This window comes from Cryptomeria japonica, chromosome 7 (genome assembly GCF_030272615.1).
Source record: "Cryptomeria japonica chromosome 7, Sugi_1.0, whole genome shotgun sequence".
Taxonomy (NCBI): domain Eukaryota; kingdom Viridiplantae; phylum Streptophyta; class Pinopsida; order Cupressales; family Cupressaceae; genus Cryptomeria; species Cryptomeria japonica.
This window is the reverse complement of record NC_081411.1, coordinates 379,017,383-379,089,471: the sequence shown is the minus strand read 5'-3', so window position 1 is coordinate 379,089,471 and position 72,089 is coordinate 379,017,383.

The window sequence follows — 72,089 nt, the reverse complement described above, 5'->3', positions numbered from 1 at the left end:
TATCTAAAAGTTATTGTTGATTATGGGTTATGGTATCCATATGGAGGAAACTTTGACTTGAAGGTGTACACAGATGCAGATTGGGCAGGAAATGTTGATGACCAGAAAAGAACAACCAGTGGAGAATTTTTTCTTAGAGGAAGACTTGTTTCATGGAGTAGAAAGAAGCAGAGTTGTACTTCACAATCTACTGTTGAAGTTGAGTATGTTGCAGCTTACATGAATTGTACACAGGCTTTATGGATGAGGCACATTTTGGAAGGTTTTAAGATGAAGATTTCATAACCTATAAAGATTTTATGTGATAATACAAGTGCCAAAAATATTTCCAAGAACCCTATTTTGCATGCACGAACCAAGCATATTGAATTGAAGTATCATTTCTTGAGGGAAAAAGTACAGAGTAAAGATGTGATCTTGGAGCATGTATCTACCAAGGAGTAGCTTGCATATATTTTTAGTAAACCTCTGCCTAAGACTAATTTTGAGTATCTTAGAAGTTAGCTAGGGGTTTTCCCTCTTCATGAAGTCGGTTAAGTTTGATGTAGATTACATCATCCCTAGAGCTACTTGCAAAATTTTATAAAAGGATTGGTGTAGAAGTGGATTTATTCCACAGGGGGAGCATCAAGTTGCAGATTGTTGATGATTCATAGTGAAATTTGACATTACATGTTTTACTTTCAATTTGGCATTGTTGTCAAAGGGGGAGAAGAATTATGTGATTATGGGAAGGAGAACCAACGACAAGCTGAAGACATGGAGAACATGGTGAATACTTAGTAATGTAAACCAGGATTCCTATTCACAATCACACAACAATCAATGGTATTGATATTTGTATTGCCATCAATGCCAAAGGGGGAGATTGTTGGCATTTGCATGAAGATTGCATTAATGATATGTTATGTTGTCATTGATGTCAATTAACCGGTAATGATATTATTGATATTGTTGTTAATATTGTTACTGTAATCGATAGGAAGAATTTGTGGAGTGAACTGGTAACCAGTGTAAACCTTATCTATTGATAAAACTGGTAAACCCTACATGTTGTTTTTGATAAACCCTAACCGATTAAGTTTGGTGAATTGGTTATATTGGTTTATGATCTAATGATGAGCGGTAATCATTATGAAACGTATGATTATTGTATGAAGACAATTTCAAGATATTTTGGCAAGTTGTTGTAATAGTTTTTGTCTAGGGAATAAGCAAATGTATTGCATCTAATGCAAAGCACGTGATGAGTTACTAAGTTTGATGAAGCGATGATCAAGGAGTAATCAAGGTTTTCTTGATTGATGTGCAGATATTGCTATGTATTCCAATGCTCATACTTGAACTGATTTGTTTGTAATGTCTATGACAATTAGGTTTTTGTTGTGTTACCAACTTGATTGATTTGTTTATAAGGTCGATGAATTTTTTTATTTGAATGAGTTGGCAAAGAGTTAGAAAAGACCAGTTGAGTGTGTGGTTGCCGAACCAGATGATGTATCTGCGGTTTGAGTAAAGGCAAATAGGAGCATGAAATGGATTTGATCAAGCAAGTGTATTACTATTCAAACAGATTAGCAAACTTCTGTTGTTTTCTAACAACTACAGCAAAATTGAAATCCCCTAACCGGGTAAGCTCTAACAAGCTTGGTGTTATTGAAATCCTCTAACAAGGTGATCCATTAGCTTGGATTTTCAAGTCCTCTACCAAGGTTACTCCTTATAGGGTATTGCTTCTAACAAGGCATTGTAGTCAATCCCTTAATCGAGTGATTCCTAACAGGATCAGTTCTTAATAGGACTTTTTGTAAAGCTTTAATAGGCTAGGCTCCTAATAGAGCGAACTTCAAAAGATTTTAGATAGTTATCTTGTGAGTCTCATCTCACTGTGGTTTTTACCTATTTGGGTTTCCACGTCAAAAATATTTGTGTCAAGTGGTGAATGTTTTTGTGGTTATGTTTTCATGGTTGATTTACTTAACTAATTAACTACTTTGATAAGTCATGATAACTGAAAGCATTGAGAAATGAAGAAGTTGTTTATTGTTAATTTGTTGTAATAGTCAACCAGTTTATCTTATGAGTTTTTATCTTGACAGAGGTATTACATTGTTAGTTCTAAGTTTACTTTGAGAGATTGATTTTTCAGATTGGTGAAGTTTGTATCAGTTCTCTATCTACTGATTCACCTCCCCCTTTTAGTAGTTGACCAAATACTTATTATTTTATCATACCATCACTTATCATGATCATAACTTAGTGATGACTTGTTAGAATCCGTGTGTAATGATAAGATGTTGTTTGAGAATGTACAAGGATCAAATTTCTTGGGAAACAACAAAGTGCTTAGTAGAATGTGATAAGGGTTTGATTGCTTATCAAGTCAATGTGAAGTGATGTGTGGTGATCATTCAATGGTGGAAATTGTCTAGAAATTTGTTATAATGATCTATAATATAAGTTCATTGTATTTTGAATGTAGTTAAGGTTATGTAACCAACCTAACTGAAAAGTGTATTTAGGGCTAGTTGGAGAAGAGATTTTGTGTTGCTGATTTGAGAAGGTGTTGCCAAACCAAATTGAAGTGTCTGCATGTGTGTAGTAGAGTTGTGCTGAAAAGGATATGTACTAGCAAGAAAGGAAGTGTTGTAATCAGATCATTTTCCCTATTGTTCCCTAATAGTTATAGCAGTTTGAAATCCCTTAACCGAGTAGATCCTAATAGGTCTTATATTGTAAATCCCTTAACCAAGTGGCTAATTAACCTGAGTCTAAAATCCTTTAACAAGGTTACTCCTAATAGGGTAGAGCTCCTAACAGGGCTGAGGTAAAATCCCATAACCGAGTGACTCCTAATAGGGTCTTCTCTTAACTGGGCTAGGCCTTTAACTAGTGCATTTTGAAAGAGTGCAAATATTTTGTGGGTGCTAATTCCCACTGTTGTTTTTCCCAGTTGGGTTTCCACATGAAAAATATTTATGTTCATGTGGTGGTTGCATTGTTGATTTGTGTATTTGATATCTTTACATTGTTTGCATAATGATGAACACTTGAGTGAATGGTTTGGTAAATATGATTATGAAGATTGTTTGAGTAGTTACTGGTAAAGGTTTTTGAAGTATTGCAAAACATTTTTACTACTGATTCACCCCCTACCCCCTCTCAGTAGTAACCAGATCCTCATTATGACAATTTTCTCACCTAACCATACGAGAATTCTCACCTACCCATACGATAAAAGATAGAATATCATACTGTAATGAATATAATGTCATACAATTTTTTGCAGAGAATGTATGGACAAAATCCAAAAGATGAGAATTTGATGATCTGCGAGGCTGAAAAATTGAGTTTCCTACCCCACGAAAGGTGCCAAAAATGTGTGTGAAATTTGGAATCTGTATCTAAAACACAAGCACTCAATAAGTCATTGCATGCATGGTGAGTTGATCAAAATCAATGAATGGAAAACCATAACAAATCGACCTATTGCCTCCTAAAAGATGTGAGTATAGATTTGTTCTCATATTTATCTAAGCAATACCAGTGACTAGACTACACCAAGAAGGGGGATTTAATTTATATGAATGCAAGATTAAGCTATATGAAATCTAGATGTTATCATGATTAAGCTAATATGATTAAGATAATATGCAATAAGCTAAGATGCAATATTCTCAATGACTCTAGAGCAAAACCAACATGATAACAATAAAATTTCTAGCCTTTTTTTGATTGAGAGATGAGAGCCTAAATTTATAGAAAATCTAGAGAGAAAGTGATGGTCAAGATTCTCCCAACAGTAGCACAATCCAGGTGATTTGATGTGATTAGTTGCTTTCTTCAGATTTGAAGGAGATAAGATTGAGCTAAAATTGAGATAAAATCAGAAAAACTAATTTATTCCATTTTTCTTTCTTAAAGCAAGCTTTCTTTGATTTATTCCCTTTTATTCAATTTTGAGATTTAATTGATTTAATTGCTTTTCTGAGATTTCATAAGTTATCTCAAATTAATTCCCTTTTGAAAATAATTCCTTTTTTTGATTTAAATGGCAAATTAATTTATTAATTAAATATGCTAGGATATTTAATTAAATAAATAGGATAATTGATTAAAGGGATTTTGATGATTTATTTAATTGAAAATATTAATTTGCCATGTGACATTGATGATTTAGGAATTAATTAATTAGGTGCTCAAGATTGATTTAATTGCCTTTGGTTAGGACCATGGTGATACAGTTGAGACTAGGGGCCCATGGTTTAGATGACCATTTTTAGGGTATTACAATAATAAACATAAAATATTCTAAAAATGTGCACTATTGGTTTACATTATTTCAAAATTTATAAAATATATATCACTTTCTAGTGATTTGGGTTTAAAAGTTAGATCATTGCTAATCGTTCCCTCTATTAAAGTGGAACACAATTTGAATTTTCACCCTAGGTAATATAGTATGCTTCAATTCTCTTTATGATCTTCATCAAGTTCTTTTTCCTTGACTCTACCAATCTATTCCTCTACAAGTAGTAGTTTGAAGATTTCTTTGACTTGTATATACCATGTTGATGAGAAAATTGGGTTATCACAATCCCTATGAATGCCCTAGCATTATTAGTGATGATATTTTTTAGTAGAATTAAACCTCAAATTGATATTAGTATGAAAATATGAACTATGTCTTAAGGATGATTAAGTGTGTTGACTGAGTCTACACAATCCAAACAATTGATCCATGGAGATAAGATTTGGAGGGAGAGTGGCCTATACTTTTTTTACTAGTTTAAAGTTAGTATGTTGGAGTAATTAGGATACTTTATCTAATTATTCATTAATTAGGTCCTTTAATTACTTTACTTACATAAGATAAACTTATGTCCTTTTTACTTTTATTAAATTAGGCTAATAATAGCTTAAGCTATCTCATTCGTTATGATTATGACATTTGGCACTAGCTAATCTAATATTTCTTTAGGGTTTGCATCTAGGGTTCTATTCATCCTTTTATAAGGATTCACATTTATTCATTGTAAATCATATTATTTTATGAAATCAATACAAAATTGTTTGGTTGTGTTGAGAAAATTATGCTCACTTGATCTTTTTTGTGATAGGTAGTGTGCTCACATATGATTCTTGCTTCTCATGCTTGTATCATCATCTACTATTTTTTTGATAGTTACAAATGTACTTATGTGTATCCACAAATAATTATTATTAATATATTGTGCAATTATAATTTTAATGGATGTGGTTTGAGTAGTGATAACTTTAATAAACCCCCTCTCAAAAAAATGTATAAAATCTTGGTGAATATTTAATTTTTGTAATAAAAAATAATAATTTTTATTTGCAAATCTTTCATTTTTTTAAAAGAAATTTTTTAATTTTATTGGTGAATTTTTTTATATCAGTTTTGTTTTAGTAGAAAAAAATGGTGAATCTTAGAAAATAATAAGAGTATACATTAATTACTATTGCAAATCCTTTCATTTTGAAAAAATAAGTTTTTAATAGAAACGTAGAGGCCTGAAGGTGAAAATCATTAATGAGTTTAAGGGGTAGACTCTAATTTATTTAGTTTCTACTATTAATTTAAAATAATCTAAAAGCCCTCTTTTTTTACGAGATAAAATGTACCAATTATTTGTAATAATCATGGGGCCAAAAATTTATTTTAGACCATTGATTTTCATTGAGGTCAACAATTCAAAAGTGGTTTGAAGCCCCATGAGCATTACTTTTAGGTACAATTTACCTCATGGAATACAACTAAGGTCATTAGATTATATTTTAAATCAATTGTGGCAACTAAAAATTGTTGATATAAACCTAAAATAACTAATAATTATGATATATTATTAGAAAATTAATTTATATTTCGACAATAAATTATAGAATGTTGGTGAATCAGATCCAATCATGTATCGAATATTGTGGCGAATATTTGAGTTTAAAAATTAATAAAATAAACTCTTTGGCAATTTAAATAACACCAAAATAAAAATTCATTAAAATGTGGCGATTTGGGTCACCTTAAAGTTGAACTTATTAGCCAAATTTTGATTCCCAAATTCCAAAAAATAGCCAATTGGCGAATATTAGCCACTAAAAAAATCACTAGGTTTGAGTAGAGTAAAATTCACTTGACTATCCTTTATGAAACTCTTTGACAATATTTGGGGTTTTATTGTGTTATACACATCTTATTAATTCTCCATAAAATTCTATCAAAATATGATACCTTCAATTAATCTATGTGAGGTGAATTGAAGCTTGTAGGATCTCTTACATTCGAGACTTAACTCCTTAGATAATTGCCATGTTTCTAGGTATAAGATATTGTCTTCAATTTGTCTTGATTAACATTGTTCTTCTTTGGCTATGTAAGACTTGGAATTTTGTTATTGTTTCTCCTCCTCTTCCTCCATATTGTAGGGAATGAGGCTATCTTTCGCTATATATTGGCATAACTCTATACCCTTATCTAAAATTTTGGGTCTTACATCTATATCATACTCAAGGTTTTGTTACGTAGTTAGCCCTTTTGTGAGTGATGTCTTCTGCCAAAGATAAATTGTTGACATTCAAATGAACTAGTATAGATGTTACCTTGTTTTTGGACATGTGACTTAATTTCTTGAGCATCTTCACTATAGTGTAGGCCTACTATATATAATTACACTTTTATTGTATATCCTTTAGGGTTTTCTTCTTCTATATCCGTAAATATTTGACTAAGATAAAATGAGGCTCCTTAGGTTTGTCCTCTCATTATTTTTAGAAAAGAGAACACAAAATGCTAATTTTTACTCTATAGACATAAGAAACATTTAGAGAAATTAGAATTGATCACTCCTAGATCCTTACCATTTACTTTTTGTAAGCTCAAATAGTTAGCATCATTCCTTTATCCTTTTCGACTACTAGTCCTTCTTAAACATGAGAGTGGTATGTCACAAATTCTCCATACTAGTTTTCTTGTAAATTAATTATTTTCACATTCACCATTCATCATTAATTCCTACTCTTTCTTAAGGATAATTAATTAAATCAATTATCTTTGGTTATCAAATCCTTTAACTAAATTAAATTGTTAATCCTTTCTTGATAATTGAATTAGACTAATTAAGCCCCTTCAAACATTTCTTTTCATATTTAACTCCATATCGTCATTAATCATTACTGTTTTAATCACATCCCTCCAATTCATCTACATGGATTAAAATATAAGCCATCCATCATCTACTATGTGTTCTCATTCTCCCCATGGATACTCCCATGGGTTAGAGCATACCAACTTATCCCACTCCTTGCTCAAGCATGTGTGATATTTCTAACTTGGAGGTACACTATCTTTCAACATCGACCCACTCCAAGCTCCCAATCTGTGGGAGTCTGATAACTTATCACAATTATCATTCGAACACATGTGAGCCTACTAACTTGGATTCATTCAATAGCTCCCCATATCAACCTATTTTGTGCTTCAACATGTATGATCAATGCAACTTATCCCACTACTTTCTCATAAGTTTGTGAGCACGCTATCTTGGGAACATGCTAGTCCTTCACACCATCTGTTGGCCTTGAATTCTCTCCAACTTAAATTACCATACGTCTGAGCATGTCTTTTGCATATGCCACTTGCTTCCTTCTCATTTAATATCCCAATTTGATTGAACCTTTTTCCTTGATCTTGATTCTCTCATCCCCTTGTGAAACTTGTCACAAGGCTTATAATCCTCTCTATATAATTTGTAACTAGGAAATTCAGAAAACACATCAAAACATATAAATTAATCAACCATGAAAAACTAAAAAGCTTATGAAATAAAGTCATACTACAATCAATAAAGACATGAAGACAAAGCACTAAAATAAAAAGAAAACCAATCACAAAGTGCCTCCTCCATGGTTCTCCATTGTCCTTCTTTCACCTTCAAATAGATATGTGTGGCTCTCACCTAGAAAGCAAGTGTATTGAAAGCAATTTTGATAGCATAAGGATACTAGAAGCGTGGTTGTCGAAAATGAGCAATGAGAGCTCAATTTATAGACTTTGAAATCACATTGAATAGACAAGATCATCTCAATCTAACAGTCGAGATTTTGTGTAAGGATGAGTTAAAAGAGAAATTGCCATAAGAAGTGAAGAGAAAAAGGCGTTAAATCAAAAAGAAAATGGAAACTTCCATTTTCACTCCAAATATTCCATTTAAACTCGAATGAGGTGGAATTAATAAATTAAAATTATCAATTTCACTCATAACTCAAATTAGCCAATTAATATATAAAAATGTTAATTGTAGGAAAAAAGTGAAAGAATAAATAAATACTTATTTATTTATTTATTTAAAAGGGAGGACATGTTAGTAAGAAAGGGGATTGATTAATTATTTCATTAATCAACCTAGGGGAAATGATTTGAATAATTTAAGATACTAACCCAATTGTTGAATTAGGCCCTAATAGTGATGTTTGGTTGGCTAATAATTGATAAAAATTAATGACAATTGATTGAGGTTGAAAATAAAATAGGACAGAGATCAAAAAAGACCCAAGATTGATAATGATTTTGAAAAGAGAAAGATAAGATCGATTGATAAAGTGCCATGAAAAGCTGATAGAGTGTCACAAAGGACTGCTTGAAATGAATTGATAAAGAGGTTGATATTTAATAACTGATTAATTATCAACAAAGAGGGAATTAAGTATAATTATCGAGATGAGACCAATTCAAATGATGTGAAAATGATAAAATGCCAATCATAATTATTTAGAACCAAGTGCGAATGAACAAGACTGATTAGGGTTGGATTTGAAAAGAATTAAAACTAGAGGAATGACACAATGTCAACATATGATGAAGATCGGATGCGACATAGAAGACATGTTAAAAAATAGGTTTTGTGACACAAGCATAAACCAATTTTTAGTGTCTACATTTTTCCCCTCTTTGAGACAATGTGATTTATGAGCATTGTTTCAAAGAGTAATTAAAAATATCATGCCCAGTAGACCGAAGGATGGAGGTGGGATGCCACCTTGAGAGATTGTTCATGCATGAAAGAAATGAATGATCTCTTGAAAGAAGAGAATAATTTTAGATGAAAGAGAAAATATGATGAAAGAGAAAAATGTTAATAAGAAGGGAAGAATGATAATGGATTGTAGAAAAAGGGTTGATCAATACCAAATGAAGAAATTCTCGATTGATCAGATAGAATGGAGAGCATGATAATGATTGATTTGATGAACAAGTAAAAGGATTGATGGGATAGAAGAAATGTTACCTGGAAGAAATGCAAGTGAGAAGTGAAGAATGATTAGTGTGATGAAATCTTGATTTCAAAAATGCAAATAGTAGGTGAGAACCTTTATTTGTTATGGCAAAATGGATGCACTACACCATGGAAATGAAGGCCAAAGTGATAATGCAATCCATTTGCCTAAAACAGACACATTATAGACAATGAATGAGTAAAAAAAATAGCCTAAGACAATATGTGTGTCAAAGGTCAAGGTATGTGCGGCGTTCACAAAGCAAACATACTTATCACAGACACCCAAGACATACGCGCCCCAAAAATTTATGAAACACTACACAAACAAAAAACAAAAATAAAAACAATCATGAGCCATCCTGACCACTCTAAATCACTTTGTGACATCATCGAATAACATAGGAACACGCTCAAAGGTAAATCAAAGAAAAATAAGATTCACAAGTTTAAACAAGTCAAACAAATGTGTTGATTTTCATTGCCAAAAGTGAGAATGTTGTGTTTAAAGGACAATTATGTTGTCTAATTTCAGGGAATGCAGTACCTCATCTAAGATAAGACACAATATGGTTTCGAGTATACCACACCCTGCATAAGACCCATGATAATGTTGACAAAGGATCGATAATGTTGATGTTGGTTGATTGATAAGAGAAGTTCGATCAGTTTGAATGTTTTGTTGGTTGCGTGATTTGTTAAGCGCAATGTTTTACCATGTTATCTATTTGATGTCCACTCAAATGTCTATCTATATACAAAGGGGACAATTTATTAGCGAAATGAAATGAAAGTGATTGTTTTTGGATTTTTTATGTTTTCAAATTTGTAGGGTTTTCAATTTTATTTTTTTGTTTTTCAAGAGATTTCACGGTGTTTTTGAATTATTTTAGGTCATTTTGTGAATTTTTGGATTATTTCATGACATTTTATGAATTTTTGTGGAATTATTTCATGACATTTTATGAATGTTTTTTATTTTTTATTTTTTAGGACTTTATTTGATTTTTAGGGATTTTTTTCAAGACTTTTTTTTTATTTTTAGGGATTTTTTCAGGACTTTAAAAGTTATGTACATGTTTTAGCCTCCAAGCCATTCATTATAATAACTCTGTCAATTGATCATGACAAGGGATTTGCCTCCAATTAAGGGCCAAAATGTGTACAGTGACTAGGATAGAAGACATATGTACAAGGATTGGCAATCGACCGAGAAAGACATTGATGCTGACCAATAGTAATCCTGGAGAAGGACACCTGATCAAATCAAAATGGATAGGTCTGATAAAAAAAATTTCTATGTACAAATGGAATCATGGTAGATGACGAAGAAATGACCTTGCTACATGTGGTGTTTGTTTGCCAATTTTTCACCATGATACTTGCCCAAAGCGCCTGTTTGCCAAGTTTTCAATAGAGGGTGAATGATTTTTCTTTACTATTTGTGCATTTTTCATTCATCTTTTCTTTTCCAATTTTTTTGTATTTTTCAAAATTATATTGAAGAAAAGCTAAAAGAACCCTATGTAGAACACTTTTGGAGGTGCATGTTGTTCACAAGATCCGATAGTGGTTCTCCCTCTGGGGTTGCAAGCTAATAAGAACCTGAACCATATGTTGTAGTTATGATGGAAGGGCCAACCCAATTAGGTTCAAATTTTCCTTTGATGATCTCGTTAGATTGTGAATTCTTAAGGTTGGCTTTGAGGACCAAGTCTCCCACTTTGAAGTGTCACCCTTTGACTTTCTTGTTATAGGTTTGACGGAGATGGTTTTGATATGCTTGCAAATGTGTCAAATTTATCTGATGCTTTTCATCTAGAATTTCAAGCTAATGCTGCCTAGAAACTTTGTATGCTTCATCATCTATCAAGTGTTTTAAGGAGACTCATAGGAATGGAATCTCGACCTCCAAAGGTAAGATAGATTATGTACCATACACAAAAGAGTAAGGTGTTCAACTAGTAGGGGTGCAGATAAAAGTGTGATAGGCCCATAAAGTTGGATTTAACTACACATGCCAATCTCGGCCAGCATCATTGACAACCTTTTTGAGTATTTTGATGACTGTTTTATTGGATGCCTTAGCTTGGCCATTACTCTGTGGATGATATGGGGTTGAAAAGTGATTTTGAATTTGGAACTTCTCATCAAGTTCTTGGACATCTTTGTTTTTGAATGGATGACCATTATCAGTGACTATAGAAAAAGGAACTCCATATCGACATATGATATAGTTCAAGATGAAATTAAAAATTTGTGTGCTAGTAATATAGGTCATGAGTATAGCCTCAATCCATTTCGTAAAGTACTATGTGGCTGTTATGATAAACTTATGTCTATTTGTTGATGTCCAGTGGATCTTTCCAATGAGATCAAGCCCCCATTGATAAAAGGGCCATGGAGATATGATAGGATAAAGTTCTTGTGCTAGCACGTGAACGTAATCTCCATGCACCTAGCATTTGTAACACTTCTTGGTAAAGTCATGGGCCTCTTTTTCCATTATTAGCCAATAATATCCACCTCAAACTAACTTTTTAGCTAGGCTAAGACCATTAAAATGGCCCCCACATATACCATCATGAACTTCGTGTAAAGTCATTTGTGCTTCATCAGAATCCAGACACTTGAGGAGGGTTTGGTAAAAGGATCAATAGTAGAGGGTATCATCGATGATGACATATTTGATAGCTTGTCTAAGAAAGACTCAGAATTGGTTGGTAGAAAGGTTTGGAGGTATGGTTTGGGATTTAAATAGGTATTCATAGATTTCTTTGTACCACAAGGAATTAGGACAAATGAGGACACACACCAGATCTGATGTCAGAACTTTAAAAGATGGGACCAATAATTGCTCTACCAAAATTTCACATTTGTCCATATTCTGAGGCATATCCAACATAGAGGCAATAGTTGTCATAGCATCTATTGATTTGTTCTAAAGGTGGGGCTCTTGATTAAATTGGATAACAATGAACTTTGTCTTGAAATGTTCTACCATGTGCTTATAAGGGAGAAGATTTTCATCTTTTGTTTCTTAGTCATCATTTACTTGGTGAATGACTAACTGAGAATCTCCATAGACTTGCAGATGTGTAATTAGTCATTGAATTGCTATTCTGAGTCCAGTAACTAAAGCCTCATATTCTGCAATATTATTGGTGTAATCAAAATTTATTTTGTAGGATTTTGGGATAGCATCACATTCAGGGGTTACAAATAAGATACCTGCCCTTGAGCCAAATTTTGTGTGGGATCCATCAAAATATAATTGCCATTCATTAGAAGATGTGAGAACAAAGACTGATTCATCTAGGAAATCAGTCAACATTGGATGATCATCTTGGGCAGGTGCATAGATGTGAGTTGATCAACTATGACTTGTCCTTTTATTTCTTTTCTTTCAGTGTATTCAATATCAAACTTGCTTAAAATCATGACCCATTTTGCTAGGCAACCTGTGAGAGCTGATTTGGTAAGCAAATATTTCAATGGATCAATCTTGGCTACCAACAAGGTCTTATGATTTTGCATATAATGTTAGAGATTTTAATCTACAAATACAACTACCAAGCATGCCTGCTCAATGGTAGAATAGTTTAATTCATAGCCCACTAATATCCGACTAATATAATAAATAGCCCTCTTTTCCTTGTTCATCTTGTTGGGCCAAAAGAGCTCCTAATGTTGTATCTATTGCAGAGATATACAAAATGAAAAGCTTTCCATCTATGGGAGGCATTAAGAAAGGTGGTGATCGAAGGTAATCTTTTAAAGCTTGGAATGCCTATTGAAACTGATTGGTCCATTTAAAAACTACCCCTTTGTGCAGCAGATGTTGGAAGGGGTGACACTTGTTTGCCAATTGAGCTATAAATTGTTGGATTGATTGTAAGTTGCCCTGAAGGCTTCGTAGTTGACGAAGATTGGTAGGAGGAGGCATATCTAGGATTTCTTTGACCTTTGCAGGGTCAACTTCAATACCTTTTCAAGAAATAATGTAGCCTACTAATTTTCCAGATGTAACACCACACACACATTTTTTTGGATTTAGTCTAAGCTTGTGTTCTTCCATCCTGTCAAAGATTGGGCCTAAAATAGCTAGATGACTATCTCTTGTTATTGATTTGCATAGGATGTCATCAACATAATCTTCCATCAAAGTGTGCATGTAGTAAATCAAAATCATTGTCATGACTCTTTGATATGTTGCTCCTATGTTTTTGAGGCCAAATGGCATCACATTCCAACATTAGGCTCCCCGAGCACATGTAAAGGCAATTTTGTGCTGATATTCAGGAGCTATTTAGATTTGATTTTATCTAGAGAAACCATCCATTAGTGACAACATCTCATATCAAACTCTCATTTCTACTATAATATCAATATTTTATTTGCAATTGACACTCAATTGGTTAGTTTCACTAGGTTGTCATTGATGGCAACATGACAACTTGTTCCAGCTTCATATGGTTGGCATTTTTTATGATTATGTTGTGATTGTCATTGATGGACACACACTTGCATTGAGATCATTTTTGTATGTATGAGTTATGCTCAACCAGCAATTGTTCCAACCGGTATGATGCATTATAGTCCTTAGACTATTGGTGTTTTGCAGAAAGTGATTACCCATCTGAAGCAGTATGTAGACCCCAAGCGGTACGAAGGACCAAAGTTGCAGAATACATATTTGCCAGTCTTCATTTTGTCAAACCAGCAACCGACATTTTTCTTTAACCGGTATTTTGTATGAGCCGGTAATACTCTATGATGAGCTGCCATCCACCAATTTTTTGACGGTGCCGACACTTTAGCATTGCTTTTTGTGTCATGTTACCATATATGTCTAGATGCATTGAACCTAGGAAATTGTAATGTAATCCTATTGGACCGACATGAAATCAGATTCCTTTATAAGGACATCATGTCTAGGGTTTTAGGTTGTTGATAATGTTGTTGCTACAAAAGTTGATATTGTGGCTAGGGTTTAAGGTGGTTGAGGAGTTAGAGAGAGTATGAATGTGTAGAAGACTGAAGTAATGCTGGAATGCATTAGGAATGAGCTATCAAGGATCTAACCAAGCAGTCTGTTCTATTAGCTAGATCAATCACTTGTTGATTACTCACATCTTCGACAAGTCTATAGCCATTAACCGGGTAGGCCCAAAAGCCTTTTGTAAATCCTCTAACAAGGTGGTTCACATTTGTGGATCTAAAATCCTCTAGCAAGGTAGTCTTTAATCGAACTTATCTCCCAATAGAGATTGCGATTCCTAACAGGATCTATTCTGGTAAAGAACATTGTAAGACCTTAACCGGTCTAGTTCCTATTCTACAGATAGTTACTTGTGAGTTCCATCTCACCGTGGTTTTTCCCATTTGGGTTTCCACATCAAAAACTCTTGTGTTATGGTGTTTTTTCTTCTATGGGTGAATGCATTATTAGCTATTTGGTTTGCATGTGTGTTAGACACTTTGTCTGCTAAACTATTTTACCGGTTTACTGTTAGTCTTGTAAAGTGTTTAAGTGCAAAGATTTTTGGAATACTAATTCACCCCCCCTCTTAGTATTCATCAATTGGTATCAGAGCCTACCTTTCTATAAGTTTAACCACTTGGAAAGAGATATGGGGGAATACACATTGAGGGAACTTACTCATTGTCTCGCTTAGTCTAAGCAAGCCTATGATGATCTTATGGTCAAATACAAGGCATCTCAAGCAAAAAGTAGAGAACATGCAGAAAAGATGATGGAGCTATCTGAAAATAGTTCCTCTGATGAAGCGGACATGGAAGCCCTAATTCAAGAAGTTGAAAAGCTGAATGAATCCAATTCCAACCTTAGAAAAGAATTGGAAGGACTAACTATTCAAATGTGTCAAGAGCTTGAGAACCAGAGGAAAGATGAAGATCTAGTCAAAGACAAAGATCATGAAAACTCCAAGCTAAAGCAAGAGATCAATGCCCTAATTGCTCAACTCCATGCAAGCAAAATGGAAAAAGAAGGCATGCAAGGAGAACTGAACATTGCCATCTCTGAGAATGAAAACTTGATAGAAACAAATGCTACTATTTCCTAAGAACTCTCCGAGTCAAAGGAAATACTTGCTAAGTTCAACAAGAGTACTGTCAAGCTAGAGCAAAAGCTTGAGTCTGCCAAACCTGTCAAGAATACTGATGGACTTGGTTATTCCGGTCATGAGGAAGGTGAGACCTTTGGTACAAGTGCTGGAGCATCAAAGAAACAATCGACATCAAAGGATAAAGGTAAGCAAAAGTTTAAACCTGTTTGCTTTAACTGTCTTAAAGAAGGACATACTGCCAATGTGTGTAGGAGTAAGGCTTACAATAATTTTCCTTATTTCCTAAATGATAAGTCAAGATCCTATAGATTCAATGGTAACTGTTATGCATGCAAAAATTTTGGGCATAGAGCATCTAAATGCAGGTCTGTTATGAATAACACTGGAAGATATCCTCAGAGGATCCAAGGAGTTGGTCCTGAACCTTTTGTGAACTGGAATCACAACCGGTTTAATGTCTTCAATCATCAGCCAAGAAGTGGTGGCCATCAAGAAGTAACCAGATGGAGAGAAAACTATATGGTCTGTCATGGTCATGGTCACACTGCTGCAACATGCATGAGGAAGAACAACAATACAAATAATGGACCCTGGAGAGCACCTGGATTGGTCTGCTATCACTGCAACAAACTGGGTCACATTGTCAGATTTTGTAGATAAAAAAAGAACATATCTGATGATATACTGGTCACTCCGGAAGGAAACATTGATGTTGACACTATTCAAGCAGACATGAACAAAACCTGGAAGAAGAAACCAGTGGTGTTACAAGAGGAACCCATTTCTACACCTAGTGTGGAAATCACAGAACTGATAAACTAAGCTTCAGAAAAGCTTAGGGGGAGAAAATAGAGAAATGTTTTGAACCCTCGGTTTACACCGGTAAAAGACCTTAACCGATATGCGATACCTATTAATAGGAAGAAGACCAGAAATGGTAAAAGGCAAATTAGGGTTTACGCCCTAATGATGGAGCATTAATTGTGGTAGGTGAGGAATATGTTTAAAAGGATTTTTCAAATCATTTCTCACTATCAGTTTTCAAAGCGAAGGAGGTTTTTGAGTGCATAGCGATGACAAAGCGATTTGTGCTGAGATTTTGAGAAATTGAGAAACCGCTAAGGAGATTCAAATTCAAATTGCAAATGGTCAAGTGAAGAACACAAAGCAGTGATTCTGCAACCGACGGAGTGTGAAGTGAAGGAGAATCTAAAAGCCCTAAATTCACGTATTTTAAAAGGTATTTCTCAAGTTTTTAAGTTTCTATCATGGCTTCCGCATCTCATACCAGTTCTAGTGTATATATAGAGTCTGCAAGTTTTATCAACACAAGTCTGAGTATAATGCCCTATCACAAGTTCTAGCTGGTGTTATAGTAGAAGAAGGGATTTCTGATTATATAGATTGCAAGATTGAAGACCTAGGGTCTCTAGCTATCCACTCCCAACTAGGTTTGTTCTGTAGACAAGATAAAAAGATCAAACCAGAGTATAGTATCTTGGAGAAGAAGAAGCTCCACAATGTTGTTTATTTCCTAGAGGATTTCACAGATGATCACATTAGGAACATTCTGAGTAGAGTTCATGGTGACAAGATGTACCTGGAAAGAACGCATGATATAACACCACAAGCAATTCATGTCATCACCGGTTTCTATAATACAAGGGAAGTGCCAGCCCTAAGGACGGTAAGTAAAACTGAAATGTCCAAGCTCACTAGTTCAATGAGCGACTCACGAGGTATGACCGTCAATTCTATCAAGGATTATCTGGTGAAGTATGCATGTATGGTGATTGGATACCAGACATTCTCAGCTAGCAGAATTAACTCTGTATCTACTGCAATGGTAAATGCTTCTTACTAGATGATCAAGGAGGATGTATCATTTGACCTATGCACTGATATGCAAAGGCAACTCTTGTTGAATCTGAAATCTATCAAATAGGATAATGCATTAAGGTTCAAGTTTGGACAACTACTAGTTGGGCTATTCTTTTACTTCCAATGCTACTTTCCAGGAGTAGGTGATATCCAATAGTCTACTAACCAAACGGTAACCAAGCAAATCAAGGAAAGCATTCAAGTAGTTGGAACCAGTTACCCTAAAGTTCTGAACAAGTACTTTGATGAGTTCAGACTCAAAATGAGTCAGAGGGTGAGAATATCTGGGGATATTGTCAAGAAATATGAAGATGATATCTGTTTCATGATTAAACTGGATCAATGCATAATGGAGGTTGTTGAGCCCAGACAGGAGGAAGTGGAGCCTATGCGCTATGAGATAATGAATGATATGCTAGAAGGGTATGCCTCTACCCTTATTGCCTCACCGCTTGATCCAAAGGCAAGGAGAACCGACACCTACCTAGAAAGGGTAACACCAGTTGAGGAACCCTCAGCAAAGAAAGGAAAAGAACCTTCAATAAAGAAGGCAAAAGCAGTGCCCTTAGCATTGGCACTAACTACTGCAGCCAGTCCTAAAGTGACCAAGCGGTCACCGACTAAAAAGAAACCTAAAGCGACACCTGCTAAAGTGTTTGAGAGAAAGAGGAAGACAAGGAATACCTCTCCAGACTTAGAAGAAACTATTTGAGGAAAAACCCAAGAAGACATGTCAAGCAAAGAAAAAGACAAAGATTGAACCGGCATCATCAACACCAGTAAATATTGACATCTCCTCCTACAAACCTTTGACACATTGTCAAAGAACTATCAAAAACATTAGGAGAAAAGTATTGAATGATTTAATTGATTGCTTTGATGACTTTAATGATGATGAAAAGGAAGCAGTAGAAAAAGAAATTATTTAGTATTTGTGTCTTAATGATCGGTCGCCTTCAGAAATTAGAGCTGAGACACCGGATTCTTTGTATAAATCCTTAGACAATAAATGGTGCATTGCCATAGAGCAGGAACAAGAAATGAGAGAAAAAGTTTTTGCTGAACATTTTCCTGATGTATCAAATTCAGAACTGTTCGAAGTAATGAACAAATACAAAGGCCTCTTCTTCATGAGAAGAAGAAGACTCCTGTTACTAGAAGGGAAGGGTAAAGAAGTGCTCAAGAATACACACAACCTTGCTCTAGATGCCCTGAAGATGCACCGAGTGGCTGAAGCCAACAGGACGATTGATCAAGAACTAGCAATAACTAAACTGGATGAAGTGTTTGATGATGAAGGAAATCCGGTTACTGAACTAATCGACACTATTGATGTCGATGCTCTAGATGGAGAAGATATTGCTCAGGGTACACCATCGGAAGCAATAGGACATGATGAATAGGAAATAAATCAAAAGGAAATAGAGGACAAAAAGGAGGAAGCAAAGAAGAAAGCGGAGGAGTAGAAGAAGAAGAATGAAGAGGAGAAGAAGAAGAAGAATGAAAAAGAGAAGAAAAGAAAAAAAGAGGATGAAGAGAAGAAGAAACAAGAAGATGCAAGGAAGAAGAAAAAGGAAGAGGATGAGAAGAAGAGAAAGGAAGAGGAAAAGTGGAAGGAAGCAGAAAAGAAGAAGGAAGAGGAAGATAAGGCAGAGGAGAAAAGGAAGGAAGTAGAAAAGAAGAAAGTAGAGGAGGAAAAGGAAGAGGAAAAGAGAAAAGAAGCAGAGAAGAAGAAGGCAGAGGAGAACAAGGAAGCTGAAGCGGCAAAGAGCATGCAGATGGAGACACCTAAGGCAATCGACAATCAAGCCAAACTGGCTGATCTTACTAGTCCTATTGACCTCTAGTCTGCAAGTGAAATGGAGCTGATGCAGAGCATCAAAGTTGCCCAAGAATGACTTGAAAACATACAGAGGAAGAAGAAGTGGGATGTAATTCAAGCGGCTATGGACACTCTTACCGGTTTGATACCTAGTACTAACCTTCCCAACACTAAATCATCACTGGCTAAACTTAAGCTCCTATGCATAGTAGTGGATGATCAGGTGCAGAGACTAGAAGAGGAAACAGAGGCAAATGTCAAGAAAGAGCATCAAAAAGCTCTTAATACAGCTCTAGTAAAGAAGATGAATGAGCTCCGGTCTGAACTGTGAAAAGAACAAAAGGATATAAGGGATGCTCTGGATGAGGGGAATCTGCTACTCAGCAAGATCTACCAACCCCATCTGTTCTATGATGATGTGCTAACTCAGAAGCAAAAGATTCAAATAGACTTACAGTCCTACATGAGCACATTCAAGCTGCCTTTTGATTCCTTTACAACTTATGGGCAAACCGTTCACTGGTTTCACATCCAGTCAGCAAAAATGGAGCAAGAGATCAGCACCCGGTCTAGAGATTTGCAGGAGCTACAACTGGTTCTACTCCCACGATTGCAAATTCTTTAGAAGTGTTATCTAAACCTGGATGTCTTAATAGTGACATGGGAGATGAGCACAATTGATGCCATGGAAGAACAGGTCTCCCACATGCAGAGAGAGAAAGAAGTAGCCACCTCCCTACTTGAGTCCTGGTCTTTATCAATGAAACAATCAATGAAAACAGGAGAAGAATTCTATTTGGGAGAAGTATAGGGGAGAAGTATCTAATAATCAAAATTTTGATATATGCTCTGAATATCTCAATGTTTATGCTCTATATGAAAAATTGTTATACATTGTATTGTCAAAGGGATAGTGTATATGCTTAGGGGGAGCAATTTTGCTAATGGCATGATTTTGTTGTAAAACACTTAGATGTCAAAGTTTTATTTTCCTAAGTGTTGCCATCAATGCCAAAGGGGAAGATTGTTGGCATTTTTGATGATTATGTTGTGATTGTCATTGATGAACACATACTTGCATTGAGATCATTTTTGTATGTATGAGTTATGCTCAACCGACAATTGTTCCAACCGGTATGATGCATTATAGTCCTTAGACTATTGGTGTTTTGCAGAAAGTGATTACCAATTTGAAGCGGTATGTAGACCCCAAGCGGTTCGAGGATTTCAAGCGGTACAAAGGATGAAAGCGGAAGAATACATATTTGCCAGTCTTCATTTTGTCAAACTGGCAACTGACATTTTGCTTGAACCAGTATTTTGTATGAACCGGTAATACTCTGTGATGAGTTACCAACCGACATTTTGTGATGAGTTATCATCCACCGATTGTTTGATGGTGCCAACACTTTAGCGGTGATTTTTGTGTCGTGTTACCAGATATGTCTAGATGCATTGAACCTAGGAAATTGTAATGTAATCCTATTGGACCGACATGAAATCAGATTCCTTTATAAGGACATCATGTCTAGGGTTTTAGGTTGTTGATAATGCTATTGTTGTAAAAGTTGATATTGTGGCTAGGGTTTAAGGTGGTTGAGGAGTTAGAGAGAGTATGAATGTGTAGAAGACTGAAGTAATGCTGGAATGCATTAGGAATGAGCTATCAAGGATCTAACCAAGTAGTATGTGCTATTAGCTAGATCAATCACTTGTTGATTACTCACATCTTCGACAAGTCTGTAGCCCTTAACCGGGTAGGCCCAAAAGCCTTTTGTAAATCCTCTAACAAGGTGGTTCACATCTGTGGATCTAAAATCCTCTAGCAAGGTAGTCTTTAATCGGACTTATCTCCTAATAGAGATTGAGATTCCTAACAGGATCTGTTCTGGTAAAGAACATTGTAAGACCTTAACCGATCTGACCTTAACTGGTCTGGTTCCTATTCTACAGATAGTTACTTGTGAGTTCCATCTCACCATGGTTTTCCCATTTGGGTTTCCACATCAAAAACTCTTGTGTTATGGTGTTTTTTCTTCTGTGGGTGAATGCATTATTAGCTATTTGGTTTGCATGTGTGTTAACCGGTTTGTCTGCTAAACTATTTTACTGGTTTACTATTAGTCTTGCAAAGTGTTTAAGTGCAAAGATTTTTCGCATACTAATTCACCCCCCCCCTCTTAGTATTCATCACATATTTTGGGTTAGTTGTGTACTGATAGGCACTTCACAGACACTACACCAGCACCGACAAGTTGGATAGATTTCTTTGGTTACCGACAATGGAGGCCGACATCATTTAGAATCAGGTTATAGAATATTGGAGGCCGACATGGTTTAGAATCAGGTTATCGATATTGGAGGCTGACATCTTTTGGATCTGGCATTGGCAATTGTTTTGATAATCATGTATTTATGTTATCTAGCTAACATGTATATTCATATTGTAAATATCTTTGTAAGACGACATAAGGCATGATAAATTGTAAAGGGTATATAGGTCAATTAGTTAGATAATTTTGAAATATGGATGGACAGGAGAATATGATAATGTTATGTAATGAAAAATATATGAGAGAGATTATGTCTATGAGGATATTTTTGTAAAGGGTTATTCTGATAAAGGGTTTAGGGTTTTAGATCAGAATAAATAGAGCTTAATCAGAACTGTATCTAGGCATAGAAGATGCTATCTTTGTATTTCAATCATTTCTCTGGATTGTAGTCTGTATTTGTATGTAGTCAATGAGGCTCCTTTTGTGAATGATCAATGTGCTCTAGGCTATAAGCCTTCCTGCAAGTGCAGGCCCCTATATTTTGTAATATGTCTTCACATGGCCAATGGATTGATATTGTGGGTCACAAATCCCATCGTGGTTTTTCCTCTTTGAGGTTTTCCATGTATAATTTTGTGTGTTATGGTATTCATTTATGTGATTGACTTATTGGTTGCTATAATTCTTTCAATTCTATATATATAGGTATACCTGTTGGTTTATGCATGTTTTAATAAGGTTAAAATTGATCATTCTGGTAGAACATTGATTCACCCCCCACCCCTTCTCAGTGTTCTTAGATTCTAGCTTATTTGGCAGAGGAAAGTCGTCTTTAGGGCATGCTTTGTTTAAGTCTCTAAAATCAATGCAAATTTTGATGCCCCCAGTAGCTTTGTTGACTGGCACTAAGTTGGAAATCCACTCTGCGTAATAAATTGGTCTAATAAATCCCACATCTAACAATTTTTTGAGTTCAACTTTGACTAGTAGGGCCACTTGTGGATGCATTTTTCTTAGATTTTGTTTGACGGGCTTGACACTTGATTTCAGCGGCAGATGATGAAGGACTAGTTATAGATCAAGGTTAGGCATGTCTACATAAGACCATGCAAAATTGATCTGCTTCTCAATGAAAAAGTTGACAAAATCTATTATTTCTTGTTCAGACAACAAAATAGCAAAATGAATGACCTTAGGGTTGTCAAGTGTAGCCAAATTTATCTCCTCGGTCATTTCCACAAGCAATATTGATTTGTCCTTACCTGACAGGGTTATTTCCAATCTTCCACCTTTGGGTGCCTCAAAGAGATTTTCACCCACATGTACGTCCTTTTTTTTAACTTTTTTGTGGTCAGAGAGTGCCTTGCGGTTTTCACCCGGAGACCTATTCTTTTGATTTTTTTCTTTTTTCTTTTCTTTTTCAATTTTCCGACTGGAAGATGGAATCGACTAGGCAAAATATGTTGTGGAATCTAAATCAATAGAAAATTCAGCCTTGTGATCACCTTGTAGTATGCCTTCTCTAAGCTCAAGGAATTCATTCTGTTATTGCATCATCATTTTCAAAGAAATCTAACTGAAGTGGTCCTTGTTGATCACATTGGATAAGTTATGGGTATACAAGGGGCATGTCATCATTGGTTTCAGTAAAGGTTTGGATAGAGATAGTAAAGATATGAATGTGAGCGGTATCACTATCTGAGATACTTATGTTATATTTAATAGTAGGATTCAAAAATGATTTTATCCAAGATTTAGAGCATGTTTTGGGGGGAGGAGGAATTTCAAATTTTTCTTCCATAGGAAAATCATCAGGGTCAATGAAGACATTATCAAGGGCATAGGAGTTGGAGGAATAAGATTCCCACTCCCATTCATTACATTCAGTTTTAGGATGGGTGTCCTTAGGTGTCGTTTCATCATTAGAATCATGCCCTTTTTCACATGTAGTCACTTCGGTAGATGAGGTTCTAATTCACAATGGTACAAAACCTAAACCCAAAGTTTTATGTTGCATCTCGGGAATGATAGTTTCTAATCTTTCTTTTTTGTTAGGTCCAAAACCACTGCATCCATCATATCCCTTCTTCTTCATTATGGTAAATCCTTTGCCATATTGTTCTACTATAAATTTGATAGGCAAAGTGTCTAGTGTATTTGCTTCATCTTTATAGAGCCAAGCTGATACATCATCATCCAAAGTTTCATTGTTCAGTTCACCCCACTCTATAAATGCAGTGGGAGATTGATATTAGATGATTGTTTTGGATTCCTTTTTCCACAAATATGGTTTTCCATGTGATTTTGGTGACATAGGCAGCTTGCCAATAAGGAATGTTTAGGAATTTTTAGGACATTGCAGTAAGTTGGAGCTCTACTCTACATAATCAATTGGTCTAATAAAGCCAACATCCAACAATTTCTTGAGTTCAGCTTTGACTAGTAGGGCCACTTATGGATGTATTTTTCTTTGTTTTTTTTTACGGGCTTGACACTTGGTATCAACAATAGATTATGAAGGACTAGCTCTTGATCAAGGTCAGGCATGTCTACATAAGGCCATGCAAAATTGATTTGCTTCTCAAGGAAAAATTTGACAAAATATATTCTTTCTTGTTCTGACAAGGAAGCAAAAAAATGAATGACCTTAGGATTGTCAAGTGTACCCAAATTTATCTCCTCGGTCATTTCCACAAGCAATGTTGATTTGTCCTTACCTGACGGGGTTATGTCCAATCTTCCACCTTTGAGCACCTTAGAGAGGTTTTCAACCACAGGTACATCCTTTGTTTTTAATTTTTTGTGGTCAAAGGGCGCCTTGCGATTTTCACCCGGAGACTTATTCTTTTGATTTTTTTCTTTTTTATTTTATTTTTCAATTTTGTGACTGGCAGATGGATTTGACTCCCCAAAATATGTTGTGGAATATAAATCAATAGAAAATTCAGCCTTGTGATCACCTTGTGGTATGCCTTCTCTAAGCTCAAGGAATTCTGCTAGTGCCTCATCATTTTCAAAGAAATCTAACTGAAGTGGTCCTTGTTGGTCGCGTTGGATAAGCTGTGGGTATACAAGGGGCATGTCATCATGAATTTCAGTAAAGGTTTGGATTGAGATAGTAAAGATAATAATGTCAGTAGTATCACTATATGAGCTACTTGTGTCAAATTCAGTGATAGGATTCCAAAATGATTATATCCAAGCTTTAGGGCATGTTTTGGGGGGAGGAGGAATTTCATGTTTTTCTTCCATAGGCAAATCGTCAAGGTCAATCAAGACATTATCAAGGGCATAGGATCTGGAAGAATACGAGTCCCACTCCCATTCATTAGAGTCAGTTTCAGGATGGGTGTCCTCAGGTGTCGTTTCATCATCAGAATCACACCCTTTTTCACATGTAGTCACTTTGGTAGATGAGGTTCCAATATGCAATGGTACAAAACCTAAACCCAAAGTTTTATGTCGCATCTTGAGAATGATAGGTTCTAATATTCCTTTTTTGTCAGGTCCCAAACCACTGCATCCATCATATCCCTTCTTCGGCATTATGGTAAATATTTTTCCATATTGTTCTACTGGCAATTTGATAGGCGGAGTGTCTAGTGTATTTGCTTCATCTTCATAGAGCCAATCTGATACATCATCATCCAAAGTTTCTTTGTTCAGTTCATCCCACTTTGTAAATGCGATGGGAGGTTGATATTGGATGATTGTTTTGGATTCTTTTTTCAACAAATATGGCTTTCCATGTGATTTTGGTGGCATAGGAAGCTTGCCAATAAGGAATGTTTAGGACATTAAATACTCTCTGTAGCCTTGATCTTGTATTTTCATCTTAGCTTTGACAAATTATAACAATGTATTGGGATCCACATAATTAGGTGAGGACGCCTCTCTATTTACTAGCACTTACTATTGCAAAGTGTCCTTTAGGTTAGCACAAAATTGAAATGGATTAGGATCTCCAAGAATTGTTATCTCAGTTCCATTGTATGAATATTTTAGACACTGGTGATAGGTTGAAGGAACCACATTCATTGCATGAATCCATGGATGACCTAGAATCATATTGTAGGGGAGATCCAAATCTAGCACTTGTAGCAAAGTGTTCTCTGTTGCTAGACCTACTCTGATAGGCAAAACAATCAGTCCTTTAGATGGGTGTTCAACATCACCATACACTTTTATTGTTATCTTCCTTGAAGGATCTATGTCATTTTTAGAGTAACCAAGGCCAATTATGACTCTCACAGTGCATATATTCAAGCCTTCTCCAGTATCTATCAAAACTTATTTGATTTTGAAATTATGGACGAACACTTCAAGATGGAGGGGATCATTATGATGGGTTTTATCACAAGGTATATCTTTGTCTGAAAAGGCAACATGTTGGGAAGTAGCAAGGTGTCCTATCCTAGCTTTAAATTGGTCAACATCAATATCAGTAGGTACCGTTGACTCAGTCAGGGCTTTGTCTAGGACAATAGGATGCATGGGAATTTTAACAACTCAAGGATTGAAATTTGTGCAGGTTTTTTTCCCAAATGGTCAAGGAGATAGTACTAGATCATTGGGGTTGGTATAGGAGGATTGGAATGTGCTACATTTAAAACTATTTTGGATCATCGGGTGGTCCTTGCACATGAGGGATCTTGTTATTTTATTGATATGGTTGACACATTCTCATCTGATGCACGAAAGAAATTAATGACATTGTTGTGACTTGCGCTGGTATAATTCAGATTGCCTTTTTATTTGAATTTGAAGAGGAGGCTTTTCCCTTGTCATGATAAAGTAAGGGAGTCTTGAAAATTGTATGATCAATGTTAGAAGTTCTAGTGGATGAATCTACCTCAATCAAACCCTGATCAAGCAAATATTGAATAATGTGTTTCAGTTGAAAACATGATGCAGTTTTATGTCCATTAGACTAATGATATTCACAATATGCATTATCATTCCACCAATGTGGTTTTAATGGTGGCTCCTCTTTGATATCTGAAAACTTAATGAAATTAGCCTGAATCAATTGTTTCATAACCAATTCAATAGGCACTCCCAATGGTGTAAATTGATGAGGAGGCCCGTCTCTTGATTTGAAAGGTCTACGTTGCTAACCTTGTTGTTGGCCTTCTTGTTGTTGAAAATGCTATTGATTTTGTGGTTGTTGCACAATGTTACTTGTTTGATTCTGTGTCTATTGAGTCTATTGGAAATTTGGAGCATTCAAAGCACTTGGTCCTCTTATAATAGACTTAGGTTGACTAGCGCTTACGGTTCTTGCATCAACTACACCATCATTAGTGACATTCTTGTTTTTGGACAAAAAATTATTCCTATCACTCGAGTTGGTCAGATTGTTGTTAACTTTGTTCACTTTAATAACCCCCTTAGCAATAAGAGAATCCTCAATGTCCATTCCTTTTTAAATGAGATTCACAATAGTAGTAGGACCTTTCAATTTAAGCTCATACATCATTTCTGGTATCAAGTTTTTAATAATAAATTGACTTGTTGTTCCTCTGGGATGTCAAGTAAACAAAAACTAACCGAGCCTCACCATCTTTGTAAGAAACTCATTAATGGTTCTCTTGGCTTTTTCTTTGTGTTGCATAAATCTGACATGACTATCTCATTGTCAATGTTGAATGCGAAATGACAAATGAATTTCCCAGCCAATTCATTCCAAGATTTTATATTCCCAGGAAAATGTGCATACCAGTCCATAGCTTGTCCTGTGAGACTACATGGGAAAAGACACATCAAATATGTCTCATCATAAGTCACCTCAGTGCACGTTGTGTAAAAAGCTCAAATATGATCTTTTGGATTACCCTTTCCCTTATATTTATCAAAATTTGGTGCTTCAAAGTGCTTAGGAAAGGGAGGCATGTACAAACTTTTATCAAATGGATTAGGACATAAGTCTTTCTCTCTGCATAACTTCTTTGTACTTTTGGTTTGTAATGCCTCTATTTGTCGTTGCATCTTTTCAATTTGTTTTACCAACACATCTGATTGTGAAGGCTTTTGAGGGTCATAATTCATCCTGGATGTCCTTGTTTTTGATATATAGTACTTCCAAATAGTTGTTGACATTTAGAAATCAATGTCTTTGGTGTCTCTGGCATATATTCATTTTGGTATTGCTCATGTTGTTGAGGCACTTTCATGCTTTGGTACTGAGTATTTTGTTGTGCCCATTAAGATGGAATTACCATCTGCATCTATGTTTGATACTACACTTTGTGTTGTTGAAATTTCATTTATGGTTGGTAATGTGCATTTTCCTATTGTTGTTGTTGTTGTTGTTGTTGGGGCATATGATAGCTTGCTTGCCCTTGTCGTTGACATTGATGTTGTTGACTTTGAAGTGGAATTTGTTGATTTTGTGCTATTTGTTGTTGTCTTGATGTAAACCCCATTAATTTCAAAAAGCTTTGCTTATGTGCTTTAGGTTGTTTCACTTTTACATGTGGGATGGCAGTTGCATTTACTTGTTGTGAAGTTTGTCCAAATGATTGTTTTTTTTTCTAGTTTGTATTTACTTGTAGTGGTGCAGATTGCACTATTGTTTGTTGTTGAGTATAAAATCATTGTTGTGCATTTTTTAATTATTTTAATATTTGTTGCAGTTGTGTGCCACTATTTGTTCCCTTTGTTTCCATAATTGATGGTCCTGCTGACAAATTTTGTGTCATTTGTGAATACATATTTGTCGCATGTACCAAACTTGATTGCACATAAGAACTTTGTTGTATCATTGGATTTGTTTGGACATCAGTGATATTTGGCATTCCAGTTGTGAAATGTTGTTGCATTTGTGATTGTGATCCATTTTGAGGAACTTGTGATGTCTTTGGATATGTTGCATTTTCCAATGTTTTCACCATTGCTATTTGGTCTTGTGGAAATGTTGTAGTGTTGTACAATGGATTATTAATTGTGTCAAAGGTTGATTTTAGTGGAACACTCACACCCAAGGATTTAGAGACACTCTTCTCAAGTGGTGTGGTTGGTACTTCTCGTTGTGCATTTGTTTCATCTGGATGAGGTTCAGAACAAAATATTACCAAATTAATGTTGCATTTGTACATTAGTTTGATCATTTGAGGTTGTAGTAGCTTCAAGCATGCTTCTATACTTGTCGAGAAACAATCTAGACACTTTAATGAAGAACTTGTTCATTTTCTTTTACATTTTTGGATTGACATTTCGACATCATCTGAATCATCGAAATCTAATGAGGAATCTGATGGGTTATTTGGATCCATTTCTTGTTCAAGGTCTTGGTTTGATCCAAATCCTTGTATGGGGTTTTGTTCCTCATATGATATTGGAGGTTGCATGTCATGTTGTTGGTTTAACTTAATTAAAATCGAATGGTGCACTCCCTGACGGTATTGATGGAACACTTCCAAATCCTAATTTCATTGGCATAAATATGGGTTCATAATATGGAGGTGGTCCCAATTGTACTGTCTCATATTGTGGTGGTGCATTGCTTGATGAACCCACATTTGGATCGAGTGACTGAGTCTGATATTGTTGCTTTTGAGTGTTTTGTGTGTTATCCATTGGAAAGGACATGGATTGATATGTTTATTCATGTGATTTCTTGGACTTAGACCTTGTTTCAACCAGCATGTCACTATGTAATGTACGTAACTAAGGCAACCTAGAAGATTGACAATGCAACTAAATATTTTTCGGTCTTTTTGAATTTTGGGAATGACAATTAGATGCAACTAAATGCAACCTTAGCAAATGATAATGGAACTTAGGGTAAAAGTGCAACCTATGTTTTTGTTATTTTAGGATTTTTTTGGAAATGATATGCAGTCTTAAGTAATGGTAAAGCAACCTATGCTTTTGTTGTTTTTGAGGTTTGGTCAAACCTTTGAAATCCAACCCTAAAGACATGACACTTGGGAAATTGCAATGAAGTCTAGACCTTAAAAGGACAAAGGACCAAATGGCAATAGGACAAATTGACAATGTCTCACCTATACGCTTGGATACTAAGATAGGTTTGACAAAAGATTATTGATAAGAGGACAAATGTTGGACAAGGTCAAGAATTCCCAATAATGATTTAGGGTTTAATCTAAAGTTTTAATTTTTGAAGTTTGGCAAATCTAATTTGGGACTATTATGAAAGGGAACAACGATTATGACAATGACCCAATATACGATATGAAAACATGACCTCAAGATGTGCTATGACCTAGCGATATGTAGTGACCTAAGGATATAAAATGACCTAGTGATGTGAGCTTAGGGATATAAATGCAAATGTATGACAATGTGATCCTAAGATAAACCTAGGGTTTAGACTATACCATGATATTGACCTAATGCAAGGAAATGATTTGTGAGATACCTAGTTTGGGTATGATAATGATAATGAAAAGTGTTACCTAAGTGAAAACCTAACTTGGGTATGACAATGATAATGACAAACTTAGGGAAATGGTTTTAAACCTAAGTACAAAATGAGGATGCTAAGAATGAAATTGACTAATATGGAGGATAATGACAATATGTCCTAAGACCTAAGTTTGAACCATGCAAAACCCTAACCCTAAGTGACATGAATTTTGAAACAAGGTTGTCCAATGTTTTGAAAAATCCATGTTTGTAAAATCTTTGCAAATTGTTGGATGAATACTTTGAAACTCTTTTGACCAAGGTTGACTTTGTTTGAATCTTGTTTGGGCAATTGTTTGGAATTGTTGAAAACTTGTTTGCTTCTAAAAATCAAGATTGTTTATGACCACTTGTGACAATTGTTTTTAATTCAACCTTTAATAAGTATAGAAAACAAGACATTTGTTTGACTTTGACCCAAGACAATCATGCACCTTCAACAAAAAATCCTATGGCTGGCAAGGACAATAATTGTTGGATCTCGCTTGGTTTCTTAACTATGCTTACTCAAAGTAGATACTTACATGCTTGACTCCATTGGCTCCACTCCACGACACTCACTTCTCTGGGGCAGCCAAACATCAGTTTCCATGAAAACTTTGTTGGAAATTGACACTCAATTGGTTGGTTTCATTATGTTGACATGGCAATTTTTTCCGGCTTCATATTTTGGGTTAATTGTGTACCAACAGGCCCTTCAGAGACACTACATCGACATTGGCACCAGCACTAACTGGTTGAAAGGAATTCTTTGGTTACCAGCAATGTAGGTCGACATGGTTTAGAATTAGGTTATCGGTATTGGAGGCCAACATCTTTTGGATCTAACATCGACAATTGTTTTTATATTCATGTATTTATGTTATCTAGCCGACATGTATATTGGCATTATAATTATCTTTGTAAGATGACATAAGGCATGATAAATTGTAAAGGGTATATAGGTTAGTTGGTTAGATCATTTTAAAATATGGTTTGGATACGAATATGGATAGATAGGAGAATAGGATGATGTTGTGTAATGCGAAACATATGAGAGAGATCATGTATGTGAGGATATTTATGTAAGGGGTATTCCGGTAAAGGGTTTAGGGTTTCAGACTATAACAGACAGAGGTTAATCAAAATTGTATTTAGGTATAGAAGATGTTATCTTTGTAGTTCAATCATTTCTCTAGATTGTAGTCTGGATTTGTATGTAGATAGTGAGGCTCCTTTTTGTGATTGAGCAGTGTGCTCTAGGCTATAAGCCTTCCTACAAGTGCAGGCCCCTATATTTTGTAATATCTCTTCATATGGCTAGTGAATTGATATTGTGGCTCACAAATCCCACCATGGTTTTTCCTCTTTGAGGTTTTCCACCTATAATTTTGTGTGTTATGGTATCCATTTATGTGATTGGCTTATTGGTTGCTTTACTTCTTTCAATTCTATATGTACCGGTATACCAGCTGGTGTATGCATGTTTTAATAAGGTTAAAATTGATCATTCTGGTAGAACACTGATTCACCCCCCCTTCTTAGTGTTCTTGGATTCCAACAATTGGTATCAGAGCCTTGTGCCTCAGAGGAAGTTTACCAGCTTGAGGAAGATCTTGAATCTGGAATCCATGGATATGAGTTTGGAGAAGCAACTTGAGGTGGTAGTTGAAAATTATGATGCTGAAAGGATGAAGAACTTAAAGCTACAAGATGAAATGAATTCTACTAAGGAATTCATTCTTGTCCTATAGGAGAGGCTGTCATTTGTTCAAGCTAGGAGGAAGGAACTTTTGCAAAATCAGGATGATGAAGAGAAAGATGCATTTAAGGAACAATGCTAGAAGATGAGTCAGGAGAACATGGTCATGAGAAATGAAATGCAAGATATAACTATGAGAATGACTAAGGAGATTGAAGACCAGAAGAAAAAGGAAGAAAATCTTGTTGTATCTCTGAAGCACAAATTTGAAGAATGTGGTAGGTTGGTTCATGAGAATGATATGTTGAGAACTAATTTAGTACAATCCCAAAGTAATTAACAAGAGCTTGAGAGACAAATGATAATTTTGAGAGATGATCTGACTATTGTAAGTGAGTATAAAGAACAATTCAAGATTAGTTTAGCATAGCTAGATGAGTTATTGAAGAGACAAAGGCAGAATGGTGATTCTAGTGGACTTGGATTTGAACAAGGACAATGTTTTGGTACTACAAATGAAGATCAAAACCATAAGGCTTTGGTAAGGCATTTTAATGCTTATAAATTTAATGGTATATGTTTTGTTTGTAATAAATTTGGTCACATGGCTAGGCAATGTAGAAATAGAGAAAATCAGAACCCTGATTCTACTCTCGGTCAATGTTCTAAATGTAATAAGTATGGTCATAAGACATAAGATTGCAGAATGAATGTAAAATGTTATGCATGTGGAAAATTTGGACATATGGATAATTAGTGCAAGTCAAGCAATTATACCAGTTTTAGCAAAGCAATTCAAAAGAACAATCTTACATGTTATGCATGTAATGAGGTTGGACATATTGTGAAAATCTGTAGAAGTAGAAATCCACCGGTTGGTAATGGAGGATCAAATGAGAAAGGGAAAGAAAAGGTTGATGAATTCCAAAAAGATCATACCCAAAGATGGGTAAGGAAGATTAAAGATCAATTTGCAGATGGTAATGCATTGGTTACTTATCCGATAGAGGAGGTTGCTCCTATAGTGACAGGTAGCTCAACTGGTAACTAAGGTAGATGCCTTAGGGGTAGGAAAAATTCATGACGATGTTGCATATGCCTCGGGAAGAGGTTCTAGAAGATGTTCAAGATATTGGAGATGCTTATCTGGCATGGAAATGTTTGTTCAAGATCTGGTATCTTTCAATGAAAGTCATTGATGTCAATGAAAGATTAGGGTTTTTCTTGAAGGATAAAAGGTTGAATCTACTTAATTTTTTATCACTTTGCATTCAAAGCAATTAAGAGTGATTAAGTGTGATGAGATGTTTTCTTAAGAAATTTCACCAGTGATTGGAAGAGGTCTTTAAGGTTTTTCACTGATAGCGATTCATAGGTATTTATCTTCAATCATGGAAGCGGGATCATCATCTGTACCTATCTTTGTTGAAAATCCAACTATAGTTGAGGTCAAGGACTATCCCAGGCCAATTTTCAAGCAAAATCCTCATGTGGCTACCCTAGAAAATTCTGTTGGTGCTTTTTCTCATGTCCTGGAAGGAGTTGTGTATGTCGAAGATGTAAGAGCTTACATCCACTTTCATATTGAGGATTTGGGAACGACTGATATCAAGAGCATGTAAATGAATGAGCTAATGGGAGATTTTGGAAAGATTAAACCTGAATACTAGCATATTGTTGATCTAGGGTTTACTGACATTCCAGATATTCTATAATTCAAAGATGAAATTGTTAGGTATGTTTTGAGAAGAGTGCATGGAGATTTTATTTGGTTAGATAGACCATATAAGATTACAAAGGAGGCCATCAGGGTAATCACTGGTTTACCATAGGTTGGACATCGTCCAAAGAAGAAAATTTCAAATGATCAGGTTAACAAGATTACCCGTGCAACATCAGATAGGTGGTAAATAAGAATCAGTACTATCACCAATACATACATCAGATTTAGAAGCATGATAATTGGTTACAAGGAAACACAATCAAACTGACTGAATTCTATTTCTAGCTCCTGCATTTATGCAGCTTATAAAATGATGAGGGAGAACGAGAAGATAGATCTATGTGGTTGGATGTTAGATGAACTATTGATTGGCCTAGGAAAGATTAAAGGAGAAAAGGAGGGGACTTTTTGGTATGGTAACCTAATTGTCTATTTAATTCTATTTTTCATCAATGAGACTCCCGGTTTTGGGAAGAGATAATGGGCATTTGATATCTTGGTAGGGAGGCAACTAAAACAGTCTATTGCTACATTGGGTAGTCAAAGAGATGACAAAGTATGGGGATTTTTTAAAGCATTTCAAAAGGCTATGAATTTTAGGATGAGGGTTCCTAAGCACATTGTTGAGAAATACTCAACTGACATATGCTTCATGGTTAAGAAAGATGAAACACTGATGGAAGCGGTCAAACCCTGAAAGATCTGGATTGAGGAGATGGGTTATGAAGTTGATGCTCAGATTATTGATGCTTATGCACAAATGTTAATTGATTCACCGGTAGATGAAACTGTAAGAATCTTTAGCACTACTAAGCAAAAGTCACAAGAGGTTGAAACTGAGTTCAAACGAAAGAAGAGAGAGAAGTAGGAAAGAAAGGAAAGTAAGTTTGTTGAAGAGGTTTCTCAGGACATCAAAGCATTGATTGGTGATGTCCCAAAGAAAGACAGGAAGAGAAAAGAACCAAAATTATTCATTGAGCCTATTGCAACAGAATGTGCATGTGAAGATGACACATCCCTGGCATTCAAAAGGGTAATAAGGAAGAAAATTGAAGAAAATAAGGTAGAGGCTAAGAAGCAACCCATTAGAAAATTTACTATCAGGGTACCGACACAAAAGAAAGCACCAAAAGAAACACCTTCAGCCCCATCTAGTACTGGAAGAAGGAAGAAGAAGGATGACATTGATCTAGCAATTGAATCTGGTAATGTAACTATCATTCACCAAAGACTTGTGCAGAGTTAGTTGATGAGATTACTAAAGATGGTATGTTAAAGAATGTACAATTTTATTATGAACATTTAGAAAATGATGAACAAAGAGAAGTAGAGGAAGCAATTTTGTTATATTTGGATATTTATAAGAAAGCCTTGATAGAAATTGAAAACCAAATACCAACACAGTTGTATGATATGTTAGATGCTAGAAGAATATCAACAATGCAATAGGACAAGCATATAAAGATACAAGAGTTGTTATCTATTTATGTTTCTGTTGTTTCGAAGGAGATGGATAAGACACTTGAGGTTGCAAATAGGAAAATCTTTAACATCCAACATAGAATAATTAGTCTTATGTTAGGAAGGGTAAATGAGATAATCAAGGAGACTCACAGGGCATGGGTTAAGTTCTTTGAAGAGAACTATGGTTTTTATACTTCACCAGAAACTAAGACAGATATTACAGACATCTCGGTTGAAGGAAAAGGAAAGGGTATTATAGGTACTTCACCCTCAATTTTGAAAAACATTAAGATAGTGGAAATTAAGCCCCCAATAGATACAAACATATAGACAAATGTTGAGATATCGGCAAATACAAAGAGTGTAAAGGTTGATAATGTATAAGATACTAATGTTGAGGATAACAGTCCTCTGGATACAGATGTACAGGATGAGATTACAGTTCCTAGGGAGGAATTGACAATTATTGAGACTACACCAAGTGGTGAAGCCACCGGTGCAAGTGAGGAAACTATAAAGGTTAAATAATCAAAAAAGAAGAAAGAGGAATTCGGCAGGGAACCGATAGTGAGTCAATCATTATTGTCAATTGACACCTCGTAGGTTGAAAAGAAAAGCATAACCGAGATGAGTTCTATTGAACTCATGATGATGGTTGAACCAAAAATGATGAAGTGGGGATCTATGGATAAAGGTGTTATTGATCAGTCTATCACTATTTTGTATAGACTAGTCCCAGAGTGCAAGTTTGGCAATGAAGCAAGCCCATTTGGCAAGCTTAAGATAATTATTGAACATATTTCAAAGGATTTTTAGTCCTTGCAATAGATTTCAAACTGACAAGCACTGGAGAGGTTCACACAAGAAAAGAGAGCTACATTTGATCAAATGATTGAGTCTAAAAGGAAGGAAATTAATGATAAGTTGAAATTGATAGATAATTCTTTAAAGCAGTGTACAAATATTTATAGAGTATGTTGTAACACACATTTTCTTGTTGGAATTGCACACTCTAATGAGAATTGAAGGTGATTGAAGGTTTTATCATTGATGGCAACTTACTGACACTGGCAAACTCTACACCGACAGACACTTCACCAGCAGTGACAACAATGTTTATCGACATCTCAGCCGACAGGATTTTGATTATTATATTTTGCATTTAATTGTAATATCTTTTTGTAAGACGACATGGCATATTGTAATAAGACTCATATATAAGTATGAGATCTTGTAGATCATTTTGATATACATGATAGAGGATAGATATGATGGATATGTAGAGCGAATATTGAGGTAGATCTTGTATAAGGGTTTATGGTTATTGTATGAGCTTAAACCGGTATTGAACATGGCATAGAAGATGTTGTTTTGTAGTAGTACATTATATTGAATTTTCATAATCTATTTGTAAGTCAGTGAGACTTCCTTTTGTGATTGAGCAGTGAGCTCTAGGCAGTTGGCCTTCCTACATGTGCAGGCCCCTCTTGTAAGTAATATCCATTCATTGGCTAGTGAGTGAATATTGTCGGTCACAAATCCCACCGAGGTTTTTCCCACACCGGGTTTCCTCATTAAACATCTTGTGTTATTGTGTGCTTTCTATGTTGTGTTTACTGTTCTTATTTACTTCATTAATTTTTATTTATCGGTACATTGTTTTGGAATGCAAAATAATTAATAAGGTCAAATATTTTGTAAATTGGTTAGATACTGATTCACCACCCCCCCCCTCCTCTCAGTATCTTTGGGACTATCATCAATCCTAACAATTGGTATCAGATCTTGGTCCTCTATTTTCAAAAGCCTAATAGCTTGAGGAAGATTCTGACACTGATACAGATGTAAAACTTAAGAAAGCAATTAGAAGGAGCTCTTGCAGACTTTGATGGAAAAAAGTTGAAGAATATCAAACTTGAAGATGATCTGAGGACTGTACATGAATTCATTCAAGGACTTCAGAAGAATCTCACTATTTCTAGAAACAAAAGAAGAGAACTTCATGAGAAGATGCAAAATGACGATGATGAAAAGGAAACTCTTAATGATCTTGTAAGCAAAACGAGGCAAGAAAACATGACTATGAGATTTTGTAAAGACATTAAAGATAGAAAGAAGAATGAAGATGGATTGACTAGGAAACTCAATGATGCTGGAAATGAAAATCTAAGACTCAATCATGAAAATGATATGTTACAGATAGATCTGATTCACATGGAACATGATAAAACTGAACTTATGAGACATAAGGAATTTTTGGAAAATGAGTTAGCTACTGCAAATCAACATAAAGAGAAATTTAAGAAAAGTTCAGAAGAACTTGATGGTATGCTGAAAAGTTAGAAACCTAATGGAGACACTAATGGACTTGGATTTGAAGTTGGTGAAAGTTCTGGTACTGCAAACAATCATGATCATAGTAAACCGGTAAGATGACCTAATGCCTACAAATTTAATGGGAAATGCTTTAACTGTAGCAAGTATGGTCATAGAGCAGAAATCAGTGTAGATCTAGAATAAATCAGAACATTAATGCACCCACCGGTCAATGTTCCAAATGCAACAAAATTGGTCATAATTCAGAAAACTACAGAATGAATGTAAGATGTTATGTTTGTGGAAGATTTGGGCACCTATCTAATCAATGCAGAACACAAACCAACATAGGATATGAAAAGGCTATTCAAAAAAACAATGTGACTTGTTATGATTGTAACAAGATTGGACATATTGCAAAATTTTGTAGAAGCAAGACTTCACCGACAAATAATAATAAAGGATCCAGTTTGAAAGGCAAAGAGAAGGTTGATGAGGTAAAGCAAGAATTTTCAAGACAATGGGTTAGAAAGAGAGATCAGAATGTTGATAAGACTATTCCTTCACCGGTAGAATGGAGTATTACTCCACCGACAGGAGATTCTTCATCCAACTAAAAAGTAAACCTTGGGGGTATTGCAGCAAATTGAAAATCATGCAAGTTTACCCTCGGTTGATGATGACAAGACAGACTTCTTCTCTACTGGCAGATGTGTTAAGTTTCACTTAACCAGCGAGCATTTATTATGGTTGTTGGAGGAAAAGACATTATAAATCAGTGATTTTCCCTCTTTTTCATCCATCGAGCATTCAAACTTCCTAAGAGCATGAAAACCCAAGCGAAGGCATCCAAAGCGAGAAGTGAAGCAAGTTCTTTCAAGCATCCAAACCTATCGCGTAGATTAAGGTATTTATCAATGGCTTCCTCCTCTGTTCCAAAATTCATTACAAACCCTACTATTATAGAGGTAGTTAAATGCCCTAGGCCCGTTTTCAAGATTATCCCCGAGGTAGCGAAACAAGATGATACCCTAGGTACTTTTTCAAAAATCCCTAAAGGAGTTGCATATGCAGAAGACCCTAGAATTTACATACATTGCCACATTGACGAATTAGGTTCAGAGGAAATCATGAAAATGTATAAAAATGTTATCTGTGATGAAAGTGGAGTTGCAAAACCCAAACATAAGGTTATTGAAAGTTTAGGTTTTGTGGAAATCCTTGACAACCCAAAATTTCCTAAGGAAGTAGTAAGGATTGTGCTTAGTAGAGTTCATGGTGAATTCTTTTGGCTAGACTCTATTTGTAAAGTCACTAAGGAAGCAGTTAGGGCAGTGACTGGCTTACCCTCCACCGGTAGCAGGCCAGATAAAACTAAAAAGGTTCCTAGTAACACAGTGATGACTTTAACAGGAGCAACCTATGACAGCAGATCCCAAAGAGTTAATGATGTAAAAGATTTGAATGTTAGATTCATAAGCATGATCTTAGGATACAAAACCACACATGCAAACTGACTGAACTCAGTTTCAAGTCTATGTATTAAAAGTGCATATGATATGGTCAACAATGATGCTAAGATAGATGTATGTGAGTGGTTACAAGATGAGTTGATTGATAATATAAAGAAAATCAAAGGAGATAAGAAAGGTACTTTCCATTTTAGCAATCTTCTTGTATGCTTAATGCTATATCTTACAAAAGAGGTTCCTGATATAGGCAAGAAAGACTCTGGTTATGACATACCAGTAGGCAAACAACTATTAGATATCTTCACCAGTGGGACAGATAAGGATAACAACATTACTAAGTATTTCCAAGCATCTAAAGCAAAAATGAAAACAAGGGAAAGGTTACCACAAAACATAGTAGATAAATATGAAAAGGAAATTTGTTTTTTAATTAAGAAAGATGAGATCTGGATGGAGGCAGTTCTACCTAGAACTGTTTGGGTGACAGAAATGGGATATGAGGCTGATGTGAACATAATTGAAACATATGCCAAAGCCCTATTAGCAGCCCCTAGAGAACCGGAAGAAAAAGTTTTTGGTAGTGCAGAAACAATAGAAAGTGGTGTACAAACACTTAAACAAAGGAAGAGAAGAGAAAAATACATAAGGAGTACATCTAAGCAGGTCAAAGAAATAAAGGAAAACATAATGAATATCACTCGTATCAAGGAAAGTGATCTAGAAGGAATACAACCGGAGGCACATCTCTCACCAGTTGGTACATCCTCTGACAGTGAAATTCTTGTTGAGTTTAGAAGGGTTGATAGGAAGAGAAAACCCTCACCGGTACCCTCTCCTCCTCCCAAGAAAAAAAGGACAACAAGGCAGAAACAACAAGAAGTGAGGCCATCGGCTAAGAAGATGACACCTAAAATGAGAAAGCAAAAATAGGTTGTACCACCATTGGACAACCTACTGAATGAAATAATAGATGATGGTAATTTATCCAATGTAAGCAAATTGTATGATAAATTTACCAATGAGGAAAAAGAAAGTATAGAGAATAGAATCATCTTACACCTTGATATTTATAAGAAAATTTTAATAGAAGTTGTAGATGATTTGCCTACTGATTTATATAGGTGACTAGATGCTAAAAGGCTAGCTATTATAGAACTTGACAAGAAAATCAAAATTGAGAAACTACTTGTTGTACATCCTGTAAATTCAGTTGAGGAAATTGATGAGTTGATCAGTGAAGAAAATAGAACAATCTTTTCAAGTGGACACCGGCATGTAAGTCTAATGGCTGATGGGGTTAATGAAATCTCAGAAGAGATAGCTGACAAATGGGACATTTTCTTTGTTGAGAAAGAGAAACAAGAAGAACTTAATAGACTTAAAACATTCAAGGTATATCAAAAGGATCGAGTCAAGGGAAAAGGTAAGGTAGGTGGACTACCCTGTATCAAAGTAACAGATAATCTACCACCACCTTCTGTTACTCCACTGGTACAGTCTGACAGTACACCGGCTACTGAGAATGTGGAAACATCACATGAGGATACAAACCCTGAGTCTAAAATTTTGTATACTATGAACATAGACACGCAAGAGGTTAACATTGTAGTTGACAAAGAAAGCATAGAGGAAAATAAAAATGATGTTGCTACTAAGAAACCGACTGATAATATTGAGATTGAATCACAGGGAGAACATATTGAGATTGGGATTCAGGCAGAACAAACTGAGCATACAATTGATCCCTTGGTTAGTGGCATGGTTATTGACAATACTATTGATGCAAGCATTGAGAAACCAATAGAGTTAGAGATACCAGCAACATAGAATAAAGAGAAACCAACTGAGTCACCGGTAGTGGACAATGCAAAAAAATAGACAGAGAAACCGACAGTGGATAACACTGAAAAACAATCAAAAATACCAACTGATAACACTATGAAACAGGCAGAGACACGAGTAGAGAAATAGATTGAGTCACAGGTACACACACAGACAGTGCCACAGACAACTACTGAAAAGCCTAAACCTTTGCTAGTAGAAATGCAGACACAGATGAACCCTCCAAAGGTCAAGACAAGCAAAGTGATTGCTCCCACCAGAAGCATAGAGATTGTGAAGGTAATTGGCCAGTCATCCAATACTTCTATGACAAAATTTGGACCAACCAATATGATAGAAGTACTATTGGGTTCTATTAAGAAAATTATAGATTGTAATGCATTGGCCTATAAGGCTATAGATGTACATTCCTATTCTTAAATTGATTGCACCCAAGTGTAATGTAGATAATAAGGATTCTTTGAGTAAGTTAGACACATTATCTAAATACATCACCGGAAATATACTGACTGTAGATCAAATAAATGAAGAAACATTTAAGGAGAAAATGGACAGGGAAAAAGAGAAATTATTTGAAGAAACAATAAAGAAGTGCATGAGACACATTGACACTCTTTTACCAGCACTAAATAACACAATTACAGAGTTCAAGGAATTGCACAGAGACACTTGTAAGACAAATCTTTTGACAGTGGATATTGACAAGGAAATCAGCAAAGTGCAAAAGGAAATTGATGACATAGCTGATAATATCATTGGCTCATCTGAACCAATATCAATTATTGAGCAAGAAATTGCTGGATTTGAAGAGAAACCGGAGAAGTTAGAGAAGGAAAAGGAAAGGTTAAAGGGCAAAGCTAAAGAGCTAAAATGTAGACTCGATCCAAAATTGGATAACCTCATCTCTCTATAGAAAGAGATCTTTGAGGCACTTATTCAAGGGCAGAAGACACCGAAAGAGAAAATGCATCATCTCACCAATACAATTCAGAGAACTGAGGCAAATTTGACAGATAGCAATAGGTTTACTCAGAGTTTGAACTTGGTCTTAGCAAACTTATTCCAGATTGTAACCAACTGGTTACAAGGTTCTAGCTGAAAAACTGCACTCATTTGACAATTTTGACAACCTTTGTCATTGATGTCAAAGGGGGAGTAGTAGAACTGAGAAAAATGGTCATCAGAAGAGATCATTTGCTCAGGGGGAGCACACATTTTTGGTAGGATTTTTTGGACTTCAATTTTGGGGATATTTTTTGGATTTTTCTCATGAGTGTTGCCATCAATGCCAAAGGGGGAGATTGTTGGCATTGCACACTCCAATGAGAATTGAAGGTGATTGAAGGTGTTGTCATTGATGGCAACTTACCAGCATAGATAGACTCTACACTGGCAGACACTTCATCGGCAACGACAACAATGTTTACTGACATCTCAGCCGACAGGATTTTGATTATTGTATTTTGTATTTAATTGTAATATCTTTTTGTAAGCCGACATGACATATTGTATTAAGACTCATATATAAGTATAAGATCTTGTAGATCATTTTGATATACATGATAGAGGATAGATATGATGGATATGTAGAGCAAATATTGAGGCAGATCTTGTATAAGGGTTTATGGTTATTGTATGAGCTTAAACCGGTATTGAACCTGGCATAGAAGATGTTGTTTTGTAGTAGTACATTATATTGAATTTTCATAATCTATTTGTAAGTCAGTGAGACTTCCTTTTGTGATTGAGCAGTGAGCTCTAGGCAGTTGGCCTTCCTGCATGTGCAGGCCCCTCTTGTAAGTAATATCCATTCATTGGCCAGTGAGTGAATATTGTGGTTCACAAATCCCACTGAGGTTTTTCCCACACCAGGTTTCCTCATTAAACATCTTGTGTTATGGTGTGCTTTCTATGTTGTCTTTACTGTTCTTATTTACTTCATTAATTCTTGTTTACCGATACATTGTTTTGGAATGCAAAATAATTAATAAGGTCAAATATTCTATAAACTGGTTAGATACTGATTCACCCCCCCCCCCCTCTCAGTATCTTTGGGACTATCATCAATCCTAACATTTCTTATAGTTTGGATAAGAGGATTAAGGAATCTGAGGAGAAAATTGCAGGTATAGCCAATTCCTTTGATGGATTGAATTCATTGACTAAAGGCCTATCCGGAAATTTTCAAATATATTAAGCTTTGATAAGGTAGTTTTGAGATATTCATTGTATAGTATCTTTCATTCTTCATTCTTATTTCAGATTTTTGGTATTTTTTTGAAATTTTGATGGCATTGATGTCAAAGGGGGAGTGATATAGATGTAAAAAAAAGAAAAAAAGGGAGTTGTATACATTAGGGGGAGATATGGAGATATGGAGTATTTTTTATTATGATCATAGATGAATATTTAGCTCAGGGTGAGCAGGTTCAAGATGAAACCGACAAATAAAACCATGATCATTTTTTACATGAGTGTTGCCATCAATGCCAAAGGGGGAGATTGTTGGAAATTGACACTCAATTGGTTGGTTTCACTATGTTGTCATTGATGGCAACATGGCAATTTATTCTAGCTTCATATTTTGGGTTAAGTATGTATCGGCAAGCACTTCACCGACACAACACAACACTGGCACCACACTAGCAGGTTGAAAGGAATTCTTTGGTTACTAGCAATGTAGGCTGGCATGGTTTAGAATCAGGTTATTAGTATTGGAGGCCGACATCTTTTGGATCTAGCATCGACAATTCTTTTGATATTCATGTATCTATGTTATCTAGCTGACAAGTATATTGACATTGTAATTATCTTTGTAAGCCAACATAAGGCATGATAAATTATAAAGGGTATATAGGTCAGTTGGTCAGATCATTTTAAAATATGATATGTATGCGAATATGGATAGATAGGAGAATAGGATTATGTTATGTAATGTGAAACATATGAGAGAGATCATGTATATGAGGATATCTATGTAAGGGGTATTCTGGTAAAGGGTTTAGAGTTTCAGACCGGAACAGACAGTGCTTAACCGGAACTGTATTCTGGCATATAAGATGCTATCTTTGCAGTTCAATCATTTCTCTGAATTGTAGTCTGGATTTGTATGTAGTCAGTGAGGCTCCTTTCTTGTGATTGAGCAATGTGCTCTAGGATGTAAGCCTTTCTACAAGTGCATGCCCCCATATTTTGTAATATATCTTCATATGACCAGTGAATTGATATTGTGGGTCACAAATCCCACCATGGTTTTTGCTCTTTGAGGTTTTCCACGTATAATTTTGTGTTATGGTATCCATTTATGTGATTGGCTTATTGGTTGCTTTAATTCTTTCAATTCTATATGTATCGGTATACCAGTTGGTGTATGCATGTTTTAATAAGGTTAAAATTGATCATTCCAGTAGAACACTGATTCACCCCCCCCTCTTAGTGTTCTTCGATTCCAACAAACTCCCCATGGCGAACTTTGTATCTCTACTAAGAGTCGTAAGAATGTGAGACGTCATCAAAGTTTCGACTTCCTATACCAACAACTAGAGGGTTTTTGGATTCTAGTACAATCACAAAGTTTTTAGTCTAGGCATCCATTCGGGTGGCCATACATGAAACATTTCACTCCATTATGGAGGCCTCCTAGGTTGTAGAGGTTACACTCTACAACTTTTCACATGCCATGTGGACATTGAGGGAGACTTACATTGATATGACACATCAACACCCGTTGCTTGCAACTTTCGTCACAAACGCATTTATTTATAGAGGCTCAAGAGAGCTTGGCCTTAGCCTATTACCACTTGGGTCATCCCTTTCACCGAGCCTTAAGGGCTTCTCGGGAGGAAGACCCTCTAAAGGTAAAAACACACACACAAAATAAAATAAGAGGTCACAAACATGGTGTTCTTTATCCTTTATAAAATTGAAGTGTGCAACTAATCTACAAAATGCAAACAAGTGTTTTTTATGAGATTCCTTTGACCGCGTCTTGCATAAAATACATTAATAGTTTCAATGTTTGTCTTCAATGCACGAAAAATAACAACCCCAAAACCTGCACACATCAAAAACCGCAAATTAGTTGCCAAAATAACATAAAAAAGATAACCAAAAGAAAATAATAAGATGCAAACTAACAAACTAATCTAATTAAAATTAGAACTAAAATAATCAAAGTTAATTAAATCTAAAATAAACTAATTGACAAAATCTAATAACAAGAATCTAAACTAATTAATAAAAATTAATTTCCTAAAACTAAACTTAAAAAAAATAAAACAATCTAAATTAACTAATTTAATTCTAAATCTAATTTAAAAAGTAAATCTAATTTAAAAAAAAAAAAAAGAAGAGTAAAATCTACTTTAAAAAATTAAAAAGTAAAATCTATTTTAAGAAAAACTAAAACAACATTCTAAAGAATTAAGACTCATTAAAACTAAACGAGAATGACATGCTACGTATGGTAAAAACAGGAGCAGACTTGAATAAAAATGGGGTTGTTTTAAAAGTCCAATGCTACGGTAGACATGCATACGAAACATTTTTATTTTTGACAGATTTGAAACGCCTTTTGATCAGATTTTAATATATTATGCAGATTTTGCAATGTTCAGGCTTTTGAAACACTTTTTATCAGACATGAAAATATTTTTGCAATAATTTAAAATGTTTTTGGAAGATTTTTAAGAAATTTACAATGATTTTGGAAGATTATCAATTGATTTTTAACATATCATAAAACATTTCAGCAGATTGTAACGTTTTTTTTAGCAGAAAATAAAATATCTCTAAAGCTTTTCAAAAAAAAAATTATAATTCACAAACTGATTTTTAACAAATCACTGATCATTTGGAGCAGATTTTAGAGCTATTTTTTCAGATTAACAGATTGTGCAACATTCTGGACAACTATTCCTACTAAATATCATGAACATCCTGTCACACCAAAAACTCACAAGAAAATTTTGTCAGGTTTTTCATATGTGATTTCACGTTGGGTTCACCAAAAAATGTAACAAGGAAATGCCGAAAACACATCAAAGCATATAAATTAGTCAACCACAAAAACTAACAAGCTTATGAAAAAAAATCCTAATTCAATCAATAAAGACATGAAGACAAAGCACTGAAATAAAACGCAAACCAATCACAAAGTGCCTCCTCCATGGTTCTCCATTGTCCTTCTTTCACCTTCAAATAGATATATGTGGCTCTCACCTACAAAGCAAATGTATTGAAAGCAATTTTGATAGCATAAATATACTAGAAGCATGGTTGTGGAAAATGAGCAATGAGAGCTCAATTTATAGACTTTGAAATCACATTGAACAGACAAGATCAACTCAATCCAACGGTCGATATTTTGTGCAAGGATGAGTTAAAAGAGAAATTGCCATAAGAAGTGAAGAGAAAAGGGCATTAAATAAAAGAGAAAATGGAAACTTCCATTTGCACTCCAAATATTCCATTTAAACCCGAATGAGGTGGAATTAATAATTTAAAATTATTAATTTCACTCATAACTCAAATTAGCTAATTAATATAATAAATATTAATTGTAGAAAAATTCAAAAAGGGAGGACATGTTAGTAAGAAAGGGGATTGATTAATTATTTAATTAATCAACCTAGGGAAAATGATTTGAATAATTTAAGATACCAACCCGATTGTTGAATTAGGCCCTAATAGTGATGATTGATTGGCTAATAATAGATAAAAATTAATGACAATTGACTGAGGTTGACAACAAAATAGGACAAAGATCGAAAAAGACCCAAGATTGATAAAGATTTTGATAAGAGACTGATAAGAGCGATTGATAAAGTGCCATGAAATGTCGATAGAGTGTCACAGAGGACTGATTGAAATGGATTGATAAAGAGGTTAAAAATTAATGACTGATGAATTATCAGCAAAGAGGGAATTAAGTCTAATTGTCAAGATGAGACCAATTAAAATGATTTGAAAATGATAAAATGTCAATCATAATGATTTAGGACCAAGTGTGAATGAACAAGACTGATTAGGGTTGGATTTGAATTGAATTAAAATCAGAGGAATGACACAATGTGAACATATGATGAAAAATGAATGTGACATAGAAGACATGTTAAAAATTAGGTTTTGCAACACAGGCATAAACCAATTTTTAGTGTCTACAAAATTAAATCTAAAATTGATCCCATCCTTGCATCTCTCTCCCAAATAATCTATTGTAAAAGAGTCTCACCCATCTCATTTCATCAACTATTCACATAATATCATCATGTTTGGACTTTTTTCAATCAAATAATCTCAATGCTAACATTTTGATTTCCATTTGAGTAGCATTCTACCAACAAACAATCACATACAATCCTTAGAACTCCTCCAAAATAATGGAAGTTTGATGTTAGTTCAGCTATTTGTGTTAGAAAAATTCTATATTGTTTCCATTATTGGTCTTTCTTATATTCTACTCAAGTTTTCAAATTTTATTGTGTACAACATATTTAGAGATACACATCGGATTTTATGGGTACTTCCTATCTTTCTCATTTTTATCTTTCAAATACAACAATTCTCAAATTCCAGTTAATTTAGGGGTGTATTTTTGTATTATTGATCCGGTGTCATATACACTAGCAAACTACTACACTCATGTGTTTGTATTAGGGAGGGAGTATACTAGTTTGAAATGGTGTGTTCTCTTGCATGGCGGACTAAGTACTCTATTTTGGGAATTTCTACAAATTTTGTTTTATCTGAAAGTTCAAATCATTTGCAACAAATCGATATTGTGCAACATATTGTAATTTGTGTTCCATGAGACCACTTTCCTTTGAAGAATTTAATCAAATAGTTCACACATCATGTCTTGGCTTGCACAATTTTTGTACATGATCACAGGCACTACTTGAGGAAGAAATCATTTCCAAAGATTTACTTAGAAGAAAGTGTAAAACCTTATTGTCTTTAGCATTGATTATCCTTACTTATCTTGCCATCTAGACTCAATTTTTTTTATTATCAAGCCAAAATCCAATTTACATGTTGGGTATTATTCTCTGTTTGACATGAAAAAACAGGATGGATGCCCTTTAAATGAAATCTTGAAAGCTTGATACCACCCAATCTTTTTATAGGTTTTCCATCATGGCTCTGACTACTTTTTCATCTCAACTTCTATTTAACCTAATTGATATTCATTGTCTCTGTATGAGCCCCTGTGGATTCATATCAATTTCAATTCACTAAACAAACTGTACTAATCATGGAGATAAGAGCTCTAACTAGTTATTCATCTATCACTTACCATTTTCCCTAGTTGATATCCATTTTCTCTACGTAAGAATCTTTCATAAATGTATAGAATTCAGAATTAGTGTGTGATCAAGAATATCCCTTACGCACAACATCCATAGCAATATTTTTAAATGTAAGAGGTAGTTTGGTAATGAATTCTAGGTCATAGTATTCAAGGTGTTCCGGCCATCTCCTTATGAGTTTATGGATTCTTTAACAAGTGCCTTGCACTTCTGCTATAAGGACTGCCTTTTGTACTATCTATTTTAATGCTAGAAATCTGTTCAATTCATAATTTGTCTTATTTGGAATTGGAATAAACAACTGAAAGAAAGAAAAGAGAGGACATTCTTTAAAGATTACATTACAATTGCCTAGGAAAGATATGAAGAAAAATTTATTAAAGTATAAGACATAAATGAACACAAAAAATCTGAAATAATATAAATATTCTCAGAAAAGTAGGTTTCTCATAGCAATACATATCACTGTATTAAACAGACCGATATCTCTCAGAGATATAAAATAATTAATATTAAGACTTATCACCAATCACACATATTTATTCAGAACTCATTTTCATAAATATGAAGCATCCAAACGTCTTTCTCGTAGAAGATGAAATGCCCGAAGTTAAAACATTTAAAATAGAATATCAGGCTTTACATTTGAACAATCTCTCACTTGAAATCTGATCCAAGCTATGAATACCCACTGATAGATGTCACTCACTTTCCAAAGCTTATTGTCATATATTTATCAGACCAAGAGAAGCTCAACAAGTTCAATTTCTCTTTTCAAATAACCTTAGTAAATCCATTTGCAAGATAGGCTAATATGTACCTTTTCTAATGTTAGATTACTCTACTCAAGGACAATTTAAATAAAGTGATATCAAAGCTCTAAGTGCTTTCATTTGTGAAAGAGAAACTACATTTTTTTGTCAAATGTATTATAATTTTATTGTTGCTATACAATATTAAGTCCTATTATTTACTACTTAGTTCAAATTATAGTTGTTTCAATCATAACATCTCCTTAGCTCCTATGATTGTAATATATTATGGTTTAGTTGTGCAAAGAGCCACCACCTTCTGTAACTTAGAAATCTAGGTGACCATTGCTCCTACAAATGTGAAGACATACCTTGTAAATTGTTTTCAATCAAGTCAGCAGCCATGTCTGAGTCAAATATCCTTGCAAAAATGTATATATTCCTTTGAACATCAGTACATGATGTGCCCTTCAAATATCTCATAATCTATTTTACTATCTTCCAAAATATTTTTCATAGATTGTTCATATACATACTAACCACTCCCATTACTTGGAAAATGTTTGATCTTGTAGAAACTATTGCATACATAAGTTTCCCAACTGTAAAGGAGTTTAAAGTAATCTTGCCATTTATTCTTTTCTTTCCTAGGTGTCTTAGGACACATCCCTAAAAATAGTTTGAAATTATTTATTAGAAATGTGCTCACTAGTTTACCATCCTTCCTATTAAACATATTCAATACCTTTTCAATATATTTCTCCTATGATAGTTTCAATTCCCTTTTCTTCCTATCAAGTTCTTAATTGTTATTTAAAGGATTTTATTTGCAACACCTAAACCTTTCATTTAAAATTTCTTGTCCAACTTGTTAATTACAACCATGCTATTTCTTGTCACTAGCATATCATCAACATATAATAGCAACAATAAAAATTTACGATTATCTAAAGTCTTATAATAAATACAATGATTAAATTCACTTCTAGAAATTTTTGCCTCAATCAATTAAATCAAATTTTAAATAATATTATCTTGAAACTTGTTTCAACCTATATAAACTTCAATTCAATCTACAATTTAGAATCTCTTTACCTCTTTCCTCAAAGCCTTATGGTTGCTTCATATACAACTTTTCCTTTGAGTCACCATGTAGAAAAGTTTTCCCAACATCAACCAACTCTAACTCTAGACCATGAATGATCACTAAACCCAATAATGCTCATAGAGGTCATTTTTAGAATTGGAGGAAAAAAAAACCTATTAAGTTGATGATTTTCCGAAAAAATCACTTAGAAGAAATTATGCAACCTTATCTGGTAAGATTGGTTGTAGCTTGTAGTAATGGCTACCCTTGCTTATCTTCCCATGTGGAAATGAATCTCGATAATTAAGACAATTTTTCAAATTTTATGTTGGGTTGTATAGTCTGTTTGACATGAAAAATCAAGATGCCCATTAAATATAATTTTGAATGCTTGATATCAACCAGGATCAATTTCCACAGATTTTGATCTTGCAACCCACCTTTATCATCGATGACATTTTGTATACTCTTATTTCCATAAGAATCATTGGGAAGACACTTATCCAAATGCAAATGGATCATACTTGCCACAGTATATTATCTTTAGGTGCCAACCCAATACTTGCACAATAATTATTCCATTCAGAGCCTTTTCTTCAAGGCTCTAACTAGTTTTTCAGCTCTCACCTTCTATTTTCCCTAGTTTATATTCATTTTCTCTATATGTGACCATGTGGGTTCATATAAGAGTTCCCAAACTCGCCACGAGTCAGGTGAGTTTGCTAAGTTGGCAATTTGATCCAAGCTCGGAGAGTTTTGCTCATAACTCCCCTGACTCGGGCAAGTTATGGTAAAACTCACCGAGTCCAAGCTCTAGGACTCGCATCACGACATGTCAGACATGGTAGATAGAGAGGTTGAGGTTGTGGCTATGGCTATGGCTATGGCAGAGGAGGAGGATAGAGCATGATCTGACATAGGCACAACTGATGTTGATCATTGTGGCACCTCATAGGCAGAGACTATGGCTACTCAATCATCGAGAACCTACCTTAGACACCTTTGTAGGAGGCAGATAGACTACTCTGAGGATGAGGCTGAGGATGAGCTATAGCTTCTATTTGATGATGTTATAGTGTCTTTAATCTTTATTCAATAATGGGTGCATGAAACAAGTTTTAAATAGTTAAAAATCTCTAAATTTCAAGGGTTTTTTTATTTTGTCAAGTCATTGCCGAGTCACGAGTCGAGTTGGCCTTGCCGAGTCTGAGTCTGGGATCTTTGGTTCATATCAATGTCAATTTACTAAATAAACTTTGCTTATCAATCTCAATTCACTAAACAAACTATGGAGATTAGAGCATGGTCATAGCTCTTACTAGTTTGTCATCTCTCACTTGCCATTTTACCTTATTTGATTTTCATTTCGCTAAGTGAGAATCTTTTATAAATATATAGAAATTAGTGCATGATCAAGCACATATCCCTTACACACAACTATCTCTAAATCCTTTATGATTATTCCAACTATAATAAGTATTTCTTTGTAATGAATTATAGTTCTATATATTTCAAAGTGCTTCTAATAACCCCACAACCAAAGGGTGAACATGTCTTATTATTATGCCATAAATCCATTCAGTTGGTAATTTTTTAGCCTTATTTTGGAATTGGAATCAAACAATTGAAATAAAAAAAAGAGAGGGCATTCCCAACTTATTGCATTACACTCAATTAGGAAAGATAAGAGAAATTTAGGCATTTGAGAAGGAACTAACAAACTTTTAATTTATGTCTTATGGATCTTTTGATTGGATTTTATACAACTTCAAACTCAAACTTTTTTTTTTCTGGTTTATTACTATTTATGAGTAGCATCTTATGATTTTGAGTTGGTAACTTGGCCGTGTGTATCTTGAATTTTTAATCTTCTTGGAACTTAGTTGCTTAAGATTTTTGATCTAAGTTAAAGGCCAGCAAGGTAATCACGTTCATGTTGTATTATCCATGTCTATAAATTCTCTTTAATTACTATTATGGTCTAATTAGTTTTAAATCATTTATTTTTTTAGGCTTAGCCATTTAATCTATGAGTGGGGATTATTTAAAAATTGAACTGGAAATTGTTTAATGGTGTTAGAGGTGGATGCAAATATGAACAAATATGTAAAGTAATTATTTACAAAGTATACAACTTGAATGCTACATCATTCTACTCCATGATTACTTGATCATCTTCATCAGCTAGAACTTCTAATTTTCAAACCATTACAAACGCCACAATATATAGAGGTGTTGAGATAAATCTAGAACCTAGGCCAACTTATCTCATACAAACAAATATTTAATATTTTTATCTCTTCGTACTTATCTCATATCCATTCTAGAATATTTTGCTAAATATTCAGGCAATTGGTGTTGGCAATTGACACTCAATTGGTTGGTTTCACTATGTTGTCATTGATGGCAACATGGTATATTGTGCTGGCTTCATGTTTTGGTCCAATTGTGTACCAGCAGGGACTTCACAAACACTACATCAGCACCGAAACCGATAGGATGAAAGGATTTCTTTGGTTACTGACAATGCAGGCCGACATGGTTCAGAATAAGGTTATCAGTATTGGAGGCCAACATCTCTTAGATCTATCATCGGAAATTGTAATTGATATTTATGTATTTATGTTATCTAGATGACATGTATATTGATATTGTAATTATCTTGGTAAGCTGACATAAGGCATGCTAAGTTGTATAGGGTATATAGGTTAGCTGGATTAGATCATTTTGATATATGTGATATGATGCGAATATGTATTAGGAAGGAAATAATGAAGGAGATGTGAAATATATCTTAGAGATCATGTATGTGAGGATATTTGTGTAAAGGGTTTAGGATTTTAGACCGGAATAGACAGAGCTTAACCAGAACTGTATTCAAGCATAGGAGATGCTATCTTTTGCAGTTCAACACTTCTTCAGCTTGTAGTCTAGATTTTTATGTAGTCAGTGAGGCTCCTTTTGTGATTGAGAAGTGTGCTCTAGGCTGTAAGCCTTCCTGCAAGTGCAGACCCCTATATTTTGTAATATCTCTTCATATGGACAATGAATTGATATTGTGGGTCACAAATCCATGGTGATTTTTCCTCTTTGAGGTTTTCCACATATAATTATGTGTGTTATGGTGCTCATTTATATGATTGGCTTATTTGTTGCTTTACTTCTTTCAATTATTTATGTACTGGTATGCCGGTTGGTGTATGCATGTTTTAATAAGGCTAAAATTGATAATTTTGGTATAACACTGATTCATCCCCCCCTCTCGGTGTTATTAGATTCCAACAATTGATATTAGAGATTTGTGCCTCAAAGGAAATTTAATAGCTTGAGGGAGATCCAGAATCCAGAATCCATGGATATGGGTTTGGAAAAGCAACTTAAGATCGTACTTGAATATTATGATGCTGAAAGGATGAAGAACATAAAGCTACAAGATGAATTGAATTTTGCTAAGGAATTCATTCTTGTCTTGCAGGAGAGGCTGTCATCTGTTCATGCTAGAAGGAAGGAACTTTTGCAAAATTAGGATCATGAAGAAAAAGATGCACTTAAGGAACAGTGTCAAAAGTTGAGTCGAGAGACCATGGTCATGACAAATGAAATGCAAGCTATAACCATGAGAATGTCTAAAAAAATTGAGGACTGGAAGAAAAAGGAAGAAAATCTTGTTGTATCCTTGAAGAACAAATTTGAAGAATGTGGTAGGTTGGTTCATGAGAATGATATGTTGAAAACTAATTTAGTACAATCCTAGAGTAATGAGCAAGAGCTTGAGAGACAAATGATAATTCTAAGAGAAGATCTAACTACTGCAAGTGAGTACAAAGAGAAATTCAAGATTAGTTTAGCACAACTAGATGAGTTGTTGAAGAGACAAAGGAAGAATGGAGATTCCAGTGAACTTGGATTTGAGCAAGGACAAAGTTTCGGTACTACTAATGAAGATCAAAACCATAAGGCACTAGTAAGGCAGTTCAATGCTTATAAATTTAATGGTAGATGTTATGTTTGCAATAAATTTTGTCACATGGCTAGGCAATGTAGAAACAGAGCAAATTAGAACCCCGATTCTACTCTTGGTCAATGTTCTAAATGTAATAAGTATGGTCATAAGACAAAAAATTGTAGAATGAATGTTAAATTCTATGCATGTGGAAAATTTGGACATATGGCTAATCATTGCAAGTTAAGCAATTATACCAGTTTTAGCAAAGCAATTTAAAAGAAAAATGTTACATGTTATGCATGTAATGAGGTTAGACATATTTCTAAATTTTGTAGAAGTAGAAATCCACCAATTGGTAATGCAGGATCAAATGAGAAAGGGAAAGAGAAGGTTAATGAAATCCAACAAGATCATGCCTAGAGATGGGTCAGGAAGAATGAAGAAAAATATACAAATGGGAATGCACCAATTACTTATCCAACAAAAGAGGTTGCTCTTGCACTAACAGGAAGCTCATCCAGTAACTGAGGCAGATGCCTTAGGGGTAGGCAAAATTCATGAAGATGCTACATATGCCCCAAGAAGAGGTTCTCAAAAATGTTCTAGACATTGGAGATTCTTATCCGACATGGATATGTTTTGTTTGAGATCCGGTATCTTTCACTGGAAGCCATTGATGTCAATGAAAGATTAGGGTTTTTTGTGGACGTTAAAAGCTCGAATTTACTTCATTATTGATCACCTTGTATTCAGAGAAATAAAGAGCAATTAAGAGTGATCAAAGGCAATTTAGTGCGATCAGATATCTTCTTGAGCGATTTCACCAATGACTGAAAGAGTTTGTTAGGGTTTCACCGGAAGTGATTAACAAGTATTTATCTTTAATTATGGAAGCAGGATCATCATCTATTCCTATCTTTGTTGCAAACCCAACTGTTGTTGAGGTCAAGGATCATCCCAAGCCAACTTTCAAGCGATATCCGCATGTGGCTACCTTGGATGACTCAGTTGTAGTATTTTCCCATGTTCCAGAAGGAGTTGTGTATGTCGAAGATGTTAGGGCATACATACACTGTCACTTTGAGGATTTCGGGAGATCTGACATAAAGGGCATGTACATGAGCGAGTGAATGGGAGATTCTAGAAAGATCAAACCTGAATACAAGCACAATGAAGACTTAGGGTTTACCAACATTTTGGACATTCCAGAATTTGAAGATGAAATAGTTAGGTATGTTTTAAGCAAAGTATATAGAGAGTTTATCTAGTTGGTAGACCATACAAGATCACCAAGGAAGCCATTAAGGCACTCACTAGTTTACCACGGGCTGGGCAACGTCCAAATAAGAAGGTTTCTAATGATTATATAAATAAAATCATTGGCGCAACATCAAAGAGTCAATCCATGAGAATAAGCACTATTGCCGACATAGACATCAGATTCGGTATCATGATCATCAATTAGAAGGTAACTCAGTCAAATGGACTGAATTCTATTTCTAGCTCCTACATTTTCGCAGCTTACAAGATGATGAGAGAAAATGAGAAATTGGATCTATGTGGCTAGATGTTAGATGAATTATTGATAAACCTAGGAAAGATTAAAGGTGAAAGAAAGGAACTTTCTGGTATGGAAACTTGATTGTCTATTTAATTCTTTTTTTCATGAATGAGACTCGTGGTTTAATAGTCAATTGCTACATTAGGTAGTCAGAGAGATGACAAAGTATGGGGACATTTTAAAGCATTACAAAAAGCTATGAAATATAGAGAAAGGGTTGCTAAGAACATTGTTGAGAAATACTCAACTGACATATGCTTCATGATAAATAAAGATGAAACACTCATGGAAGCAGTCAAGACCCGAAAGATCTGGATTGAGGAGATGGGCTATGAAGTTGATGGACAAATTTTAGATGCTTATGCAAAAATGTTGATTAATGCACCTATTGATGAGGTTGTGAAGCCTTGTGGTACTACTAAGTAGAAGACACAAGAGGTTGAAATGGAGTTCAACCAGAATAAGAGAGAGAGGCGGGAAGGAAAGGAAAGTAAGTTTGTTGAGAAGGTATCACATGAAATTAAAGCACTGATTAATGTTGTCCTGGATAAAGGTAGGAAGAGAAAAGAACCAGAAGTGTTCATTGAGTCTATTATAGTTGAGTCTACTTTTGAGGATGACACACCCCTAGCATTCAAAAGGGTTATAAGGAATAAAATAGAGGAAACCAAGGTAGAGACTAAAACGCAACTGGTTAGGAAAGTTACATTCAAGTTACCGACACATAAGCAAGCACCAAAAGTAACACCTTCAGCTCCATCCAATATTGGAAGAAGGAGGAAGAAGGCTGAAATTGATCTGGCAATTGAATCTTGTAATGTAACTATCATTCCACCAAAAGCTTGTGCATAATTAGTTAGTGGGATTACTAAGGATGGCATGTTAAAGGATGTACAATTTTATTATGAGAATTTAGAGGATGATGAACAAAGAGAAATAGAGGAAGCAATTTTGTTGTATTTTGATATTTATAAGAAAGCCTTAATAGAGATTGAAAACCAAATACCAACTGATGCCCTACAAAATGGCACAAGGTTAGTCTATGATCAAAGAACACAAAACACACAAAACATTAGTGTTAATCAATCTAAAACTAAACTATGAAGGCATACCAAAAGAGACACTAAAAGCATGCTAATGTATCTAATGAACAAAACAAAGATCATGAGGCATCTCCAACTGCCTCTTAGCATGGATTTAGCTTCTTCTCCCTTGTTCCTCTCCTCTCCAAGTTCCAAAATAGTGTAGCTCTTAGCAGCTTTTTGCACTATGGATGCTTATGGAGGATTGAAATTGTAGTATAGCTCTAAATGTGAAATAAAAAGCTAATACTAATGCTAAAATGATGTATTTTAACCAAAATGATAAGATGTTAGATTGCTTATGCTAAAAGCTCTCTAAAAATGTCTATAGCCTAAATGCATACAAGTTTTCAGGATCTGGATGATGAAGGAATGGGCTCTATTTATAGGAAAAATGGAGCAATGGATGGCCAGGATTGAAGGGTTTAATCAAGGGTCAAGCTTGAAAGTTGGGGATCCATGTGCACAATTGGCACCAATGAAATGATGACAAATGTCCACATAGGGTTGGTTTGAAAGAAGAGGTTGGAGGCATTAAAGGCCTGAGAAGACCTCATGTTTATCTAAAGGCTAAGGGTCAAGTCTAAATTAAGATTACCCATTGAATTAAGAGTTAATCCAAGGATAAACCTTTGTGCAAATGATTAAGAGATAATCATGGTCAAAGAATTAAAGGCTTGATGAGACCCTTGGGTTGAGTAGAGGTTGAGTCAAAACAAATTTTTTAACCATGTGGGAGGGTTGAACTAACCATTAATGGTTATTGGAGACTTTGGGGATTAAGTGGTTGAAAGTTGGAAGCCTTCAATGGTTATCAAAGACTTTGAGCCATTTAGTGGTTGAAGGTTGAAAGCCTTTAATGGTTATCAAAGACTTTTAGACTTTGAGAAGTGACTCCATTTTGCTTATGAATGTGACAATAATTAGGGGATGGATTAGGCTAATTAGGAAGGGGTTAGAAGAATCTAGAAGGGGATTAGATTTTTGCAAGTGGATTTGGTGGGTGAGGGAAAATAGGATTTTATTTAAAATAAAAATTCATTTATTTCAAAATGTGTGCAAGTTGCATTTGTAGGAAAATGCAAGTGGGGTGGGGATAACGATTTAAATAAATGTTTTATTTAATTTATTTAAAAGAGGAAAAGGGGATTTAATTAAATAAATTGATTTTATTTATTTAATTGATTGAAATTTGATTTAATGAATTAATTAAAATAAATTGAATAATTTATTTAATTAATAGAAGAATGTTTTGGGATGAATTAATTAAATATTGATTTAATTAATTGATGGTTAGTGGATTTTTAATCAAATAAACACGAAATATTCATTTAATTAAAATGGACAAATTTATGTGACTACACCAACAAAATTGTATAATATGCTAGATGCTAGGAGATTATGAGCAATGCAAGAAGACAAGGACATAAAGATTCAAGAGCTGTTATCTGTTTGTGTTTCTATTACTCTAGAGGATATGGATAGGACACTTGAGGTTGTAGATAGAAAAGTCTTTAACAACAAACATAGAATAAACAGTCTTATATTAGGAAGGGTAAATGAGATAATAAAGGAAACCCACAAGGCATGGGTTAAGTTATTTGAAGAGAACCGAGGTTTCTTTACTTCACCAGAATCAAAGACAGACACTGCAGACATCCCAGTTGAAGGGAAAGGAAAGGGTACTATGGGTACTTCACCCTCAATTTAAAAAAACATTAAGATAGTGGAAATTAAGCCCCCAATAAATACAAATGAACATGCAAATGTTGAGATATCGGCAAATACAGAGAGTGAAAAGGTTGATAATGTACATGATACTAATGTTGAGGAAAAAAAACCTCTAGATACAGATGTACAGGACAAGGTTATAGTTCCTATAGAGAAACTGATAGTTATAGAAACTGCACCAAGTGGCAAAGCCACCGGTGCAAGTGAGGAAGCTATAAAAGATAAATCATTAGAGGAAAAGAAAGGGGAATCTAGAAGGGAAGCGGTAGTAGGTCCATCATTGTTGTCAATTGACTCCTCACAGGTTGTAAAGAAAAACATAACCGAGATGAGTTCTACTAAACTCATGATGATGGTTGCACATAAATTAATGAAGCAGGGATCTATGGATAAAGGGATTATTGATTAGTCTATCACTGTTTTGCACAAACTAGTCCCAGATTGCAAGATTGGTAGGGAAGCGAGCCCATCCAGAAAGCTTAAGACAATTACATATCACATTTCAAAGGATTTTCAATCCTTGCACCAAATTTTAAATCGGCAAGCACTGGAGAGGTTGACACAAGCTAAAAGAGTTGCATTTGATTAGATGATTGAGTTTGGGAAAAAGGAAATTGATGAGAAATTGAAATTAATAGATAATTGTAGACACTTAAAAATAATTATTTTAATTATTTTAAGTTCCTGACATAATTAATTTATTAATTATGCTAATTTCTAATTCTTCCTCAATATTAATTAATCATTGTCACTATAGTCTACTGATTGATTTATTTAATAAATCAATCCCCTTTTATTTTTATAAAAATCCTCAATATTAAATCTCCTCAAATTCCTCCTCTCAACTAATTAATTTCAATTAATTAGTTAACCTAAGTGATTCCTACAAATCACCTTTTTCCTAATCCTTCATTAACCTAATAAATTCTTCTAGAAACTCCCTAGGCTCACTTATCATTATTCTTCTAATTTTTAATTCCCTCCACTCATTCTCTCTCCTAGTCAAATCTCATCTACCCTAACCCCACCTAATCTTTCCTCTAATCCCTCTCCTAATGAGTTGCTAGTGGCTAATCATCATGATTAGCCACAAAGTCAACTCCTTGTCCCTTCCATCCAACCACTCCCCTTTAATGCTCTTTTCCTAGGTGAATGTGAGATTTTTGAAATCTCACATTCCTCTAAGCATCTCATCTTCCAAGGAATTTTTAATTCCTCCTTATTCCTCCAATCCCCATGAGCACCCCCTTTGGAAAATTTTTAATTCTTCATTCCCTTTCTTCAAGGAATATATTATCCCTTGTTCTTCTCAAGGTACATTGGGAAGTCTTCCCAATGAACCTTGAGGAGTGTGGAGACAAGAAATGCTTTTAAGGCATATCTCTTGGTCTCCATGCCTCCTCTTGGGCCTTGTGTAGGCTCACAAGGAATCCTAACCCTCCATCTTGGGTCCATCCTAGCCCTCCATTCCTCCTTCTCTCTCCCTATAAATTGAGGACTCCATCCCCTCATATCCCATCTCAAAATTCTATAAGTGCATGCTGCTAATTTGCTTAGTGAAATCCATCTGGATACCCAAACTCTAGCCAAATCATCCCCACTTGCATACTTAGCCACTTTGATCCTCATCCACAACATCACTCTTCCATCCATCTATCCATCTCCATCCTCATTTGTGCACACTTTGGAGAGCCAACCACATATCTACATTGGACCAATCTAATCGAGCTAAGGAGAGGCACATTCTTGGCTGCATCAAGAGTCCAAATCGGAGGAATAAGAGAACTCTCTTGTCAAGGTATCATAGATTGTTGTTTTATGTCTTTTGTTTCCATGTTTTGTGCTTTGATTTAAACTAACAATCTAACCTTGTGCATGAGATATTTTCCCTTGGTTCATTTTGGCATGCTCGATGGTACCCACGTCCCTAAATCTAACATTTTGGTGAGTTTTTGTGAGTGTGCAAGTTGCAGGTATTGGAATAGCGCAAGTATCCACAAATCAACGTGAGTGATTTAGGTTTTGTACGATAGAAAAACCTTTCAGCGCATGCACAATCGCAAGCACACTAGTGCGGGCAAAAACTTCAAATTCAAAAAAAAAAAATTCCCGCTGTCATTTTTGAAATTTGCTCTTTTTATCTTTTCAGTGCATGCCAATGCGCTTTAGCACAAGCGAACGTGTTTCAGTGTAGGAAAACTATACCAGTGTGACCATTTTCAAAATCCCACCCTCTGCAAAATTTTTGTTTTTAAATTTAAATTTTGAAAGCTAACCGCTAACTCTTTTCCTTGGTTTCAGTCTTTCAGCATGAGCACACACGTTTCAACGCGAGCGTAGGCATTTTAGCACGTGCATAGGTGCTTCAGTGTGATCGACCTAGAACAGTGTGATAGACAGCTATAAAAATCATGATCTTTGTTTGTGTTTATTCCTTTTAATCTATTTATATTTTGGCCCCCATAGCGCGTACATAGGCGTTTTGGTGCTGTCGCAGGCACTTCAGCACGACTGACTACATTTTAGCATGTGTGCTATTTCTATTGGCCAGTAGCCATTGATATCTTTTTTTTATGAGTTTTGTAGCTTACTCAACTGTCCAAAACCTAAGAAACACAAAAAAAACTACTAATCTGATTGTTTTGCAGGTTGCCTAGGAGTTCCAACCAAACATTGTGTCTTTTTTTTTTTTCTTAAATAGGCACCTATATCTAATTAAAGGATAAATGAACCATTGTCTTTTGTGTTTTGTGAAAAGTGTAAAGGTAGGAGAGTATGCTCTCATCTAGCTAGACGATCAGAAATCTAGACCCTCCAAGTTTTTCATGTTTGTTGCATGCTGACCTTTAGTGGGCCTGCCCTCCTAACTTTCTCTTTGAGAAGGTAAGAGGGGAACGACCCAAGTGAGTACACCCAGACTTGGGGTTCCCAAATCACTATAATAAATAGGCCATTGATGATGAAAGGGTCAATGGTTGGGGCGAAGGGTAGCTCCTAATGAGAAGACATATTAAACACCTTGTGCATAGTGGCCAAAAACCTTCTAGTCATTGGTGCAGGAGGTCGGACCTCCGAAGCTGCCCATATTTTTATGGCCCTTAGTAGAGACACAAAGTTCACCATGAGGAGTTTTGATGGGAATTGATGCTTGGCTGCCCTGGAGAAGTGAGTGTCGTGGAGGGGAGCCAGTGGGGTCAAGCATCTAAGTGTCCGCTCTGGGTAAGCATAGTTGGGAAACTGATTGTGATCCAATGACTATTGTCCTTGCCAGCCTTAAGAATGTTGTACATGAGCTTGAGTGTCTTTGAGCTAAAATTCATGTGATCATTGTGTTTTCTTTTCTTGATACTTACTTGCCAAGAGTAGACTAAAAACACATCATTATCCTCAAACACTTTGCAAAGAACACTTGTCTAAAACAAACAATCATCCAAGTCAAGACCCTCGTCACAATTCCAAACATAGTCATACCCAAGTCACATTCTAGTCACCATCCACACAAAGTACTAATTGCGTCAAAACTCTGTCCATCTCATGTTCCATAAACCTAAGTTGTAGAAGCATCCTAAGAAGTTAATCCACCAACCTATCAAGAAGAAGAATCTCACAGAAGCACAACTCATTAGAAGAAATTTTGGTATACAAATCGCAAACTCTTGCTTAAACATAGGACATTCTTGCATCATTACCATGATTACATCCATAATCATAGAAATGAGTTTAATGCTAGTGACGAATTAAGAGTCTGTGCCCCCCATCAAGGTTCAGGTTTGTCTTTTAACACCAACTATTGTCAAAATTAGGGTGCTCATGTCCCTTCGTACAACCTGCCATCCAAACCAATCATTTACTGAGTCATGTTCATGCCAAGGATAGCCTAGTCACCAAATTTCTTCTAATCATCACTATCATCCCTCTTCAATCAATCATCCTCAATCTTTTCCTAAGTATTATCACATCAATCAATCACTAAATCAATCACCTTCAAGTATCAAATCAATTCTCAAAATCCAAATCAAATCATCCTTTAATCAAATTTAACCTCACATTAAGGTTGCATGCCTTGTGAAGTTTCATTTAGACCTCATCCTTAATCACTTGGCTTTTGTGCTTGAAGAAGAATCCTCTCCAATTACCTTTGCCTTATCCTTTGAGTCAATCAAGACTCTTAACTTACTTCTTTTCTTTACTTAGGGTCATTAGTCAACCCTTAGTGGAAGAAAGGCTTTTAATCATCATTCCAAGGTCTAAATTTTACCCAACTTGGTCATTACCTCACTTGTGGTTTCATCTTCCACCTAAGATCCTCATCCAAGGACTAAGGTGCCAATCCTAATCAAATCCAGATCCTAATCCAAGGACCCTATCAATCAGAAAAAATCCATTTTCATCAAATTCAAATCCTAAAATCCAAGAGCCTTGCTAAGTCCTCTCATCAAAAATTTCCTCCTCCAATCTTTTCTAAGGTTATTCTTGTATGGTCACAACTCGATCTCAAAAGAAAAAGATGGCCAAACAACAATATGATATGCCTGATATTAATGTCCTATATGAAGATCCTACACAAAGTGTGCAACCTAGCATTCAAAATCAAACACAAAATCCTAATATGGTTGACCAAGATGAACTCTCTTCGGAATTGCAAACTTTCCTAGAAGACTCTTATAATCAAGAGATGTTGGAAAAATTTATCCAACATAATCCTACTATGCATCTAAAGACCCTCCTTGAAAATGGAGCTCAACTCCCACCTAATTTTGATAAATCCACCCTTAGTCAATAACCACAAGGAGACCTCACTCCAATGCAGAATGTCGCACCTGTTATTCAAACAATCAATTGCGGCCCTGCCAATCATTCAAACAATCAATAACACCCGCAAAACCTTCCCCCGTGGTCTCCATTCCACCTTCTTCCTCCTTACCATCTATACCACTATCAAATCCGATCTCATCTATTCTCCAGCATGCCTCTATACCATATTCTTCTACTCAACCATATATTTCTATTCCACAAACCTCCATTCTTGTCAACAATGTCGCTAGCCTCATTCGGGCCACACTTAATCCTATCACAACCAACTCTCACTCAAGTCCCTGCGACGTCGGTCATCACATCTCACATCCCTACTTCCTCATCATATCAATACATTAGTGGTGGTGCACCTTCCATGACTCATCTGATTCTAGGGGAAAACACAATCCATCATTTCCAAAATCCACAACAAGACCTCATTAAAGAAATTCAAGAGATGAAAAACATCATCAATGACATGAAAGAAGAAACTAACAAAAGGAAACCTTACTCGTTTGTGGAATTTTGTCCTTTTCCTTATGACTCATCTGTATCAATTGCACATTATCCCCCAGGGTTTGAAATCCCTAAGTTCACCAAGTATGAAGGTAAAGGGGACCCCCGTGACCATGTCCGAGAATTTCACATTCTATGTCAAGAAGTCTCCTATAGTGACCTATACCTTCGAAGAATCTTCCCTAAGAGTCTCACAGGAGATGCCCTCACATGGTTCTCGTCCTTATCATGAGGTTCCATTATCTCCTTCCTAGACTTGGTAGAGAAGTTTGTGGTTCACTATGCCTACAACATGGCTAATGATGTTTCCATGATGGACCTGTGTAACACAAAGTAAAGGCCCGAAGAGACTTTTGCTAACTTCTTGGAAAGATGGTGACACCTCATCAAGAAATTCCAATGGGACATGCCAGAATAGCACCAAATTGAATTATTTCATAAGAATCTGGTGCTCGAACTATCAAGATCTCTGACATCTCAATGTATTAAATCTTTCCAAAAATTGACTAATAAGGGCCTATCCCTCAAACCTGTCTTCTTAGAGGAAGGAACCTTGAAACACTACCAAAGATCAACTCAAAATTCTTCCTCTTTTCATAATGATAAACCAAAATTCTGGTCCAAAAACAAGAACATAGTCAACGACAGTGTAACTGATGCAAAACAGGTCCACATCGTGGCCGCTCCTCCAAGACCCACCACCACCAGTCATCAATTAAACAATAAAAATAATCAAAATCAATCCCAAAAGCCTCACAACAATGTCACAATCTAGGGGTGACCACCCCGATCCAATAACAGGACTCCAAGAGAATTCACTCCTCTTATTGAGCCTATTGAAGTAGTGTTTCAAAAGCTTGTTCAAGCAAGTGTAGTGGTTTTCCCGATCACTCGCCTGTTTGATCCCAATCAACCCAAACCTAGGTGGTATAATGGGAATGAATATTGTGAGTATCATCATATCAAGGGACACGATACATGAAAATGCATGAAGCTTAAAATCTACATACAAGATCTCATTGATAGGGGTTAAATTGAAGTAGAAAATGCAAAACCTGGTAATAACAATGACAAACTCAAAATGTACCAGGAACCCTTCCCGAAACATGATAAGGGAAAAGGCTCATCATCTAACGTAGTGAACTATGACTACACTAATCACATATCTGACTTTGACTCTTTAGTAGGTTGCATTGAGCTTGTAGACAATCATGTCAATGCCATAACTATCCAAGGAGTTAACTCTCTCCCTTCCCAAAGAAGACCTAACACTGTTAGGATAGTCATTCAAGGCACTACACCTTCCACCCCTTACTCTCAAAATGACTGCAATGTAACCACTTGCCGAGGCAAAGTCATCATCCAAGGAGCTCCTCCCCCACCAAACCATCCCCCCATGTCTTCCACCCACCGATATGACCTCCTTGACCAACTTGGGAAGACCCCCACATAGATCTCCATTCTAAAACTTGTCAATACTTCCCTTGTCCATAAAGAAATTTTGGAACAAGCCCTCTTTGAGTCTCGTGTTCCCGATAATATCAATTCTACCCAATTCCAAGCTCTCATTGGAAACCTTTCTACCCAGTAACACTTTGTGTTCACTTCCAATGATGCTCCTATAGATGAAGACCATAATAAACCTTTGCACATCGAAGCCCTTATCCAGAAGCACAAGGTCAAATGTATCCTGATAGACGGTGGATCCAAACTCAATTTGCGTACATACAAGTTAATAAAACAATTAGGACTTTCAGAGGACCTAGTAGACACATCAAGAAGGATCACAATAAAAGCATATGATGATGCAGAAAGAGTTTCAAAGGGCATGATCACCTTACCTCTTCAAGTGGGCCCTATCACAATTGAAACCCCTTTCCAAGTACTAGATATTGATCTCCCCTACAACATCCTTCTCAGTCGACCATGGATTCACTCCTTGCAATTCATACCCTCTACTTATCACCAATGCATCAAATTCCCCTTCAATGGAAGAGATATCACTATCAAAGGTGATCCACAACCTTTTCAATATTGCAAGCTCTTAGAGGGGAAGCACCCATATCATTGCCCACTAAATATACCCTCGCCAATTCCTCCATCTGACACATCAAATGTTGCCTCCACCTCATCCCAAGAAGACACACAAATCAAGATCCTAGATAATGGTTGTGGAGAATAAAAATTGGAGGATGTCTTATTAATAGGCAACCTCCCCTTATCTCCTAAGTCATTTAGCAAACCGAAAGAACTCAAAAAAGATCAAAAACTGGTTATGCAATGCAAAGATACCACCTTCCAGCAATGGGGCCCACTTGATGAGGAAAGCCTTGACACAATTGTCTCTTCATGGTTGTACCAGGAAGAAGATGAAGACCTAGAAAAAATACCTAAAAAAATGTATCCAAAAGCATCAGCTATAGTTGAAAAAATAGGTTACAAAGGACATGTCTTGGGACCAGAGGAGAAAGGAAGAAACACACTCATAAATACTATCTCCTACAAGTACAACAGAGGTTTGGGGTACACCCTGGTGCCTAAGATTACTATCATTGGTACCCCTTCAAATCCTTCTTTGGGTATCGAAAACTCTGACGAAGAGGAGTTCCATGAAATGCCTTATGAATACGAAAATGACATCTTCCTTGACACTTACATCAATGCCATCAGCCCCATAACCCCTCCCATTTCACATGAGCCACATCTTGTCCATCCTGAACTCATAGACTAGGGGCAACGAGACAAACCCACTTTAGATATCTGCATCGATGATAATGCTCTCATTACTCTCCTGACTATGCAAAATTTGGAAGACTACAACAAAGTACATGGTATTCAACTACATGAAAAGGGATACTTTGGTAGTCAGGTCAATGCCCTTAGCCACAAAAAAGATAATAAAAGGAAAAAGCATGAATCCCTAGGTGAAAACCTCTCCGAGGCACATTTGGATGAGCAAAAAGAAAAAACAAAGGGCGTATCCGAAAGTGAAAAACCTGGAAAAGGCACTTGAGGATGAGGGACTTGACCTCCCTACCATTGGTTACCTTCCACGAGATAGGTCAAATTTGTTAATAGAAGAAATAGACAGTATCAATATGGGCACCAAAGATATTCCAAAAAATGTGCTTATTGCCAAGTCCCTCACTGAGCAAGAGAAACAAGACTTCCTCAACTTCCTCACAGGGGCAAAAATCAATTTCGCATGGTCCTATGCTGATATACCAGGTCTAGATCCTGACTTGGTGGTTAATAATCTTGTTGTCTGCCCAGATGCAAAACTTGTAAAACAAAAGTTGCGCAAAATGCATCCACATATTCCACTCCTAGTCAAGGCAGAACTCTGAAAGATGTTGGACGCAAAATTCATCAAACCAATAGACTACGTTGAACGGGTATCCAACATTGTACCTGTCAGCAAACCTGCTGGGGCCATTAGCATCTGCACTGATTTGCAAGATCTAAACAAGGCTTGTCCTAAAGATGATTTCCCGCTACCCAACATAGATATGATTGTGGACCTTGCAACAGGACATGAGATGCTATCACTTATGGATGGATTTTTTGGATATAATCAAATCAAGACTGCAGACGAAGATCAACATAAAACTGCGTTCACAACACCATGGGGGACTTTCTGTTACTGGGTCATGCCTTTTGGCCTAAAAAATGCTAGAGCCACATATCAGCATGCCATGAAAATAATTTTTCATGACCTCTTGCAAAAAAGTATGGAGGACTATGTGGATGATCTGCTAGGCAAATCAGAGACAAGATAGGAACACATCCCTATCTTAAAGTGGATATTTGAAAGATTGGAAAAATACAAAGTATGCCTCAACCCTAAGAAGTGTGTTTTTGGTGTCACATCGGGAAAACTACTAGGCTTCATTGTTTCTCGCAAAGGCATCGATGTTGATCATGTAAAGGTGAAAGCCATCATGGAAATGCCTCCAACAAAGACTCTCAAACAACTATGCAACCTACAAGGAAAACTCCAATCTGTTAGACATTTTATTTCACAACTTGCAGATAAATGCCATCCATTTGCACACCTGTTGTGTAAAGACACAAAATTCAAATGGGATTGTTTGTGTCAAAAGGCCTTTCAAAAACTCAAAGAATATCTGATGTCACCTCTAGTGCTTATGCCTCCTACTCCTGGAAAACCTCTTATTTTGTACATATGTGCTCCCACAGTGGCATTGGGGGCATTACTGGCACAAATAGATGATCAAGGGAAGGAGCATGCCATATATTACATCAGTTAGACACTAGTGGGGTATGGACACAATTATACCCCAATTGAAATAGCATGACTCGCATTGGTATCTAGCACACAGAAACTCTGACACTATATGTTGAACAAAACAAAACTGATTGCTAAAATTGACCCGCTTAAATATCTCTTGTCAAAAGCTTCCTTCACTGGTAGAACCACTAAATGGGTCATGTTGTTAAGTAAGTTTGACATTGAATATGTAGACAGAAAATAAATCAAGGGACAAGTCATCGTAGATTAGCTCGACACTCCACTTCCAGGTGACCATCCTATTCTCACAGAACTACCAGATGAATTCATTATGACTGTCACCACATCCTCCACATAGCAGTTATAAATCGATGACTCTTGCAAACAAAATGGATCGGGTGCAGGAATACTACTGATCACACCTCAAGGAGATTGCATCCCAAATTCATACAAGATAGTGTTTGCATGTACCAACAACATCACAGAATATGAGGCACTCATTATAGGTTTATGCTTGGCTATCTAGTGGAAGATAAGAGAATTACAAGTCTATGGTGATTCCCAGATTGTCATAAAATAAGTCAATGATGAATACCAAACAAAAGATGACAAACTTCTCCCCTATCACAGCATGGTTGAAGATCTTAAGCAACACTTCACAATGATCAAGTTTGATCAAGACCTGTGAATAAACAATAGGGCTACAGATACAATGGCCACTATTGGCTCCGTCCTTCAGATGCCAGCACATAGTCAGAAGTGTGAGTTCTTGGTCGAGAAACTATTCATAACGACATACGATCTACTAGAGTCTGAAATGGTGTGTGTACTCGTTGGTCCTAAGTCCCCCTAGTACCAAGAAACCTTTGCTTACCTAAAAGACAACGCCATTCCCCCACACCTTACTAATACCCAACAACAAACCTTAATTCGCCGATGTGCTCGTTACACCATCCTTGGAGACACCCTATTCAAAAGTCATTTTGATGGTTCCCTCCTAAGGTGTTTAGATAAACAAGAGGCAAAATGGGCATTACATGAAGTACACAAAGGCATCTGTGGGGCACACTGAAGTGGGCTCACTTTGGCTAAAAAGTTTTTGAGAAAAGGATATTACTGGCCAAAAATGGAAGTAGATGCATATAACTATGTGAAGAAATGCATCCCTTGCCAGCAACATGGCGACAAGATTCATGCGCCATCACAAGAATTGCAGTCGTTCATTACACCCTGGCCCTTCTCACAGTGGGGGCTCGATCTCATTGGGAAAATCCACCCTTCATCCTCCAACAGGCATAAATTCATTATCACTTCCACTGAGTATTTCACCAAGTGGGTAGAAGCTATCCCTCTTACTTTTACTACTGGTAAGAAGATATCCAAATTCATCCTGAACTACTTGATCTGTCGATATGGCATTCCAAAAGTTATCATTACAGATAATGGCAGACAATTTAAAAACTAGGATGTCAAAGAACTCTGCCAAAAATTTGACATCCAACCTCGCTTCTCCACCCCATATTATCCCCAGGGTAATGGCCAAGCTAAGGCTTCTAACAAAACCCTAATCAAAATCCTCAAAAAGACAGTCAATGAAGTTGATCATGACTGGAACCTCCAAATCCATCCTACTTTGTGGGCCTACCGCACTTCCTTCCACACACCCACAGGTGCCACCCCCTATTCCCTTGTCTTTGGCTCCGAAGTTGTTCTCCCCCTTGAGATCGAGATCCCCTCTCTAAGGGTATCACTACAAAATATCCTACCAGATGAAGAATACAGAATTGGCCGCCTACAAGAGCTAGAATTGTTAGATGAAAGGCACCTCAAGGCCTTAAACCATCTCTGGGTATATCAGAATTATCTATGCATGATCTACCACAAAAAAGTCAGAACCTGAGAATTTCAAATTGGTGATCTTGTCCACATGGAGAATCAGAAAAACCTTCAATAAAGAGAATAGAAAGGCAAGTTTGAGCCTAATTGGCTTGGACCATATGTAATCACAACAAAATATGGATTAGGGGCCTATCAGTTGGCTACTCCCAAAGGACATCCTCTAGATGATCCAATGAATATCATGCACCTCAAAAGATTTTATGCCTAGTCCTCAGAAACTCATTAATTGTCAAAAAAATCAATAAAATCAAAAAAATCATGAAAAATACATAAAAATGAGAAAAAGATCCTGAAAAAAGAACATCACTCTAGTGAAAACCTGGCAAATAGGCACCTTGTGACACCCAAAAAATAATTAAAAAACACAATTCGTCCATCAGTGAAAATCACTTTGTGGTGCTATGGACAAGTACCTTGGTGAAAACCTCCATACAGGCACCAAGGTAAATAGACTGGATCCATTGTCTATTAGGTTGGTGCTCCAATCACCCTCCCTATCCAAATACACCCATCGCAACATCCCTTCCATTTCCATCTCTGAATAAATCATGCATATGATGATGAATCTTCACCTAAATCATGAATAAGGGATGTCACATCAAAACTAAGCTTTTGTGCCTCTGTGTCAGCTTCATGAAGTCTTGAGAACAGTCCTAAGTCCATAATTTAATCATCAAAGCCATATGATCAGTTGCCTAATCCAAAAGTCCACCCGCTTTGTCCTTTTCCCTAGGGATGAATCCTTCCCTCGCTTGGCAACTTAATCCTCCATCCTAATCCTACTCTTGGCAAGAGGTGTCAGTTGGTCATGAGTGAATGACTTGTTTGATTTCTTGGATTTTTAATTTTAGACTTGCATCTTTTGCCTTATGATTGCATCTATCTACTACTGCCTGGATTTTCCATATCGAGGTATGTTTACAATAGGTGCATACTGGGGCATATTTTTGTTACATGGCATGTTTTGGATCTCTCTTCTATAAATCAGCGACCCGATACTAGTGTTTATCAACACTTACCCTCTCGTGTGAAAGAGGTATCAGTGTGTTTGAGGGTTTCCTTGCACGTACCCACAACTTTGTATTAGTATTTCTCAACACTTGCGTAGCTTTGTGTAAGGAATTCTTGTTTGACTGTGAGTCAGTCCACACCTTACGTTTCTCATGGCATCTCGATTCCTATAAACAGTGGTGCAGATTACCTAGGGCAATATCAAACTAGGTTGGTTGTCCACAATTTTTGTGCACAACTCTCACCATCATTCCATAAAATCCTAATCTAATAATCCCATGGAGTCCTCAATTAACCACCCCCCCCACCCCTCTCCTATTCTATATTCTTCTATTTTCCATCTAAGATCATTGTATTACGATCAACATATTCACTCTTTGCATTATTCATTCACTTTAGCCATATAGGTGGCATTATTCATATAGATTTTATTTAGGTTGCATTACTTATTCATTTCATTACACTTGTAGACACCTAAAAATGGTCAATGCTTGTGGAGTCATACTTTAACATTGGCGCATTGCCTTATTTTAGGTTTTTGCATCGCATTAACATTTCTTCTATGTTGCGTACTTGGTCTTTATCATTTGCGAGCATCGAGTCCTTCTTCTGCATTCCTCATTTTTATCGCTTTTGAATTAAGGTTTTGTCCTCTTATCAATCTTGTCATTTTGAGATCGATTTGTCATCGATCCTCGTCCTTGTCAATCTGATCAATTTTGCGATCGATTTGTCATCGATCCTTGTCCTCTTCAATCATGTCAATTGGCGCATATCAATTTGGTCTCTTTATCAATTTTGGTCAATTTGTCAACCAATTTCAATTGTTTATCAATCAAATCATTTATCAAGTTAGAATCATGATTAAATCGAATCTACATCAATTATCTTTTGTCAAGACCTAATCTTCTAAGGTTTTATGATTTACTCATTTAATCTTGTTTGTCATTTTCCCTCTAGGTTAAATTATTTATTTATTTATCCTAAGTATTCTTGTCACAATTAAATATTTATTTAATTGGCTAATTAATTCCCCCTCTTTTTGTGAATTAATTAATGAATGAAAAATTATTAATTAATTCACCTAATTTTCTAATTTCTCCTAAATTCCTAAATGTCTATTTCTATTTCAAATTCTTGTCATAAATTGTCATAAATCCTTGCATAGCAATTTGTCATACACATGTCATAATTTTGCTATTCTTGATTTGAATTTCCATTCAAATCACTTTCATGCTAATCTGATCTTTTCTCCAATTTGTCTTTAAATTGGATGAATTTCTTCAATCAAGGTCCCTGATCCCTGGTCGAATCAATCGCGCTTCTAGTATTCTTGCGCTATCGTCTTGTCTACTTGCTTTCACATCATGCTTATGCACTAGTAGGTGAGATCCATAAATAAAGCTATTTGAAGGAGAAAGAAGGACAATGGAGCCACATGAAGGAGACATTCAAGTTTGCAATGGTTTGCGTTTGAATTGATGTCTTGTTTTCATGTCTTTATTGAGTGTTTTTAGGATTGTTATCACTGCATTTGAGTTTTTGTGATTGAGCTAGGCCAAATTCCCATATTGCTTTGATGATTTCAAGATTCCTATCTACATAAATTGGTGAACCCAACGTGAACTAACCCCCTAACCATGCTTTTCAGTGCTTTTGAGTTAATTTGTAGGTGAAAAACCCAAGAAATAGAGTAATGCAGGGCTTTCTGGGCACTTCTGCGCCTGTGTAGGAGACTTCTGCACCTGTGTCAAGCATTCTGTGCCTATTTCAAGGACCTATGCACCTATGTCAAAGGGATCTACACCTGTGTTGCTACATTCTGCGCCTGTGTTACTGCATTCTGCGCCCGTGTCAAGAAT